Source organism: Acomys minous (assembly GCF_964271855.1).
Source record: "Acomys minous genome assembly, chromosome: 13".
NCBI classification, from domain to species: Eukaryota; Metazoa; Chordata; class Mammalia; order Rodentia; family Muridae; genus Acomys; species Acomys minous.
The window spans coordinates 85347316-85414399 of record NC_140495.1 but is presented as its reverse complement, the minus strand read 5'-3'; the positions used below and the strand labels follow the sequence as shown (position 1 = coordinate 85414399).

At 40.5% G+C, this 67084-nt stretch overlaps 1 pseudogene across 1 annotated transcript; it reads left to right on the top strand.

Moving 5' to 3' along the window:
* Nucleotides 1-26084: 26084 nt before the first annotated feature.
* Nucleotides 26085-38595, top strand: LOC311580733 (ADP/ATP translocase 2-like; annotated as a pseudogene). The gene is made up of 3 exons: nt 26085-26262; nt 27357-27543; nt 37766-38595. The product of its transcript is annotated as an ADP/ATP translocase 2-like (transcript).
* The last annotated feature ends 28489 nt before the right edge of the window (nt 38596-67084 follow it).

The following is a 67084-nucleotide window of genomic DNA, read 5'->3' as shown; positions in this document are numbered from 1 at the left end:
ATTGAGTAAAGCACCTGTCTCAGCCAGGGAAAAAGAAGGATGAAAATGACACAGCCCAGGGAGCACGGCTGTTCTTACAAATGCCAACGGAGGAAATGGAGGATGTCGAGGAAAGCAGGCACCAACTGCTCAGAGGGTGGAAGTAGCCTTGATGATGGCCAGAGACCCTACAAGTCACAGAGGTAGAGTACTGCTGACATCAGTGAGCATCTGGAAATTTGAACACGTGCTATGGCTTCTCCCCAAGAGGTCCATGTACAGAAAGGCTGGCCCCAGTGAGTGGCAGCAGATCCTAAAAGATGCATGTCCAGTGTAAGACCATAGTTGAAAGGGATTACTGAAGGTCTTATGGGACTAGGTTAGTTCCTGTGAGAAGGCACCCCCATCTTTCTCCTGCCTGCTGTAGTCACCATTCACACTTGTTCTCACAAGGATGCTACCTGCTATCTGGTGATAAAGCCAGATGGTCCTTACCAAAGCTGAGCAGGCAGCTGTTTCCAAGCTGCAAAGTTCCTGAGAATCAGCCTCCTAGACTTTATCAACATTAGGAAATGTGGTACAAAGTGCAGCTCTTCATCATCTACTTTTTAAAACATTTTGAGGCACTAATTACTCTGAAGGCCTCACAGAAGGCTTAGTGTACAGGCACACACCTATAATCTCAGAACTCCACAACTTAGGCAGGAGGACTGCTGTTAAGTCAAGGCCAGGCTGAACGCTCTGCTAAAACAAAGAAGGAGAAGGATGGTGGTGGTGTTGCTGATGATGATGATAAGGAGAAGAAAGAGAAAAACAAGTGATCAGCCAGCTTTCTGTACTGGCTACCTACTGGCATCCTGGACATTATGGACTACACTCCTGGAACTGGTTTTTTGAGACAAGGTTTCTCTGTAGACTTGACTGCCTTGGACTCATTTTGTAGACGAGGCTAGCCTCAAACTCAGAGAGATCTGCCTGCCTCTGCCTCCCGGGGTGCCAAGATTGCAGATGTGTAGCCACTGCACCCATCTTGAAGGCCTAGTCTTGAAGGCAAGTATTTCATTGAAACTATTTAATCTTTTATAATAACAGCGTTGATTACCTATAGGGAATAATGAGTTCCTATAAAACAATAGTCTTTTATTTTAAATTTATTCACTTTGCATGCCAATTGGAGCCCTTTTCTCCTCCTTCTGGTCCTGCCCTCCCATCCTCTTTTCCTTTTCCTTCTCCCCTTCTCCTCAGAAAAACCCTTCAGCCCCTCCCAGCACTATCAGTCGCACCGAGACTAAGCACATCGTCTTCCATTGAGGACAGGCAAGACATCCCAGCTATGGGAAAGTGATCCAAACGTAGACAACTAAGTTCACATCAGAGGCAGGGATGTCCTTAATTGCTAGGGGACCCTCATGAAGACCAAGGTGCTCATTAGCTATACGTGTGTAGGGGACATAGGTCTAGTCAATGCATGCTCTTGTTTGGTGGTTCAGTCCCTGTGAGCCCCCATGCTCCTCTGTTTGTTGACTCTGTTGGTCTTGTGGAGTTCTTCCCCTCTCTGGGCCCCTCTATTCGCCGCCCCCTCACACACACACACACACACACACACACACACATACACACACATACTCTTCCACAAGATGCCCTGAGCTCCACCTAATGTTTGGCTGTGGATCTTGGCATCTGTTTCAATAGGCTACTGGAGGGCCTCTCTCAGAGGACACTCATGCTAGTCTCCTGTCTGGAAGCATAGCAGAGTATCATTAAGAGTGTCAGGAGTTGGCTCTCTCTCTCATGGTGTGTGTGGGGGGGTGTCTCAAGTTGGCCTATGCTCCATTTTTATCTCTGCATATCTTGTTGGCAGGGTAAATTTTGGGTCAAATGTTTTGTGGATGGGCTGGTGTCTGCCTCCAACCACTGGACGTAATGCCTGGGTATAGAATATGGTCACTCAGTCTCCACATGCCCCGCTGTTGAGAGTCTCAACTAGAGTCAACCCCACTTCCTCCCTGGAGGCTACCCCTTCGTGTGTCTCCAGCTTGTCCCAGAGATGCCCCCTACCATCGGTTTCCCTTGTCTTCCTCAGCCTTCTGATAATAGAATGTAAATAAATACATCAGAGAATGAGACATATCTTCTTCCAAATGCAAAAATATAAAATTTCTAAGACACTCGAAGTGTAACCAGATACTTGACATCAGCTACTTCTAAGAGACTAAGTCAATATCCACCAAAAAGAACTTAACCAGATAGGATTTGCCTGACAAAGGTTTCTGGGTTATTAGCCCAACTCAAAGATGCAGTATGGTCTGACACACATGACTAGTACAGATCTGCTCTGTCAGCCAAGAACCCAGTTCCACGAAACCAAGTGAGCATCATAACACTCCCAAGCATTGTAATGGAGCAGATTTCTCTATGGAACTCTCTTCCAGTTTGAGTTATTAAAGGAAAATCCAATACATTTTAGAGTCTATTCTATGCCTCTGACTTGTATCTGCAGGAAGTGACAGATTCCACTGTCTAGAGAAGAGAGATGATTGCCCTTAGTGTAAGTTATACTTTAAATATATTGCTAAAGTATTCTTGTTAGCTTTAAAAATATTAGATTTGGTTGTTGGGGTTTTTTTTGTTTCTTTATTTAATGCTAATAGATTTATTTACCATTAAACTTACTGAGAGTTTATAAAGTTACATATGTTTATTAGATCAGTATTATTCTGTGACCATTAATATTTTCCTAGATTCAGTGTTTACAAACTAGGGGAGTAAAAAAGGTCAGTTTTATTTTCTTAGACTTTGAGTTGAAATAAATTCTGAGTTAACAAGCTATCAAGATTGTATTTTAAATAGTATTTAATGTTTCTGTTTTGTGAAGTAAATTTGCTGGCTTACTACAAAGGTGTCTTTAGACAAATGGCCTTGCCATGACTATAAAGAGCCATGTCTCTCTGCACTGTCTCTTGGACACTGGTTAGAACAGAATCAACCTATGTAACATGATTCTCCTGAAGCTGAGCAGCAGCAAATGTTTAGATCTTGTTTTTGTCCTCAGAGTCACCACACAACTGACAGCCATATGTAGTCTCCTCTTCTAGGACAAGAGGCTCTGTCAAAGTCTACTAGATGCGCAGAGAAGAAAACCTTCTGCATCATTTGCCGAAGGCCTCTACTGCTTAGAAACATATTTATCAATCTACACTGATTGCAACGATGGAGATAAGTAATTTTATTTGGAGTCTCAGCTTACTTATTTAATCCATACAATTCCCATCTGGTAATTATGTATTTATTTTATATGTACAAAATCCCACATTTAAGTTTTTCTTCCAACTGTTATCACAGGATGATTTGAAGTTATCGGTCACCAGGTCTATAAAGCATAATTATGGCAAAAAACCTAAGGCTGTGTAGCATTCAATATATAACCAGGAGCTAGTCAATAAAGTGTTTTTTCTCATTACCTGTGAGTTGTTCTCCTTTTCATTAACAAGAATAAATTTGGCATCTAAATCACAGTGACATAGAATTCTGGTTGCATTCTATTACAGGAAGCAACCAATGAAATCGGGCCTGAGGCATTTTAATAAAGCGGAGCTCAGGGTGGCAATGAATGGGAGAGCTAGGGCTGGTGAGGTCTCTAGGAAAAGGAGGATGTTTTGTTAGTTTTGATCATATTTCACTGTTTTACCTACATGGAAATTATTCTCCCCATCGAAAATACACATGGTACAATTGCTTTTCTTTTGTTGCTCCAATAGAAGAAAAGGTTAAATTCAAATTCATATATTAGACTTACTATTCCTTGAAAGAGTTCATTTTCTAGCAGGGGAGGGAAATATTTTCATCATTTGTAAGAAATGCCAAAGACAGTGTTCAATATCAGTGTTCTGGATTCTAATCAACCTGTGGGTAGCATTTCAAGACATGTTGCAAACAACTCAAATGGGATCTTGGGCCAGTGACATGGCTCAGTGGGGAAATGGACATGCCAACAAGTCTTAGAACCTGAACTGGGTCCCTCGGGTGCACAGGGTGGAAGAAGAGAACACAACCACGGTGTCCTCTGATCTCCACATGTGCCTGGAAGCATGCATACCTCTCATAATAAATAAATAAATGCTTAAAATCTCATCAGAAATAATGTTTTTGCCTAGCAGGATGTTTTGCATTGAATTAAAAAGCTCAACACTTCAGCATCCATTAGACTTACTAATTGAAGTTAATTTAATGCTTTCAGAGGCTTAAAAGCACACAGAGAGAGACACAGGAATTGAAAAGCTCTGAATGATTCATCAGCAGTGTGTTTCTGTAAACAGGTGACACAGTGATTGGTCTGTCTGGAAGCAGATCTGCATGAAAAATATTAATTTTCATTTGCATTAATAGCCTTTGGCGTCAGCACCTCACGTGCTCCTTGCTGTCCTTCTCAGAAGGTAACTGAGCCCTGTTCTCCCTAGGATGGCTGGTCATTTGCATTAAGAATTCATCAGAGAAGTAAATATGCAGAGCTCTGCCCTACACAGCGTTGGAGAAATCTAAGCCGGTGCTGGGAATAGAGAACAGAGACATAGGATGTGTCTGCTTTCACGGGGTTCTGTGATTTCTGCCAAGTTTCATATGACACCTCTACAGAAAGCCATGTGTGTTCATACCAGTTTGTAAGATTTTCCAGGGTGTGACGGCATCTCTCAAGCCCAATCTTAAGAAAACTCTCCCAGGGCTTTCTAATCCCAGCGGCAGAAGCAGGCGATAAATAAATATCCCTATATTGGCTTTAATGCAAGGAAGATAAAAAAGTCCCTTTGCCTTTGTTGCCCTCAGTGACAGGATCTGACAAACAATGCTGCGAGTGCTTGTGTGGAAGTTAGAAGAGAAACATAGGGGAACCCCACGACAGAACTGACTTGAATGAAGAAGGAAAATAGAATACAAAACAAAGCAAGAACAATGAAAACATAGATGAGTTAAAAAAAAAAATATTGTCCTAACTAGCGTAAGTGACACGAACTGGCATTACCTAGGAAGGGAAAAACCTCAATTGAAGAACTGCCTCCATCAGATTGGCCTGCGTGCATGTGCTCAATTCCCAATTGATGTTAGAGGTCCAAGCCCACTGTGGGCAGTACAACCCTAGGCAAGTGAACCTGATGTGTGGGGAGATGTATGTATGTATGTATGTATGTATGTATGTATGTATGTATGTATATGCACAATCCTGAGGGAGCAAGCCAGTATGCAGTTGTTCATGCATACTGAACAACTCAAAGTGTACTTTGAGTAGATATCTTGGCTTTTCCCCCACAATGAGCTGTAACTTCTAAGCCAAATAAAGCCATTCCTCCTCAAGTTGCATTTGGTAATAGCCCTGTGAAGCAGGATTCTCCACAGTTAAGGAAAATCTTTCTCATTTCAGGAATGTAGAATTACCAAGATGAGATATTGTCAACTTTGATAGAATAAGGAGTCCCATCTACTTTTTAACTCACTATCAGATAAGCTGGAACCAAGGTTAGAATGTGTAGTGGCTTAAATGATGATGACCTCGATAGGCTAATGTAGAACCATGAGTCTACATTAATGTTAGAACTTATCCCCTTCAAAGTTTGGTAATTGTTGAGATAAATAATTTGCACCTCAATTCTCCTGTTTTGTTTGAGGAGAGGAATCATTTTTGAGGCATGATGTTTGTTTTGTTTTGTTGTTGGTATTGTTGTTGAGACAAGATCTCACTCTGTAGCCATAGCAGACCAGGAACACCATGTAAGCAAGACTGTTCTCTAATGTTAGGATGTGTGGTAAGCTTCTCTGAGTGCCCAGGTTATTGTAGGTTTCAACTTCCTTTCTAGTTAAAAATAAATTAATTAGAGAGACAGATTAGCAGATAAGACATCATACTGGTTTGGGAGACTGGAGTTGAGCTACTTGCACTCATCAAACTGACTGTCCCAACTCTGGACCTATGGCTTCACTTTACTGTCTGATCTATTTATAAAGCAATTATTCACCAGCTTGGTGAAATCTACATGGACGGCGGGCATCTCTTTCTTGAGAAATAGGCATAGGTTCCTGACTCTCCTTTCCATACCTACTCTCACAACATTGGTAAATAGATAACCTTCATTACCGGGGTCATGAAAACTTTCTGGACATCATCTTTTTTCTTTTCTGAAGCTCTTTCAAGTAGCATCGGGGATGATGAGAGGGCTAACAAGCTCTGTCCTGATTAAGGCAGCTCCCTGAGCTGCTGTGCCTTGGCAGCAGGTGCTGATTGCTCATCACACAGCTGGTCTTTATGCTGGGAGTTGCCTTCTGCATGGCACTCATCTTCCCAGGGAGGTTGGCAGCTGACAAAGTAAACAAACGGCCTCACACCCTGATTGCAAAACTTTGGAAATATAAACATCTCTCCCAAGGGCCGGGACAGGAAGCTTTTATAGGATGTTTTGTTTCTACAAATGAATCCGTCTTCAGAGTAGCACAAACTCCCCATGAGTTTGCCTGTGGTGATAAAAGGGTTGGAGTCTAATTCAGGATGCGACAGCCATATGGACAGTGGCTCTGATGAAGAAAATGAATACAGTTATGTTTTAGAATATTTCAAAGAATGTTTCAGTAGGAAAGGGTATTAAGCTTTAACCAAGAGGACCTTTCATCTACTTAATGATTTGATAAAAATCCAATTTTGAAGTAATTCTCTCCCTTCTGACACATATGTTTGTCTTCACGTATAGCCAAGGGCATGCAATTTTCTTCCTGCCTTCTTTATTCCTTGATTAAATTGAGCAAAGAAAGAAAAGTGACGTTGGAGAGAGGGACATTCTGATCTACAGCTGAGTCAGACAGAAACACAACTCCATTTAATAAAATTCTTTCTCTTACAATTCTATTTTGACCTTCATCTTGCTCATTTCAGCCTTTGAGGCCACAAGACATATACACTGTTTGAATTTCCATGCTTTTGGTTAAAACTCATATTTCAAGAACTCTTTAAATCTAGGACTTCATTAGTTACAGAATGAAAGCAAAAGCAACTGACTCAAATAAATTTTCTTCTTGTTACTTCCAATTTTTACTTCAATTTTTTTATTTTAAAGATCTAGAGTGTTTTGATGATTTATTTGATTTCATGATTTATTTTATAGAATAATTCTTTCAACTTCCATAATATAACACAAATTATTCCCTTTATAAGACGCCTTTGGGAGGCTGGAAATGTAGCTCAGTAATAGGGCACATGCGTTCAACATTAGCAGTGTCTTGTCTTCAGTCCTAACACCAGAAAAAATGAACAGAAGATTCACATTTTATAAAGCAAAAATTATTTTTAATATTTTCAGTTGATGATGAAATACTTAGGCTTGGGCAAAAACTATGCCGTGGTACTTTCTAGTGTTATTTTTCACTGATACAAGCACACAGTTTTCGGAGGTACCTGATTGCTTTCTTTTAAAAAAAAAAAAAAAAAAAAAGCAGTTAGTCACAGCAGGATTGAGGCGAGTCACCAAGGCCGTAGCAAAACATAAGCTGTAGTGAGTGTTTCCTAAAATTCATTAATATGTTGTGGTTTATTATAGTCAAAGTTCTTGTCTTCGGCTTCTCTCCAGAGGATACTTTAGATGACTAGCCCTTTTTGTCAATCTTAAGGCTAGGAAAACATATTATAGCACACATGTGTGTTTTACTAAATTTGATCCAAAATTCAAACGTTGAGTTTGTTTGCTTCATGCCCTCGGCCCTGAGTACGTTTCCCACATACCCTCTGCATTCCTACATGTCCTCCTTTGCCCTCTGTCATCTGCCATGTACATCCTGTAAGGCAATTTTGAGTTACCCAGTGGCTCAGTGTTGTCTGTGTGGTAATAAGAAGCCACAGATAAGTGGTTTGACCTTTCTCAGGCCTGATTTCACACTTCTAAGGAATCACTTCTTGTGTAAATTCTCCACTAGCCTAAATGTTAGACTTTTAGTCTTTCTAAAGACACATGTCAGATCCAATCAGCAGCAAGGCACTTTATTAAAATTCCAATGTCAAGCCCGGTGCAGTGGCACGTGCCTTTAATCCCAGCACTTGGGAGGCAGGGGTAGGTGGATCTCTGTGAGTTCGAGGCCAGCCTGGCCTACAAAGTGAGTCCAGAACAGACAAGGCTGCACAGAGAAATCCTGTCTCAAAACAAACAAACAAACAAAACGCCACTGTCCCACCCCAACCCAGGCATAGAGCCTTACTTTAAACACTGTTCACCCAGGTTTGGGCGCTACCACTCAGTGAACAAAGTTCTCCAACCTTGCAATTGGAAGAACATGGACTGGGAACTGGTACTTAACACTTAATGGTCTAATAAAAATACTCTGACAAGTTACAGAGATGTACACTCCGTCGTCACATCTACTTAGGGCCAGGGGATTTCCAGGCTGTGATGTGTACACGGTAGATGGGTGTGCATACTCAGCGCAGGTTGAAGTTGCGTTCCTGGAAGTTTCCATAATATAAGATCTGATGTTACATTAACATAGAAGCCACTTAACTTTTAACTATGTGATCCTTTAGTCTTACTGACAACTCTGTACACCCAGATGCAGAGACAGTTCATGGAGAAACAGAGGTTATAGTCACTTGTAGCCAGTTCCCCTACAGCTGTCTGAGAGTTTCTATTGCTGTTAAATACCATGGCCATAGAAAGTTGGGAAGGAAAGGATTTATTGTGTTTAACTTCGCCATCATAGTCCATCGTTGAAGGAGGAAATCAAGGCAGAAACCCAAACCCAGCAAGAACCTAGAGGCAGGAACTAATCTCCAGGCCACGGAAGAATGCTGCCTTTTGGCTTGGTCTTCATAACTTTCTCAGCCTGCTCTATTATAGAACTCAGGACCACAATCTCAGGAGTTTCACCAATCCCAGTGATCTGGGCACCACCACATCATTCATCAATTAAGAAAATGTACCACAGGGCATCTGGTGGATGCATTTTATCAAGTTAGGTTCATTCTTCCGCAATGACCCTAGGCTCTGTCGAGGTGACATAAAACTAGTCGGTATACCAGCTAATGTTGCTCAACAAAATAAATAGAAAAAAATTACTTCTGGTTTCATGGACTGCTGCTACACTAAATTATAAACATAACTTCAGTTCATATTGATCATGTATTACTTGTGATTACCTCTAGAAGAAATTGTCATAGCCACAAGGAATTGGGAAGGGTTTTCTTAATAGAATTACAACTCAGATTGCATTAATTAATCATGCTTGGACCCTGTCCTTTACTAAAGGGCAAATCATTTATTTCATATGGAACAACAAAGCTATCTTGTGAACTTTCTTTAGAAGACATTTAATTAGGGTACATGCCAGCTTTTAAGTCACTTACACTCTAATTTTTGTTTTCATTTTCTAACAGTATAAAGTTTCTTCCTTAATATTACAGTTTCTGACCAGCTCCAGGAATAACCATGATTAAGTGCACCAGTTTTAGGGAACTGACAAAAAACTTCAAAGATTGCATAGCCCAATTTGATGAGTTTTCTAAAATCATGTATACATAACATTCCACCCAAATACCAAAGAGTATATATTCTATTCAGTGTCCCATGCACATTTTTCTAAAGTAGACCTCACACTGGGGCAGAAAACAAATCTCAACAACTGCAGAAAAATATGGAATAGTTCTGTATATCCTTTCTGGCCATAATGAAATATAAAATCAACAGCAAAAGAATCTCTAGTCATTACAGAAACTCATGGATATTTAACAATATACTACTGAATGGTAAATGCAACAGAGAAAATTCAAGAATTTTTAGAAATAATAATGTTTTTTAAAAAGTGAAAACAATACATAAAATTCCAGGAAAAATTAAAAGCGGTCCTAAGAGGGACAATTTTCAATGCTAAGTGCACACAATTACACAAAGTATACAAATAAATGTTTAAATTATGCAACTCAATAGTTTGGAAAGACAATAATAAACCAAACTGAATTCTATAAGACAGAAATAAATAATGAAACTCAGAGCCAAAATTAATGAAAGCAAAACAAAGAAAACAATACAAAGAATAAAGAAATCTGAGAGCTGCTCCTTTAAAAAGATATTTAAGCTTGAGATACTTTTAGCATGGTTAAGAAAAAAGAAAAGAGAAAGGGAAAAAAAGGAATGAAGAGTGGAAAAGAAAAAAGAGATAATTAAGAAAATCATACATGACCATAGAAAAATTATAACAGATGCAGTCAAAATTCAGAACATTCTATGGGAATATGTAAAAAAAAAAATTGCACACTATCAAGAAAATGTAAAAGAAATTAGTGAATTTCTAGATTTATCTGAACCTTCAAACTTAAACCAAAGTATCAACAATGTAAGCAGACCTACAAGAAATAAGAGCAATAAAAATACTATGACTAAATGAAGTCCATGTCCTGGTGGTGGCACGTGCCTTTAATCCCAGCATTTGGGTCACAGAGGCATGCCCACTCTGAGTTTGAGACTGTGTGGTCTACAGAGTGAAGTCCAGGATAACCAGGGTTGTACATAGAAGCACTGTCTCAAAAATAGAAGGAGAAGGAGGAGGAGATGGAGACATAGAAGATGGATGTGAAGAAGAAGGAGGGGGGACAGGAGAATAAGATGGACTCAGTCCAGAATTTACCAGACTGCCAAAGAACTAAAAAACCAATATTTCTCAAATTATTCAAAACAACAGAAAGAGAAGGAGCACACCCAATCTCTATCTAAGAATAAATATTAATCTAATGCCGAAACCACACGAAGATGCAACAACTGCAAAAATATTCTGACTGTGGTAATCTAAACCCAGAAAGAAAAGTGACACATCTTCTCTCTCATTTGTGACTCCAACCTCTAAATCCACAAGTATGAAAATATAATATGGAGTAACCGCAGAAACAAGAAATTTTAAAAGGCCCATGAGAGTAAAAGGAGAGACGTTCTAGAGGAAGCAGTTTATAAATAAGACCACAGGTGCTATAAAAGAAAAAACAAGACAAAGAGATCGGGTGTTTTAATGGAGGAAAGTATAGAAAGGTAGTACAGAAGGAGAAGGAGTAAATACAAAGATAACACTAAGGATGTTTGGAAAAGACACAAGGAAACATATTATTTTATAAGCTTATTTAAAAATATTTATGTACATGTATACATGTGTGCATGTGTCCATGAGCTAGGAAGTGACAATGTACTCCTGAGAAATACAGGGTATCTGCCAAATATTTGAATAACTCTCTTGGAGTTATTGGTCAGGGAAGTCCCAGGAGACTACCCCAAACAATATAAGCTACAGTCATTACCCTTTGCTACTTCCCAGAATTCGAAGGTAAGATTATTAACAAAGACTCCACATACTGCAGACACAGAACAGGGAGGAAGTGAGCTCTTACTGGACCCAGGCCTGAGTTGTCCCCAGTGCACTGCAGCGAGCAATACCAGCTCAGTTCATCTAACCAGGCCCTGAGGTGTCCTAAAGTAAGTAAATATTTCTTCTCAGCCTATCCACATGCCGAATTTCAAAGTGCCTTGTACCCAATCTCGTCTTTGCCCAAATATTACTTCTTTATCAGAGTTACCTGACTGTCTCAAATTTCTCCATTCCCAAGTACTTTGCTGGGGTTATTAAAATTGTTGTCTGCTTGAAAATGTTATGATGGAATACAACCCATTATACTAAACACTTAATTCAAGTATGCTGATAACCATAACACAAACATCTGAGGGTATTCTTTCTCAAGTAATCTGATCAGCCGAGCAGTGATTCCAGAATATTAGAAGTTGAAAATCAGGGTAGTGGGAAGGAATATAGAGATTCTTCAGATAAGAGATGTGTTGTGGTCTCTAAGGTATGAAAATGTTCTCTAAAGTCATGTGTTGTTTTAAGAGCAACATTAAAAAATTAAAGCACTGGACGTCCAGATCAAGATGGCAGCACCAAGTATCTGGATAGACTCAGTGGTTGCAGAAAGAGCATGCAGCAGCACTACTGATTACAAAATGCCCACATCTGTGTTTCTCTGGCAAACTCCAGGCCTATTCACCTTCCAGAGGAGGGCTCCTGGACTCCATAATCATCCAACATACAGGAGCATCCAGCCTCTAAACCACAGTCCTGTTTTCCTGAGTAGACCATCCTGACCCTAGGATCATCCAAATTAGACCCTCCCAGCACATACCAAAACACAATAAAGGCAATATATAGCAATCCTATAGCCAACATCAAATTAAATAGAAATAAACTTAAAGCAATTCCACTAAAATCAGGGACAAAACAAGGCTGACCAATATCCCCAAAGTACTTGAAAATCTAGCTAGAGCAGTAAGACAACTAAAGGAGATCAAGGAGTACAAATTGGAAAGGAAGAAGTCAAAGTACCACTATTTACAGATGATATGATACTCTACATTAGTAACCTAAGAAATTGCACCAAAGAACCCCTAGAGCTGATAAACACCTTCAGCAAAGAGGCCAGGTTCAAATTAACTCAAAAATGTCAGTAGCCCTTGTGTCTACAAATAATAGGTGGGCAGAAAAAGAAATTAAGGAAACAATAACTACAAGTAATATAAAATATCATGGTGTAACTCTAGCCATGCAAGTGAAAGACCTGTATGACAAGAACTTCAATCTCTGAAGAAAGAAATTGAAGAAGATATCAGAAGATAGGAAAAACTCCCATGATCCTGGACTGATAGAATGAATATAGTAAAAATGGCCATCTTAAAAAATTAATGTACAGATTCAATGCAATTCTCATCAAAAGGTTAACACAACCTTTTACAGACTTTGAAAGAACAATTCTCCACTTCATGCAGAAAAATAAAAAACCCAGAAGGCTACATCAATACTGTATAAGAAGAGAACTTCTAGAGGTGTCACCATCCCTAATTTCAAGCTGTACTACAGAGCAGCAGTAATAAAAGCTGTGTGAGATTAGCATAGAATCAGAGGTTGATCAATGGAATGGAATCAAATCCTGAGAAATAAACCTACACTTCTACAAACCCTTGATTTTTGACCAAGGAGTCAAAAAGTATACAATAGAAAAAAGAAAACATCTTTAACAAATGGTGCTGGCTTAACTGGCTGTCTCCACGTAGAAGAATGTAAATAGATCTATATTTATCACCCTGCACAAAACTCAAGTCCAAGTGCATTGAAGAACTCAACATAGGACCTGATACACCAAATCTATTAGAAGAGAAAGTGGAATAGCCTTGAACTCATTGGAGCAGAAGACAACTTCCTGAACAGAACACCAACAGTTCAGGCACTAAAATCAACCATCAACAAATGCAACTTCATGAAACTTAAAGCTTCTTCAAGGCAAAGGACACTGTCTATATAAAACAACACCCTACAGATTGGGAAAACTCTACAACTGATTGAGAGGTACTATCCAAAGTATATAAAGAACTCATGGAACTAAACACCAACAAATCTAATAATCCAATTAAAAACGAGGTGCAAAGCTAAATAGAGGAATTTATAATGGCCGAGACGTACTTAAAGAAATGATCAACATCCTTATGCATCAGGGAAATGCAAATCACAATGACTCTGAGATTCCATCTCACAGGCATCAGAATAGCTGACATCAAAAATTCAAGTGACACCACATGCTGGTGAGGATGTGGAGCAATGAAAAATCTCCTTCGTTGATGGTGAGAGTGCAATCTTGTTCAACCACTCTGGGAATCAATCTGGTGCTTCTACAGAAAATTCAGAATAGCTCTACCTCAAGACCGAGCTATACCACTCCTAGGCATGTACCCAAAAGATGCTCAACCAAACCTTAAAACAGTTACTCAACTTTGTTCATAGCAGCTTTTTTTCATAATAGCCCCAAACTGGAAAAAACCCAGATGTCCCTCAACTTAAGAATGGATAAAGAAAATGTGGTACATTTACATAATATACTACTACTCAGCTATTAAAAACAAAGAAATATTGAAATTTACAGGCAAATGGATAGAACTAGAAAATATTATCCTGAGTGAGGTAACCTAGACCCAGAAAGACACACATGGTAAGTACTCCCTTATAAGTGACTATTTGCCATATTGTTCAGGATAATCATACTACAATCCACAGATCCAAAGAAACTCAGTAGCAGGGAGGGCCCAAGGGAGGATGCTTGAATCTCACTCAGAACAGGAAATAGAATAGACATTGAAAGTGGATAAGGGGTGGGAATTGGGTGGGAGAAGGTGTGGGGAGGGTAGCCATGGTGGGGATCAGGTGTCAGGAGAGTAGAGGTGGGAGGTGAGAGGGCAGGGGGAGGAAGGCATCTCTAGGATAAGGTGGAGACCTGTGACAGGGTAGGCTTCTGGGAGTATAGGGGGGGAGGGGTTATTCTAGCTGAGACTCCTAACAGCAGGGGACATGGGAGACTGTAGTGGCCACTTCCTAGCCAGGCAGGAATTCCACTGGAGGGAGAGCAACACCAACCCACCCACAAAACCTTCAAGCCAAATTTACCCTGCCTACAAGATGCGCAAGGATAAAGATGGAGCAGATTGAGGGAATCAATGACTGGGCCAAATTGAGACCCAGGCCATGGGAGAGTACCAACTCATGGCACCACTAATGATGCTCTGCTGTGTCTGCAGACAGGAACCTAGCACAAATGTCCTTTGAGAGGCTCCACCCAGCTGCACTTTGAAACAGATACTGAGACCCATAGCCAAACACTAGGCAGAGTTCAGGGAGTCTTGTGGAAGAATTGGGAGAAGGATAGAGAGACCTGAAGGGGATAAGAACTCCTCAAGAACACCAAAAGAGTCAACTAACCTAGCCTCATGGGGGCCTACAAAGACAGACTCACCAACCAGAGAGCATGAATGGACTAGACATAGGCTCCATATACTTATGTAGCTGATGGACAGCTTGGTCTTCATGTGGGTCCCCTAGCAAGTGGAGCAGCGGAAATCTCCGACATGGACTCTGTTGCCTGCTTTTGGGTCATTTTCCCCTACCTGGACTGACTTGTCTGGCCTCAATGGAAGCTATGTGCTTAGTCCTGATGGGACTTGTTGTGCAGTAGTGGTTTGGTAAGGGGAGGGGGGTTGAGGCTGATATTTTCTAAGAAGAATGGGAAAGGGAAAAGGGGAGGAGAGGAGGAGGATGGTACTTGGGGAAGGGGGATCCGATCTGGATTTAAAGTGAATTTTGAAAATTTAAAAAGTTAAAGTACTAACAGTTGGGTAAATGTGAACTTCAATCTTAATTAAGCAGTTTAACTTGGGGAGAGGAAGGCTTGTTTTCCTCATCTGTGACAGTGTCTATTGGAACATCCATCCTGAAAGTTCTCTCTTCAAATACAGGGAGAACAAATGTGAAAAGTTTAACTGTGCAAAGAACAGTTTTAAAATGTAAGTTTCTTTCTTTCTCTTTCTCTTTATTTTTTATTATTTTTTTTTAGGTTTTTTCAAGACAGGGTATCTCCCTGTAGCTGTTGCTGTCTTGGACTCTGTTTGTATACCAGGCTGGTCTTGAACTTACAGTGTCTCTGCCTCCGAGTGCAGGGATTAAAAAGCATGTGCCAGCATGCCCATCTCTTAAAATATAATTTTCAACCATCACCTCTCCTACCTATAATTTTTTTTAATTTTCTGCAATATAGAACTGTAAGACCCTCAGGCAAGTGATAGCACATAAAGATAAAAAAGAGGCTGGCTGGCCACTGAGAATCTTTCATAAGCAAGTTGACACCATGAAATAAGCCATATGTCATTTTAGGACTTACACAGCCTCCCACTCAATAGGCTGCCAGGGATCATCTGGCTAAATATTGACACTTTGGTGTGTTCCCCCCACATATGTCTTTGATTTGTAATGTTAAAGAGAGGCATCACTAGGGCTCTCAATGTTTTTCCTACTGGAAAAGGTACACAAGTAGACATAACTGTAAAATAATTCAACAGATGAAAAGCTCAGTGCAAGTGCCGTAGGTGGATTTGATCTATGTACACAGTATTTCCTGACAATGCCTCAGCTTTATGACTTGATAGTAGAAGTCATTTTGACACAGGCCTTTAATAACATAGCTCTTCTTTCTACACTACTTGATGCGCATGATTAATATATTCTGCAGATGATCTTTCATCCTGAGAGGCTGTTAAATGAATCAAGCCCATTAAGTGCCTCTTCTTTATTAATAGCACAAGTCACACTGCCGTAATGTACACAAGTTATTAGCAGAGGTGGCTTCTGCCTCATGTTTGAACACAGCTTATGAATAAGCCAATGCAGAAAGAGACATGAATCACCATTAGAGCCTGTCACATAACCCAGGGCCATGCGACTCCATTCCTTGCAAATCTCATGCACAAACTAGCTCACAAGACAGAGGATCATCCAGCATGCTTTCTAGGGAAATGCATGAAACCAGAACCAAACAAGAACAATATAAAATAAAGACAAAATCATCAATCTATACCACTCAAAAATAGGTTTTCAAAATTCTCCATAAAAATATTGGTAAATTAAATCTACCAAATGTTATTGTAATAATCTTCTATTGCCAAGTACCATTTTTTTAAAAAAGGACTTGGATGGGGAATGCTATAGTTGTCTTACATCATGTAGAAACATTGAAGTATCTAACATTAAATATTCCTTTTGAATAAAAGCTCGTAAGTTCTCAGCATGTTAGAAATGGAAGAAAATGCCCCCAACCTGGTAAAAGAGTATCCTCAAGAAAATGGCAACTGAAATCTAGTTAAAGGTCAGAATTTAGATGATTTCACTACAGGTGGAGCCCATGAGAAAACTAGTTTGATAAAAGTCCGAAATTACTTTTTATGTGGCCTAGGGGACTGGTTAAGGAATCTCGGGATGGAACAAACAGTGGACATACTGTGGCAGCCTAAGTGGCCACCGCTCCTCTCAAAGCGTCCTTTGGGAGAGTGAGTCTGAAAGACATAGCACCAGTAGTGTAAAGTACTTTCAGCATCTTCACACAAGGTGAGGCATCTGGAGAGCCAAGATGCCCCTTGGTGTTTTATACAGCTGCAAACTGCCTGGCTAACAAGAGGCTAAAGCAAGGGTCCTCCTGCCACACCACGAATATGTCCGAAGGCAGTATGTGTGTTTAAAAGAAGAGGGTGACTTCAAATATAAAACTCTATGAATAACAAAGCAGAGCCTTGGTCAACAGTGGTTAGTGAAAGGGTTAGGTAATGCCAGCAGAATGGAGTCTTAGATTTCTGGGTTTAGAAATAAGGGAATAGAAGAAAAAAGAAGTTCCTATTGATATTTATCAGATTTCTCACCACGTGGCTAGAGAGGGGTCGGTCAAGGGCAGTCCATACCCAAGAAGTATAAAACGAGTCTTTCCTAACAGCAAAGGTGGCTTGGGTTCTATCCTGGAGAGAGAGTGTGTCTCACTCCCAGCCTTTCTTCACCACTAGCTCCCCTAAGGTGAAAAGAAGACATTGTTAGGAATGGGCAGGTATAGGCACTCTGAGGAGAGTCATCCTCTTGGGGGATCCCCTGATCCTTTAAACAGACCAGATGGCAGGTATTTTTTTAAAGAGGCTTAGTTGGTGGCAGTGTTCAGAGGTCCCCAGAAGGCACTACAAGGCATTATGTTCAGAGAATGGGACATGACCAGCAGGCTTCTCTCTTCTAGTGGTTGCCATGGCAGATACTAGGAGGAAAAGGTGTCTTCCCAATTTATGCCAGGCAAATTAAGGGGAGTGAGAAAGAAGAGAGGGTCTGATGGAGAAAGGGAGACAGCAGGAAGGGAGTTAAGGCAGGGAGGGAGGGAGAGAGGGAAGGAGGGAGGGAGGGAGGGAGACAGAGAAGGCAGGTGAGAGGAGTGAGGAAAGAGAATTAATGGATGATGAGGCAGGAAAACAAAAAAGGAGGGTGAGACAGAGAAAGAGGGAGGGTAGGTAAGTCAGGGAGAAAAGAAGAGTGAGTTGTGGGAAAGAGGGAGGGGTGAGACAGGCAAACAAAGAGGGAGGGGTGAACATCATAAAAACGCTATGAATGCAGCTTTCCTCTGTGCTCTGGTTATGATTCAGAAAGTCAGTATAGGGATGTTTGTGGCGTTCAGGGTCATCCTTCTCTTACAAAAGGTGATTTTTGCCTGCTGCATCCCCCCACAGTGACCCCAGACACAACCTATCACATTTTCTGTGCCAACTAAATCAGTTTCAGGATTTAGAGAACATGGTTATAACAGAAAACTCATTTCAAAGCTATGCAAATAGTTTTTTTTCCAGAGATATGGCCAAGTCTCCTCCTCTGAAAGAGGTTAACTTAATTCTGTAGCTGGAAAAGACCATCAACTTCTCCACAGCTTAAAAATTTCCAAGAGAAGTGATAGCATTTTTTCCACTGATCTAAAAGAAAAAACAAAAACAACAAATAAACAAAAAACAGGATTCTTAACATAAAAATATTTTGAACTTGTTGTTGTTGTTGTTGTTGCTGTTGTTGTTGCTTTGGTTGATTACCTTGTGTGAGCTCATATTTTATTACAAGGAAAATTGGATTAAGAGATAGCTCAGTCGGTTTATGAGACCACAGGGATTGGCATAACCCATTGATAGGTAAAATCACTCACTAATTAAACAAATGATGCTCCCTTGTTTGTCTTGATTTCCCTGGGGCTTCCTAAAGATGCTGCCTGCAACCCCATAAAGAAAGGGCAGAAGGACCTCAGGGGCTCAGGAGTGCAGCTGTCTGGGTCAGACTGAAACAGCCTTTATGGGCCAATATGAATTGTGGGTGAAAAGTGAGCATCTTCCTCGAGATGTCCTATGTGTTCCTCTGCATACTGTGCATTTTAGACTGAACTTTAGTATTTGGCTCCATAACATTATTAGAAATCACTTGCTGTCTGTATTTTATTCACTGGGAATCTGCTCGTCTCCAAGTTTTAGGAAAATCCTATCAATAATGATTTTTCTTCTGTATTCAGACATAAATATATACATATTTATATATAATACTGATACATTGTTGAACACATTTTATAGCCTGTTCACCTCTTGTATCTGTTTTCTTTTGTCAGAACTGATCAAAATATTTTGTGTGTTTATTTTTAGTTAGCACATACTAATTGTACATATTGATGGAATAAGACCTGATGTTTCCATACATGTATAATGATCAACTCAGGCTATAGAGTTGTTGTTGTTTTTTTTTATTTTCATCAGGCTTTTCAAAATTCTATTTATGTTCTTATTTTCAGTTGATTTACAGTAAATGTACATGTTTCTGAAGTATAATGTAAGAGTCTGTTATTTCAATACTAGTACACATTATAAATATCAGATCACTGTAATTGTCATATCTGTCACCTGAAACACTGACTGTCTTTGTGTTGGGAATATACAGTTTATGTTGCCAGTTTATTTTGACTGGAGAATAATCCATGGCTCAGAAATGACACTAGAATAAAGTCTTATTTCCATTAGAACAGACTTCTGCAGCTCAACTTGAACCAGATGTTTTAAGCTGAGGGATAGCCTGTTGGCTTCTCCTAAGTCTGTTCTGAAAGCTACAAGTCCTCCGATTTCTCACATTAACTAATCAAGAACAACCAGAGACGCTCCCAGAAAACAGGCTGAAGCCATCACGCTGCATCGTGTACACTGTCCATCAGCCCCAGTATTCCTACTCCTGAAGAGCATCCTGGGATGTGGAATTTGTCAGTGTGAAAATGAGCAGAGACCCTGTACCGTGGGGTAAAATGAAATATGGGGTAGGCCTCTGGACCAGAATATTCCATGGCAGTTAAGCATGAACACTCTGGTACTCATCATAGTTTCACTATTAGTTGGCCATGGATACTTGCACTTTTTTGAACTTCAGTATTCTTGTTTACAAAGTGAATGTAGAGTAAAACTGACATTTAGGTTTTCAATTCTCTGGTCAATTAAAATTTTTAATATATTTTCTATATTTATGCTGTCTTAACATCGTTTTCACCCACCAGTTCCATCCCTGCAGCTCCTTCCAAGTCACCTACTCCCTCTAAAATTCTTGACCTCTTTTACTTTAATTATTATTGTTACCCACAAAGACACATATGATCTGCTGAGCCCATTCAGTATTGCTTATACAGATATGTGTTTAAGGTTGGCCACTTGAGTTCAGACAACCTATCAGGGAACTCATCCCTGAGGAAAAGTAATTCCTCTCTTTTGGCAGCCATTAATTGCCTGCAGTCTTTCACCTTGGGTGGGGCCCTATGATATTTCTCTAACTTGCGTTGGCATGTCAACTCATATCACCACTAAGTGGATCTTATCCAGGCTACCATAGTTCTGGGATTTCATGGGTACAATTTTCCTGTCATAAATAGAAGATATTGTCTTAAATCAAACATATGATCCCCTAGCTCTTACAATATTTACAGCCCTCCTCTTCTATTTTCCTTGAGCCTTAGGTGTAGGGGCTGTGTATAAATGTATCAGTTTTAGTTAGGTAACCCATATTCTGTTATTCTTGGCAATTTTGACAAGTTATGGGTCTCTGTAATTGTCTCTTTTCATTTCCTTCTTCTTGATATTAAGGATAATTAACATATTTGTGGGAAGTACCTTACAGATTTATGAATGACTAAGTAATGAATGAATAAAAGCTTTCTCCAAAGCCCGCTTTAAATTCCAGCTTTCTTGATTCAGCCTCCAAACTACTAAAGCACAAGTAAATGTAAGAAAATCAATTGCTTCTGCAACTGCATAAAACAGACCTGGAGAAGTCTCCTCTAGTCTAAGCTAACAATGGCTTCCAGTAAAGATTAGCTTCCGGGAATATGTGGAAACACCGTAAGTTCAGGGTAGCAAGGCAACTGCCTGTACAGCTCTACATTTCTTCAGACAGTGGGTATTAGATATATTTATGATCTTTCAAAGCAGAGCAGGCTCTAATGCAATTTTGCTCATCTAATTGAGAAAGAAGAATGGGAAGTGCTTGCCAGGCATGCCTACGTAAGCCTTCCCTGGAATCGTGGCATTTGTATCAATAAAGGAAGCCATAGAAGTAAATTGAATTTATAGACTTGTGAACAATAAATCAATTTCCATGGAAAAACCCTAGTACCGGATATCCGTTAGCTTCCTCTTCCACTATTTTTATTTGTTTTTGCTTAGAGCATTGTACAAAAGAGACGCTTGTGATTACCCCCAAATGGGGTGCTCTGGAAGTCATTTACAAGGGTTTTCTCTAATACTGGAACATTCCAGTTGATGTCTTCAAGTGCACCACAAGGCATGAAATGCCTGTTACTTTCAGGTTTTTAATGACCCAAGGAAGAAAAGGGAAATAAAAAGGAATGAGCAAGTGCATCTTCAACCATCATTATGTCTTTCTATGTGTTTTATGTTCTTTGGATTCAAAGAACATATTGAGAAGGTGCAGTTTTAGAGAGGCCCACACTGGCACACCACAAATCTCACAGATAGCTTTCCTTGTTGCATCTTTCAGTGTTGCATCAGCAAACTTGACAGACATCAGAAGAGTTCAACAGTGGGACTATTCACAGTGTGTGGGTTTGGTTCAGACTGAGAGGGGTGGTGAAGCTCCAGAAAGCTCATGACGCTCTTTTAAATAATGAAGAAAAAGAAAGACTGAGTACAGCTACATGAAGTGCTGTAGCCAGACAAGACTCAGTGTGGGAAAGATGGGGAGAAAAGCCCTCATCTTAACGCCTGTTCCTTCTCCAGTCTCTTGATGGCACTTGTTACTGTCCAAGCCCAATCAGAACTCATGAGAGGTAAAGAATAACTTATCCATGATTGGTTCCTCGCAGACTGATGACAAAGAAAAGCAGCCAGCCTCACCTAAAGCTTTGGGAACCAGTATGCAAACAATTCTTAAGCTCATCTGTCATGGGTGATCAGAAGTCCCAGTCAGGTAGCCCTTGTCACAGCTGGAAAAGGAAAGATTCATGTGTCTGGAATCATGCAACTTAAAATTTGAAGAGCACAGCTATTACAATAGCACCCAACCCTGTGAAATGTCTGTATATTGTACTACAGTGAATATGACAGGTTGGGGAGATGGCCCACTGGTTTAAGACACTTGCCACCAAACCCTACCACCAACCTGAGTTTGCCTCTTAGGACCACATAGTGGAAGAAGAGAACTATCTCTTATAAGCCGTCCTCTGATCTCCACACATCATCTACAGCACATGTACAACCAGGACCTGTACTAAACAAAAGGCGTAGTATTGTTATCAGTCGTTCAATTTCTTTGCCCTTATCAAGGATGCCAATCAGACATTAACCTCTCCACAGAACGTGATGGAACAGCATATGTATTTGACTTGTAAGGAAAATTGGTGCCAGACACTTGTGCTTTGCCTTGGGGCGTTTCCATCTCTGTTTGGGGAGGAAGTTTTTGTTTAAGATGCATAATCTCATCCCTGGATACACATTGGAAACAGAACCTGGGAGAGGCCAGCTGACATTTAGAAAGTGGGTGTGGTGAGAGCCAGTGAGCCTTCCACCACTCCTGCTTCATCTAGGTTAGCAGCGATCAAGTGGTTATGCTCAACCAGCAGCTCTGAGCCCAGCTCACACTCAGCTTATGCTCACACTGCTTTGTCCTTTGGTGGCACTGATTCTCCAGATGAGGGACAAGGCCATTGGCAAATTGATTTCTATCTATATTTGCTAAGAACTGAGTACTTTGTATTTCCTGATATCTCTATACTTAATAGCTAGCGAAGTTGTGGGATATTAAGGTTATCAATTACATCACTAGCTGTGCTAGATGCCACCTACAAGTTTTCTATGCACACACAGCCTTTTTTTACATGTCTTATTTAATTCTCTCAACAATCTTATTTGGCACACTTGGTATTTAAAAAGTCAGAATATCATGGGTTCCATTATAAATGTCCCAAGAAGAGCATGCGTTGAAGTCTTGATCCCCCAGCTGATGGTAAAAATTTGTGAAATTGTTGAAGGAACTAGGTCACTGAAGACATGTCCCTGAAGGGTATATTGAGATTCAGCCCTATTCTTTTAACTTCCTTTCCGTGGGGAAGAAGGCAGCTTTCCTTGACAACATGTTCTGCACTATGATGATCTGCCTCACTGCAGACCCAGAGTGAGAGCACTAAATGAACATGGCCTGAAACTTCAGAAACCATGAATACAAGCAAAACTTCTTTGTGTAGGTTGATCTGTCCCAGGCATTTCCCTACAAGGATATACAGAAGGTTACCACAGGAGGACTTAACTGCATTGGCATATCTAGTAGGTGACACAGCCTATGTCAAAGCGCCATTGTTAAAGTATGTTCTAGCACACAAGCTGTAGAACTAGAAATATCTCAAGACTTGAAGGTAAATGGAAGCCATTCAATGACCTCTAGATTCTGAGGTCTTAAGCTAAGAAGACCGGGATGAGTTCATAAGATGTTTAACCTGAGGAATAATTGTAAGACACCTGTTTGAAACAATTGAACATCATTTCCTCACACCAGATCCTAGAGTCTGAAATCCAGTGACCATGCTGCTAAGATGAGCTGTTATTTTTTTTTCCAATCCAACAGACTGAATTAGTCATGAAACTTGTCAGGAGACTGTGTGGCTGGTGAGGTCCCTACCTCTCTCTACCAGAGAAAGAAAACTTCAACCAGGCACCCCATTGTTTGTTATGTTTCATTCCAAATCAATTTTACTTGGGAATTTTCCACTCGATTAACTCAAAGTAAGATCTTTATTCTTCCTTTCTTTCATTTTCTTTTTTTGTCAGTTTCAGTATGAGAATACAGAAAGATCATAACCCCCATGTGGGTCCTAGACCTTGGCACAGACAGCCAGTCTCTCTGAGTCCCTACTTTCATTATTTTAAAAAATGTCTACTCTATCTTACCTTAAATTATGACGGTGATCAACTTTGAAAACTCTAAAGCAAAAACACATACACTGTACATCCTTAATCAAGTAGTAGATATGCTTCCCAGTTTGTCCTGTACCTAGATGGATGTTATCAAATAATCGTAACAGCATTAGAGGCTCTTGAAGTCTTGAAAGAGAAAAAAGATAACACTTGTTGACTTAAGACAATAAGTCCAATATGATGATACAATGATTGAACACTGTCGTGTTGTATGCTTAAGAGCTTGAGACATGGTGGAGAAACCTAGTAAGATAACTGTTCCCTTTACTAAGATATTTCAAAGGCTTAGGGAAGCATTCACAGAATTTCTGCAGAGTTTGGGATCAGTGTTAGAAAGAGCAATAGCGGATAATGATACCAAACAGGCACTGAAACTCATTATGGCATATGAGAATACTAACACAGAATGTAAGGGGACAATTAGGCCCTTCAAGGAAAGAGGAGCTCTATCAGATAAACAGTTAATATTAGCTTTCCCAAACACCAAAGTAATATTGTAAGGCAAGCTAAGGCCATAGGTCCCAGATATCATAACACTCTATGCTTTAATTGTGACAAAATTGGTCATGTAAAAAAAACAACAACTGTAAGGTTAAAAGTTCAAGACCTCAAAATAACAAATGCACTCAATTTAAAGTAAATGGTACTTGTAGGACAGAACAAGGAGCATCTGATCATAATGGCCTAGACTTTCAGGATACTGTAACATATGTGAAAAAAACATTGGGCTAAAGATTGTCAATCTAAAAATGATGTACAAGGTAGTGTCTTACCAGTGGGAAATGACAAGAAGGGCCCATTGACTCAGGGCCCCACCAACAGTACCAGCTGGATTTCCCTGACCAGTCCAAAAATAACAGAATTACAAAAAAAAATGGGAATTAAGGTATTACTGATCTAATACGTGCTACTAAAGACAGCACAGCCTTGGATCTGGCCTCAAATATATCTATTACATTATCTCCACAGATTAAATGTTACAAATTAAATACTGGTGTTTATGGCCCTTTGCCTCCAGGGACAGTAAAAATAATTCTGGGAAAAGTAGATTAACTTCTCAAGGTCTTATACATCCTGATATTATAGATGAGGATTGTAAAGAGGAAATAAAAATCACGACATGTGTAAAAAGGAAGATACAAATTAATGCAGGGGATAGAATTGCTCAACTATTACTGTTTCTTTATGTTAAGGGCAAAGCTGCTCCGGTAAAACAAACAGGTGCATTCAGAAGTACAGAAAAACTTGTGTTCTGACAAACAATAGTTAATGATCAGAGACCTAAATTAATAATACAAGTGAATGGTGTTAAATTACAAGGTCTCATTAATACCGATATCACAATTATTTCAAATAAGTATTGGAATCCAAATTGGCCACTTCAGAAAGTTAGTACAGAAATTGTAGGAATTGGTAAATTATCCTAAATCCAACAAAGTGTATGATGGTTTAAGTGTGTGGGATCAGAAGGGCAGACAGGGAAGCTGAGACCCTATGTGGCTGACATACCCATAAATCTATGGGGAAGGGATCTCCTACAACAATGGGGTACTCAGTTTAATATTCCTGTGATTTCAGAGACAAACAATGATGAAGCTAGGGGTGAAATGCCCCATGCTTCTGGGGGAGATATTACAATAAATAATCAGGAGCAACTGCAAGTTATGCCCATTGTCCCGCCCCACTCCACAGACCAGGTGGTCAGAACACCAACATGTGGAGGCTGAAGAGGCTGTAACAAAAGGGTCTTTTTAAAAAACGTTCCCATAGAGGAACCCCCCAAGGTCACACAGTCACCATCAGATTTTCCAGTTGCTGTAAAACATGTGCCTGCTCAAAATGGTGCTGAGGGGTTATGATGAAATGGCATGGAGTCCAATAGATATGCTAGATTTAAAACATTTTAAGGAATCTGTCATCAGGTATGGATTACATTCCACTTTCGTTAAACCAATGCTGAGTAACTGGCCCACACAACATAGACTTGTTCCCCAAGATTGGGAAAGTTTGGGTTCGGCAGTATTAGAAGCTGCACAACCACTACAGTGGTTACCAGGGTGGCGACAGGAGACAGAGAGAATAGAACAAAAAAATAAGAAAAGGGACATAAATATTAGTAAGGAGCAATTGCTTGGTGAAGGATGATGTGCTGACTTAGGACAACAAGTCCAATATGATGACACAGTGATTGAACAATGTCATGCTACAGCCTTAAGGGCTTGGGACATGGTGGAGGAACCTGGTAAGACAACTGTTCCCTTTCCTGAGATATTTCAGGGGCCTGAGGAAGCATTCACAGAGTTTTTGCAGAGATTGGGATCAGCGCTAGATAGAGCAATAGCAGACGCTGACACCAAAGAGACACTGAAACTCATTATGGCATATGAGAATGCTAACACGGAATGTAAGAGGGCAATTAGATCCTTAAAGGAAAGAGGTGCTCCATTAGATGAACGGGCAAGAGAAACAGTTAATATTAGCTTTCTTGAACACCAAAATAATATTGTAGGACAAGCTATGGCCAGAGGTCCCAGATATCATAAACACTGTATAAGATGAACACTTGATATAGACTATCTGCTCATGCTGAATGAATTTGATGTGTTATGCAGTAGGTTTCCACATACGCTTCTGTGTAGCTGCCCCAATATGGAATGACTTCAAACAGCAGCTGCATAGAAATCAAAGGCCTCAGATGTGTAGTCTCATGGGATCAATACATTCCCTTGTGCTTTTCAATTATGATCACATATGTAGATACGCAGAGTTACTTAGAGAACTCACTATGAATACAAAAAGCTTGGGAACAGACTGCACTTCGGAACTGAAAAATCCAATAGTGTGCTAATTCTCAAGAGAGTAATTACCCAGCCTACCCTACTGATTAAATACTGTTTATTCAAAGGAGGATATAAAGCATTTAGGGGGAAATAAGTGATTTTAAAGCACTTTAGAGTTCCAAAGCAGTTGCTAAGGAGTGAAGGGAGTCACCCTTTCTGTCCAATTTATCAAACTAACTCCCTGCTTTATGCCTTATTTAATTTTTATCTATTTTCCTTTGTTTGTTTGTTTGTTTAATACTAGTGACTATAGTTGTCCCAAGTGATAAACATTGGGGAAATGCCTTGCTGAGTGGTACTTAAAGATGAGTTTCAAGAAAGAAAGGGCTAAGAGTTCAGCAATTGCAAAGGGCAGATTGACCTTTCACAGATACAATAGATCTTTCTGCACCTGGGTTTCCGCACTGAAGGAAGAGAAGTGAATAGAATAGGCTTTCATTGTCCTTCTAGCTCCAGTACCCTCAGTATCCAGGATTGCTCCAGCACTGGCTGTATTTGGGGGGAAATGTAGCAGTGGGGGTTACTCGAGCAGCAGGGTCTGGGTATTAGATGAGTCTGTTCATCATTTGCAAGATGTTTCCCTACGCACGTGGAATTCTTGGCAGAGGCTACATTTGGATGTGCTCTGTCCACATTTTGCCCTTCTTTTGGTCTGTAGCAGCTCTTTTCTCTGCCCCATTGGCTCAGCTGCAGCCTGGGAGCCCGTGGCCAGCATTCCCAGCAGAGAATTGTGTAGCGCAGCTGCAGGCAGACAGGATGATGGAAACCCTGGATCCCCCAGGACCGCCTCTCTGGGTTTTCTCCATTGCACAGGAACACAGAAAGGCTCAGCTGAGCAGCATGTGGTAAAGTACTGCATGCATATGAAATAAAAGGTTACTATTACCAGCTTACCACCCAAAATTATGAGGCATTTCCCTGGAAGGATTTCCTTAATTTTGGTGAAGAACAGTAGCTCAAATACTCTGTCCTGATTAGATATTTGTTGAGTTATATATGAAGCATGCTGTTAAGCAAAATAACACAATATTAAAAACACACATAATTAGTCATATGTAGAATCTTAAAGAAGGCACCCATGTAGGAAAATTAAGATTGCTAAAGGTAGGGAAAAGAATTGGAGAAAGATTGGCCAACAGAACAAAGCCACAGTTGGGAACATGTGCTACTGTTCTATTGTACAGTATGGGGAATATACTGCAAATAGCCAAAAGGGAGACTTTTTAATGCCCTAGTTAAAAATGACTGATAACTCTGCAGGGATACACTAATTTCACTGAATTAATCATTAATTACATGCACATGCAGCAAATCATCCCAACATAACCCATAACTTTGACCAATTGCTATATGTCATCAGGATAGTTTTAAAAATTGAAATCAGACACCTTCTGGATTCATGTCTTACCAATTGAAAAGATTGGGTCCCCAAGATGAGTAAGTAAGAGCAATGAATGAAACAGGCTAAGACTTTTCCAGAGTGTGTTTGAAGGCTAAGGCAGTAGGTTGCCCGGCAGTGGGCTTTGCTTTGTTGGAGGAGTTACACAAACCATGAGCAGGAATTGAATTATCAAATAACACCAAAGGCATTCTAAGGCTCTTTGAGGTAAATCACAGTGGGAAATTATCATTAAGCAATAACTCCTAAGACTAAGGAAAAACAGTGCAGCTGGAACTCAGAGAGAAAAGGAAAAATATCAAGGAATCTATGGGTTTCAACCTGAGAAAATAGAGGATTTTTTCCAGGACTGTTATAATACTTAAAAATATGTTTATTTTTAATTTATTCATTTAATTTATTCAGAATGGGGAATCCTTCCTCTTCTACCATCTGACCCCAAGTCAGATCAAGTCTCATCTGGACTGCCTGCATCCTCTTCCTCTATGGCTGGGCAAGAGTGTCCTGCCAGGGAGAAGTGATTGAAAGACCAATCTCCTCGGAATGCCCTCAATTGTGAACAAAACAGTTGTCACTATACTTCCCAGTAATGGAGAGCTAACAGCTGTGGAAGTGGCATAATAATGTTTGTTTTACATTATTTTCTTTCTTAATGTAAACATTAGTGCTGATGGAGACATGAATAAGTAAGCTGACGCTGGCTGGTGAGTAGGAGGCTACTGGAGTTGTGGTTTAGACTCAAATGCAAATGAAGGGAAACAGTACCCTTGAAGCTTGTGGTTCCCAAATCAGTGGCCTTCACGAGTGAATCAGAGACATTTACCAAGGAAGGAACTAGGAGGTGCAAGCAAGTTTGGGAAGTAAATAAGCAGGGGATAAATTGGACACACTGTTGAGGGACCTTTCGCTCTCAGATTGGTGAAATGGCTAAGCAGCCAGAACTTAGCAAACACTAAGCAGGCTGAGGCCGAACGGGGAAATCTTAGCTAAAGCTTTTCTTGACATAAGCTAGGGTAAAAATGTACAGCAGGAAATGGATGGAAGGACTGTGTGAAATACCAGTAAAATATGAGTATGAAATATGAAAAATCTACCATACAACAGATATTATCTGGAGAAGTTTATTATATGAGAATTGGTAGAGAAGGAAGAGGGGGCACCCCAGAAAGAGAGAAACGGAGAGAGGTAAGAGGTAGGTGGGTTTGTCCTTTTCTATAATCCCAGGTAAGGCCACGCCCAGTGCAGGTAGGCAATGACATCACAGGTTGGCAAACTGGGGCAGAATCCTAACACTGTGACTATCTGAAGGCGGAGAATGTGATGCCAACGATGTTGGAGGAATGAAAGACATACTGTCATGGAACCTAACCCCATACTCTCAGAAGCTTTGGGGGAAAAAATGAAGAGATCAAGCTTAAGAAAGAATGGAACCTCAACACTACCATCAAATTTTCAAGAAATAAGTTTTGATTGTAGCAACTTGAAGTTTCTGCGAGGAAACTGAATATTTTTGTTCTCATTTATGAATTTGAGCCACTTGGATTTTCAAACACAACTGAGATATATATTACATATAAAGGAACAAAAATATCACACTCACATAAAACTGAAGGCTTCTGTGAAATGGTATCTGGTGGTGCAGGCATCTAATCCCAGATGGCCAGAAGGCAGAAGCAGAAGAATAAGTTCCAGGCCTGCCTGACTACAGGGTGAGTTCAAGGAAAACGTCTGCCACTTAGTGAAACCCTGTATCAAGCTGAAAATAACGAAAACCAAATCAGGGCTGAGGGAAGTGGGAGAAGGGGCTCAGTGGCAGACCACTTGTTATGTCTGGGGCCCTAGGTGCTGATTGCAAGGGACTGCTGTGAGAGCGGTGCTAAAGAACTCATGGGAGTGGCCAACCATGACTTGTTCATCTCACCTCATGAGAGGGACCCCACACCTAATCCTGCTTGGATGGCCAGGAACCAGAGGCAGGGCCACCCAGAGAGCAAGGACAAAACCAAATATTTCTGGCAAAAAAAAAGTCAAAAAAAATGATCCCTAATGATATTCGGCTATATTCATAGATTGGTGCCTTGCTCAATAGTCATCAGAGAGGCCTCATCCAGCAACCAAAGGGAACAAATACATTCTCAGTTTTGTGTCCCTTATAAGAATAAGCAGAAGACTGAGATTCCTTGGATTTGTCAAGCCCTAAATCGAAGATACACACACACATTCACAACACACACACACACACACACACACACACACACACACACACACACATACACATACACTATTTATATAGTTTGGGTGATATAATAGAAGAATTCTTACCTAAGACCTTAAAATCATCATTTAAAAATGACTTTTAAACAAATGGTTAGATTTATTAAAAAGGAATACTATGTATGATATAATTTCAGAAGATTATGAACATTATTTGGAGCCATGACTCAGAAATATAGTGAAAAATTAGGTGTGGTTTCTCTTAAAAGACTATTAGCTTTATTGCATACATATATCAATATAATACATAAGTTACCTCCTGTTTTTTAATATGTATATAATATCATTTGTGTCATAGAATTTTTAAAATATCTTAATTACAGTACTTATATAATTTACTTAAATAGCTATTGTAAATAAAACATAGAAATTGACATGAATTCTTGCTACTTATAGCAACTTCTCTTTTATATTGTCCCTTTATAGACATTCAAGCACTGGGAAGGGAACAGAAAGCCTTAACTAGTTACCACCCTCATTATAAACTTAAAATCAAAACAATGACTATGACCTACCTAGTTGATAATGAAAGACTCTGAAAAACACATCTATGTGATATATGTTTGTAACCATTAAGGAAAGAAGACAAGCAGCCACTGGCGAGCTCCCCACTACACACTCGGACCCCCAGACATGACTGCTGTCTCAGCTCAATGTAACTGTCAGCTCAGAGCATTGATACGTAAGCCTGTGTCCTGGGCATGTCTTAGTTTGAAATAGCACTGAGGGTGTCAGCACCCAAGAGAAAGGCTTTTATAGGTGCAAAGTTATTTGGTAGAGTGAAACCTGGAAAGAACTATAGCTACCAAAAGGAGGATGCGAAGTGTGGTTAGTACCTGCTATGGCTAGCTGACTCCACCTTTCTGTCTCTCTATCTACTGTCTACTTCCTGGGGTAAGAAAAAATGACAGATTGCCCATTGGTTTAGTCTCATCATTATTCAGAGAGTCAACAGTGATGATGTGCTTGAACTTACTCAGCACCCTAAGAGTCCCATGGAGTCTATGAGTGTGGAGCTCCAAAGCAAAAGTGAAGCACAGCTGAATTAAGTCCCTGAAGCCTACATATATAAAGTTCAGCATTCCTGCCTGGTTCTGAAAGTCCAAGGTACAAGAAGGTCCTTCTAACATGATGTGACACACCATAGAATGTTCTGAGACTTATCTGGTGCTAAGAGATGTTTTCATACCAGCATGGAGAAGTCTATATTGCTAACATATGAATCAATTTTAAGCTTTTCAAAATGTCTTCCTCGCTCTTTCTGAAACTCTGTAGGCCAGGTACATATTTTCTATCTAGCTGATGCAAAAAAAAAAGTATATTGGACATGCACATGACTTGAAAAATATACTATTACCATTACTGTCAAGGTATTAAGAAAACTCATTAGCAAAGAGACTTGTATTCTCATTGGAAAGATATCATCCCACTGTCAGTTAATGAGACTAGAAACACTAGCAGCCTCAGTGAACAACTCAACATCTAACTGAGACTCCCAAAGGGCCGCCTTTCCTGCCATCGAGTAAGGAATGTGCTAGACTAGTGTTACGTAAGATATACTTAACATGGCCTAAAATGATCATTAATAAAACTTCCCAGCAAATGAATAAATAAAATCTCAGCATTCTAAAAAGTTAGCATGAGTTGGAGGTTTTGCAATATAATCCAAACATTTCATAGAGTCATAAAATTGACTATAGTCTATCAGACCTTAAAACAGCCATGCTAGAAGATTTGAAGGAGTAAAGCACAAAAGGGTGACAGATGGGAACTCTGCATACACAATCATAGAGAAAGGAGCATATGAGCATACAGTATCTGAGTTGACATTCTTACATGATGAACAGGACAGTGTAGTTAAGACAAGAAAAACTACTGAAGTTTGAGGAAGAATAACAAAAACTGAAACAACACAAGTCATCTGAAAAATAGAAGAAGAAAGAATATTCCTAAGCCATTCTGAGAGGAGCACTACCTGACACCAAAGGCAGGCAAACACATTCTGAAGAAAAACCCACACGTAGACCAATATTCTTCATATAGATATAAAATAAATTAACTGCTAACAAACAAGGCCAAAGAGAAATCACTTTATGAGTGAAAAAGTATTTCTGCATGTGAGAATCAGCCAATATCATGTGCCACATTACAGAATAAATGTGTGCTGTCAGAAGAGGAAGAAGAAGAAAGAAGAAGAAGAGAGGAGGAGGAGGAGGAGGAGGAGGAGGAGGAGGAGGAGAGAAGAAGAAGAAGAAGAAGAAGAAGAAGAAGAAGAAGAAGAAGAAGAAGAAGAAGAAGAAGAAGAAGAAGCTGTTCTTCTGACCCATAAAGTCTCTGTAATAACATCATCCTATTCAGACCCCAGGATGTCCAGCACAAGAAGTAAAGTTGTGAAGATAAAAAATAATTCCTCTATGATAGTAAAAAGTGACTTCCTCTGTGTGGTGAAAGACCTTCATAAAAATCCTACAGCTAATACCATATAATGGGAGAGGCTAGATGCTGTTTCCCCTAGGAAATGAAAAATGATTCAGGCCTTTCTCCCTGAAATATGTGAGATAATGCAGAGGTTGTTCCCCTGAGATGATGGGCTTTTCCAATATTATTTAACAGGCCAAAATACAAACAACCCTCTGAATAGTGAAGGAAATGGCAATATTATCCATACTTGCATATTTGTTCATGACTAGAACAGCCTTTAGAGCATAAAAAGGAAACTACTAGAATTAAAAAGCGAATTCAGCAAAGTAGCAGGACACACAATTCACGGGTGGGAATTGATTGTACTTTTGTGCATTTGGAAGGAAGAATCTGAAAAAAAAAAAAAGAAAGAAAAGAGCTTTAAAGAAGTTGTATTTACTACAGAAGCCAAATAAAAAAGTAATTATGAATAAATTTAACCAAAAAAAGTGGACAATTCCAAAACATTGCTTATGGAAACTTAAAAATGCCTAAATGAGCCAGGTGAGATGTTGCAGACCTGGACTCACAGCACTTGGGGAGGTAGAGGCAGGTGGATCTCTGTGAGTTTGAGGCCAGCCTGCTCTACAAAGTGAGTCCAGCACAACCAAAGCTACAAAGAAAAACCCTGTCTCCAGGGGAAAAAAATGCCTAAATGACTGTAAGATATCTATTGGAAAGCAATCTTGCTAAGATCCCAGTCAGCTAGAGCCAAAGTGCCAGCGGTCACTTAAAGAAACACATTCCCAGGAAATAGCAAAGGTAATTCATAGAAAGGCGCAATTTTCAAATTCCTAAATTTATCTTGCTATTCCTGGTCCTTATCTTGCCTGGTAGTCTGCTATGGTAGTTTGAATGCTAAATGTCCCTCATAGGCTCATGTATTTGCGCATGTTGTCTCCAGTTGATGATACTGTTTGGGAAGTTGATGGAAGCTTTACCATGTGGAGCCTTCCTGGAGAAATTATATCCCTGCAGATCAGCTTGAGAGTTTTACAATCCCACTTTTGTTATCTTTCTCTCCTACCTGTGTGCAGATGGAACACAACCACCCTCTTCTGGTCTTGTCACCATGCCTTCCCTGACACCTGCCATGCCATCATGGCCATGATAGACTATCATCCCCTGAAAGTGAAAGCAAAAATAAACCCTTAATAAACCTTTCCTCTCCTAAATTGTTTTTTGGTCATGGTATTTTATCACTGCAGCAGAAAAGTATAGCCATCCCACTCTGCTTTCATGGCTCATGTATCCCTTTATCCCTTCCTTAAGCTTCCTTTTTCTCTTTCTATGATCCCACTACAGTTTCATGAACTGTACACATACCCCTCCACATATATACACAAGAATAGAAATTAAAATCTGTGATCTTCTCATGAGAGAAAGCATGTGGTCCTTGTCTTCTGAGTCTGGGTTACTTGCTTAATATGATAGTTTCTGATCCCATTTTCCTACAGATGGATAAAACTACAGTGTGCATATATAGAACTGTATGATATTAAGCTGTCCTTTTAAATTTATGTGAGTGTCCCCTCCATATATACTTGAAAAACAAGTTAATTTTATGAAAAAGTATACCCTTGCTTTAATAGGAACAAATTTCACCCAGAATTAATACAATTATGGCTTCAGTTTTTTCCAGTTTTTTACTTTTCAGCCAATATAGTCTTTATTAGTTAGTTACAGCTTATAGCTCTAGTTTTCTTCAGCCATAATTTTACATAAAAGTAAAATCATGTATCCTATTAGAATTTGTTCATACCATGTTCATTTACCAGTTCATTTGCACATGCAATTCACGATACATTCCATAAAATATACAAAAGGCTGACCTCTGAGTGTGTTGTGCACAGCCTTTAAATATCAGGATAAAATGTATATGTTCTTGATATAGTAAATGTTTATTATTAAGTGTTACCTTTTAAAATACAGATTGAACTTTACAAGGAATATGCAACTATCACCAAGTTTGAAAGTATGTGTGGGCATGTGGGTGCTTGTTAAAATCTAAAAAGGCACACAATACTGCTTTAGAAATTAACTATATCAGCCTTTATTTTCCTCATTATAACTTTGTTGTTTATTAATTAATAGTGTTGTTATTTTAACCCAAAATACCTAATTATTTTGTTTTGACACTTGCTCTTAGGCAGTAGTGTAAGGGAGTCTTCTTGGTTTTTTAAGTAAGAATAGTTCAAACGGTTATTTTAAGCCTTCAGTGAGGTGCTAACAGTTTCATGTCATATGTGCGTATGCAGAATCAATTGTGTGGAAGTTTTGAGACACAGCCCCAGACTATTCGATGTACCTGCTGTTCTAACAGTGGCAAAATAGGAATCAAGACAGAAATAATAGAAAACGTCACAGAAATGGTGCTGTTTGGTCACCCTCTCCTAACAAACTATATTGCATGTTTGGGTCGAATAGAGCCAAATGCTTTTGCCCCTCCCCACCCTACCGTCAACAAACAGAAAATTACTAGAAAGAGCAGAGCTGTAAGGCAGCCTCACAGAGCCCTGCACTGCCAGGTGCTCTCACAGCAGTGAGTCCTGCTCATAGCCAGCTCAAAAGCAGATGGGTCGCGCGCGTAGTGCTGCTGCTGTCCAGGCTCAGTTCCCCTCTGTCTTTCTCATCCAGCTTACAGAAGGAATGGAGACAGATGTATTCTGTATTCCCTTCAAGCCCCCCTCAGAAACGTGCTCCACGATGCAGTCCATTCCTTTCAAATAGGATGACTTTCCATTGTGTTGTTTTCTTCCCTGTAGACAATCTTTGGATCCTCATTGCCTGGTGAAGGCAGATATTTAGGTTCTTGGGTAAAGCTGAACTCCATTTCCCAGAATCCCTTGACTCTTAGATTTAGCGGTGGGGGTTGCATATGCCCCCTATAGAGAAGCACAAGCAGAAAGGCAGACTCCACAAATCATTGGCTTTAACGTGCTTTGGCTCTCCAACTTCCCAGCATGGCATTGCAGATTCTGGGGTAATGGCCTGTGCTTTTTCCATAAGTGCTTTGAAAGAAAAGAAAGAAAGAAAGAAAGAAAGAAAGAAAGAAAGAAAGAAAGAAAGGAAGAAAGAAAGGAAGGAAGGAAGGAAGGAGAGAGAGAGAGAGAACATTTCTATTCCAGTCATTGTGGCAATTGTATAATTTCCAATTCTCTCTACTGCTGACAGAATCTGGTCTCTTTTTTCCTACTTAAAATCATCTCCTGCAAGTGTATTCCATCTTGTTTGGAAGTGCAGCTTTTAATAATTAAATATTCATAATAATTCTAAAATATTAGATGCTCTTCATGAACAGGGGTTCTTAGTAAAGAGCTGGGAAATCAGAAACGTGTTTACTAAATAATTATATACTTACACACAGACACTCATAAATCCACGCATATAGAGATGCACATATGTTGTGTATATAATTTACATTTAGCACCTTGATAATATCGTATGACATCAATGATAATACTTTCATATTTTATTGTATATTTAAGATCCACAACATGATGCTTGGATACACATATGTATAGTGAAATGATTATTACAATCTAGAAAATCAATATATTATATCATAATGCACTGCTTAGTTATATTATTAATGGAAAAAGTACCTCGAGTCTATTCTCTTGCACACTGCCATATGCGTACAGTCATATTACCTGTATTAGTCCTCCTAACTACAACTTACCTTCTGCTTACATCTCCCTGCCCCCACCTCACTCTAACCTAAGTAAGCACTATCCTAAATCTCTTTCTGTGTATTTGAAGATTTTTGTCATTTCATATAACTGAGACTATGAACTGTTTTTTTTTCCTGTGTCTAGCCTATGTCACTTAGCATAGTAACCTACCTGTGTATCCATGTGTTCCCAAAAGGTGGGATCTCCTAGGAATATCAAAAATGGTGAGATAATGAAGTTGTCTGTGGAATAGTCCACATAGCAAGAACAAAAGAAATTGATTAAGAAATGGTCTTTGTCCCTAAACAAGTCATAAGGAAGAGGTTAGGTTTCAAACCTGGGACAAATGACTGAGGTACCTACTTAGCATATCAAAGCAGACCTGGCAGCCAGGTTCTCACTGTATCCATCAGTCTACACCTGTTACAGGGCCCTGTTGGCTGGCATACCCTGTCCCCTACCATGAATTTCTCCATCCCCTCCCCTGCTACCATTCCCTATATAATCAAACTGGTCCTTTTCGTCCTTTCTCCTTTGGGCCTCCGGGTTGTTGCACCTGGTTCCCTACTCTACCCTGTCCCTTCCCTTCCCACCTCTCCTTACACAGCTCAGGGTCATGTCCACGCTGGACTCTCCCAAATGTCTCTGTCCCTGGCTATGTTCTTCCAATGTCTACACTTTCTCCTTCATCATACCTAGGAGAAGTCATGTTCTTTCTTTTCTATTTCTTTTTTCATCCAAAGATACTAAGGGCATTGGCTTATTACACTAGAAAAATAACAATTTTTATCAGGCACACACGTCGAGGGGGAGAATAAATAGTTATGCTTAAACTCTATAACAAAACTACAAAAAGCAGCATCATTATGTCCATTTAACATATAATCAAATAATGGCTTAAATTCATAACCAGCTCAGGGTTAACCAGATAGTAAGTAACGATACCGACGTGTCACCCCCAGCCTATCAAACCCAAAGCAGACAGTGTGTGAGACCTCCACACGGGGAGCAATGTTTAAAGAAGACAGAATGTGGAACGGGTGGAAATTAATTGCTGAGAGAAAGAAAGGAATTCCATAAAGAGGAACTGACTTTTAACTTCAGACTTGAATATTTTCTCATGTTTAAGAATCCAAGTGTTCCAGAGTCCAGAGCCCAAGACTGTTGTCAACCCAGTCCTGTCCTGCACTCACCTGCCTCTTCTTTTTTTCTTTCAACATGACTCACGTGGTGTGTCCTTCGCCAAGTTCTTCTCGGCAGGTGCAAGAAGGCCACCTTCAAGAGGGAGGTAGCACCACCCATTGAGTGGGTCAAGCTGCTGCTACAGGTGCAGGATGCCAGCAAGCAAATCAAGGCAGATAAGCAATACAAGGGCACCATAGACTGCATGGTTCCTATGCCCAAGAGGCAGGGAGTCCTGTCCTTCTGGCATGGTAACCTGACCAATGTCATCAGATACTTTCCCACCCAGACTCCCAACTTTGAATTCAAAGATAAACACAAATATGTCTTTCTAGTTTGTGTGGACAAGGGGGCCCAGTTTTGGTGCTACTTTGCAGGAAATCAGGTAGTACCACATGGGCCAAATACTTGTGTTTTGTGAACCCTCTTGATTTTGCCTGTGCCTATCTAGCAGCAAATGTGGACAAAGCTGGAGCTGAAAGGGAATTCAAAGGCCTTAATGACTGCCAGGTTAAGATCTACAAATCTGATAGACTTAAGAGCCGGAACCAAGGCTTTAATGTGTCAGTACAGGGCATTATCATCTACCACGCTGCCTACTTTGGTATCTATGACACTGAAAAGGGAATGCTTCCGGATCCCAAGAATACTCCCATCTTCATCAGCTCGATGACTGTACAGTCTGTTACTGTTGTTGCTGGCCTGACTTTTGACACATTCACCCTCTTACGATGATGCTGTCAGGACTCAAAGGAACATATATCATGTATACAGGCATGCCTGACTGCTGGAGGAAGATCCCTCTTGATGAAGGAAGCAAGGCTTTTTTGAAGGACACATGGTCCAATGTTCTCAGAGTCATGGGTGGTGCCTTTATGCTTGTCTTGTATGATGAGATCAAGAAGTAAATACAATTATGTCCTAAGTGTTATCCCCAGGAACAGATGTGTCATTAAATCCATTTCCATAATCACAACAGTGACAGAACTCAATTACATTTTTTTATTTCAGTATAATTTGAAGAAATAAAAATGTCTTTAAAATGCACAGAAACCAGAAGAGACAAAAATGATGATGATGATGATGATGGTGATGATGATGATGGTGATGATGATGATGATGATGATGATGATGATGATGATGATGATGGTGGTAAGAATACATGTGGAAGCTAGTGACAGAAGAGGAACGTTCAAAGGAAGTGAAAGTATTTCCTGAATTTACACTATGTCCCTTAAATGTCAAAGAGCCAAGAATAACATGCTTTCTACCCAGCTTGAATTTCATTAATTTTTTATGAGAGGGAAGAATTTTGATATGTACATCAAGTGCTGTTTGACTCCAAAGGGAAATATCATCTGACAGTTTGCCTTTTTTGGTGAACTGCTGTTAGAAACTGTCTTCTGTGGCTTATCTCCTTGAGGCAAGGCCCTTGGAGTTCTTCTTCCACTTGGGGAGATCCAGTGGGAACGATACTCAGAATGACTTATGCCAATCCTTGAGAGATAGAGCCACGATTTCTGCTTATGATCCCTGCTTGTTTATTAAAGGCCAAAAAAAAAGACATGATTGGCCAAGACTTTTATAACAAAGATTCTTTAGTAGATGGACTTTAAGTGTTGATAAAAATATTTAAGGAAGAGGAGGGGCTTGGGAAGGTCAATTACTTCTTCTGAGAACCTAAGTATGCTAATGCAGTAGAGTCAGAGATAGGTCAAAACCAAGAGACGACAGGGCCTGAAGAGATAGGACCTACTGAGATGAGGTCATAAAGGTCAATAGTGAAGGGTTTATTCTTAGGTCAAGAGGTTAACTTAACTTCAGGACAAGCTAGTAAGTAAAAATTTGTCAGGATCTTAAAAGAAATTGAATAGATTCATTCCCACCTTGAACAAGGAAAAATTCGTATTAGATAATGACAAATGATAATTATTTCTTCTTAATGAAAAAGTTGTAATAGAGTAGGACCATATCTTATAATTACATAAAATTGGCTTATAAGATAACTTACTACATATTATGAATATATTGATTCAGATTATAGTAAGATGTAAAATTTATTTTTACTGTTAGAGGCTTCTGCTTGGGTTTTAATTGTTTTTACTTTGAACCGCATGTTTGCCTCCTGCCTTCACACAAACCAAACTGGTTGTGCCTGGCTAGATATAATCATTTGGCTTGCAATACATAGGTGCATTTAATTATGGAATAATCATTTGGATTGTAATACTATACTGCTTAGATATGAACAAAGGTCGATCACTAACTAGAAGGAAACAAGAGAAACTTAATACTGAGATTTTTGGATAATAATTAAAGGTTAATCTGATATTGTATATGTGTAATGCTTCAAAACTTTGTATAAATAAAGACAGCTTGAGCTATTTGGGGCCACTTGCTCAAACTTCAACAAGCGTTCAGAGTTTTCCTTTTTGCCAACTCCACATCTCTGTCCTGGGTTACTGAACTCGCCGGATACAGACTCCAGCAGGTGGGGACTCCAGCAACAATTCTTCACATTGGAGTAGAAATATATATAATGTGTGTGAAAAATACTCTTAAATTTGAATTCTATACCAATGTATCAAAATTAAACTTCTTTTCTATCAATATACAAAATTCTATGCCAGTTAATTAAAAATAACCTTGTGAGTAACAATTAAGGCATTAAGTTGAGGAGTAGATTCAGCAATCTACTTTTTGTCCTATCATCCTTATATATTTCTATATTTCCCCTTCTTTCTTTTCTTTTTTAAATTTTATTTTATTAATTTATTCATATTACATCTCAATGGTTAGCCCCTCCCTTGTATCCTTCCATTCCTCCCTCCCTCCCATTTTCTCCTTACTCCCCTCCCCTATGACTGTGACTGAGGGGGACCTCCTCCCCCTGTATATGCTCATAGGGTATCAAGTCTCTTCTTGGTAGCCTGCTATCCTTCCTCTGAGTGCCACCAGGTCTCCCCATTCAGGGGACATGGTCAAATAATACCTTTGTAGGGGCACAAATAAAATTGGGGTAAATGGTTATAAAAGCTAGGATCAGACCTGACATGATTCATTCCTCTCAGCATGTTGGACATTGACATCCTGCATCCTTCATCCTGTTCCAGTACCAAGTGCTTCAGTTGCTCTTCCTCATCAGAACAAGACAACTTTGAAGAAAGGTTCTGATCCCAATTGGTCTAGCATTTCAGACTATCCCACACAGGACTTCTATTAAGCCTGGAATTTCTTAACACTTACAAACTGGACCACAGATGCTATTCCTAGTGTGTGTAACCATTTTGCAGGTCTTGAACAGATAACCATGGCTGCGGCGAGTTCACAAGTGCAATGATCATGTCATGGCCTGAAGATATATTTTTGCTACAAATCTCCTCATTTTCTGGCTCTGCTCTATGGGCCTACATAACATTTTCTGGCCCTTTAGAAACTATCCAGGAGGGAGAAGACTCCCAACTCAGCTCCAGCTGGATTTATCTATGTCCTGTGGGCAAAATGCATCATGTCTTTAGAAATAAGGTCTCATAATCAAGTTCTGGTGTGAAACTTGAAAAAAATATCAGTAAGTTTCTTGAAAAAAATACCAATAAGTTTTATTATTTTGGAGGCCTCTAGGGTTTCTCTAATCAATAATTTATAGGAAAGTATCCTACACATGGCACTGGGATTTTCGTTTAATTATCCATGCCTCTGATATGAGCATTACCCACTGGTGAAATATATGTTCATCCAAACTCTCATTTACTTCTATATTGTGTTTTTCATAAGCTAACAAGCCAGTAGGCTTTCATAAAGCATTTTTGTACATTGTTACTTTGGGATACCCCTTTCTTCATCCCCTCCTCTTTTCTAGATTCCTGACTTTTCCTATCTTAGACTTGCCCGCCACTTACTATTATCCCCTACTCTCTCATAGATGAGTTCTGTCCTAAGTCTTCATCAAAGAAGCATCTTACTGCAAAGGAAAGTAGCTAACATAAACCCATAACAGCTCAATGTATGAAGAATAAGTGATTGCAGAACACTTGGCCATTAATGGTCATCTCTATGGCCATCTCTATCACCCCCTTCAGGGCCCAGGAAACTGACTGAATAAATAATCAGAATGAGACAATGGTGATGAAACTATAATATATAAATGCAGGTTTATTGGTAGTAGCACAGGAAGGGGAGGGGAAGGGAAAGCATGCTGGGGGTGGGGGAAAGGGAAGGAGAGAGGGCAGAGAGGTGGGGAAGGACAAGCAGGACAAGGGAGCAGTGAAACCAAAATGTCTGCTTTATACAGAGTCCCTAGGAGAGGGGAAGCCCTGCCCCTGGGTAGAGGACAGGCAGTGCCAGCTACAACCTGCATCAGAACCTAATGGTAACACGGGGAGAGGGGAAACAGGGAGAGTGTAAGAGTCAGAGAACAGAGAGACGTACAACAGAAACAGTTCTCGCTGGACACGATGACATAGGCAAAGTACTCATAAACTACCACACCCATCTCCTTAAGCCTTCATTTCCCCTTTCTCCCTCCAGAAGCTCCTTTCTACCTTTCTGGACTTTACCATCACTCAACGTTAAACACACTGCTGTAAAACTTCATATGAGGGAGAACATTCAGTGCTTGTCTTTCTGAGCCAGTGTTATTTCACTCAATATATTTTCAATACCAAATCAAAGATAAATCATATTATGTAGCTGTTGCAAAGGCTTAAATACAACTACTATAAGTATTTTTACTGGATCAAGTAGAATGTGTGTGTGTGTGTGTGTGTGTGTGTGTGTGTGTGTGTGTGTGTGTGTGTGTGTGTGTATTCTAGTCTGCTGTGATAAACAACTATGGCAAAATAGTAGCTTGGGGTGGGGGGCATCTTATACTCCTATTCCCAGTTAATTACTGATAAAGTCAGGAGCCCAAGCCAGGAACATGGATGAGGGAACTGAAGCAGAGGTCATAGATAAACACCATCTGCTCTTTTGTTCTCCTTGGCTTTTCATCATACTTTCTTATCAACTCAAGACCACCAACCTTCCACATCAATCATAAATCAAGTCGCTGCACCACAGACTTGCCTGCAGGCCAGTCTGATGGAGGCAACTTCTCAACTGTCTCCACATCATCAACTGAGCTCCATGGAGCACCTCACTGTAACCATACAACAAAGTGTCCTAACATAGAACTTGGCTTGTGTCCTTTGGACAAGTCATACATCTGTATAGTAAGTAGTTGGATTAGTGGGGTGCCCCTAGAGGCAGATGTGCAGACATTAACATGAGACAGAATTATGTGTATATTTTGTGACCACCCCAAACCTTCATCCCCTTCACTCTCCTGCAGATTTTTTCAGCTCCATCCTTCTCATTTTCCTCTTCCTCATTCCCTGATTCGTGTACATTTCCCATGAGTCCCTGGCTCTTACTTCAGCCACAACCCTCTCAGACAGATGATGTCCAGATTTACTCTTCGACTTCTTCCTTACCCAGGATCTAACATTTATTAGTTATAGTTTGAATATGGCCTGATACATGTCCCAAAAGGTTCATGTGTTAAAATTTAATGTCCATTAGGAGGTGCTAAGATCTTAGAACCTTTTAATACATGAGGCCTCTCAGAACATCTTATATCACTGAGGTTGATTGAGAGAATTAGGAATACTATTCTTTCTGGGAACTCCAAGTTCCCTCCGGATTGAGTTGTGATAGGTCTGAGACTAACTTCTGCAAGCCAGTAACATGCCCTTGCATATCCTCAACTGTTAGTGAAGTAAACATCTTTTCATTATAAAATTATCTTGATTAAGTCATTTCATAATAGTAACAAATGAGATTAGTAATATTATAGTTGGGATATTACACGGCCACCATTTCTCTCTCTCTCTCTCTCTCTCTTTTTTTTTTTTTTTTTTTGTTCTCAGACCAGTATATTCATTCTCGAACTAAACATGTGATTTTTTTAATGTTGGCTTTCCTGGTTTTTCGGCCTGTGGGACCACTAAGCTCAGAGAGATGTGCCAGTGCACCAGAGCCTTGATGGGAAGGTCTAACCTGTGTATTCATAGAACTTTCTTGTGTCTCCCACAAGATTTTCAATATGATAGTGCTGTGTTCATCCAACCCCCAACCGGGTGTCAGTGAAATTCCCAAGGGGCATTCCAGTGACAGACTTGGCTTCTAAAGGCTATAGTTAGGCATTTTTTCCCCCACCAAGCTCTAGCTGAATGTCAGGCTCTACTTTTAAAAGCATTTTGAGAGAACAAAGGCAGAGGGTTGGAAAAGTCTGTCAAAGTAATGCTGCCAAGACTGATGATAGGAAAAAGTCCAGTCTACACTGTATACAATAAGCCCTTCAGCTTGCTCTGTCCTTCTTCCAGAATCTGCCCCCATATCCATTAGAGAACAGAACGCCTCTAGTGAGTATCTCTTTGTAGAACACCATCAGACAATAAGCCAGAACACCACACTCAGGAAGACAGTAGAGAAAAAAAAAGCCACTGAGAGGCCTCAAACTCACCACTACTGTGTATTTCATGGGACCGAAATGGTTAAAACTCTCCAGATGCTGCTGTCTAATGGGAGCAGTAAAATAGAAAACACAAAATTGATTCAATTGCCTTGAGGTGATTAAAGTTGGAAGTAATGGGCTCTTGGTGAAGCACACTGTCATTTTTGAAAAGTAAACTCTAAACTCCAAACTTAATGTGCTAATATCTCTCTGTGCCTGTTTCTCTGTGTTTCTTTCTTTCTGTTTCTCTCTGTCTCTCTCTGTCTCTCTCTGTGTCTCTGTCTCTGCCTCTGTCTGTCTGTCTGCCTCTCTCTCTCTCTCTCTCTCTCTCTCTCTCTCTCTCTCTCTCTCTCTCTCTCTGTGTGTGTGTGTGTGTGTGTGTGTGTGTGTGTGTGTGTGTGTGATCAGGTTATAAATCTAATCCTCTTCCAGATCTTAGTGAACTGTGGACAGCTTTGGTATTCATTTGATAGTTACACATTCCTCAGTTCTGCCTGACTAGCTCAGAAACGACTCACCTGGGTGCACACAGAATAACAGAACTCTAAAGATGAGCTCTTTGAGACAGAAATTGTTATGGTGTCTCTAATGTATACATAAGATTGATGGGGTCAATTGTAGAGTAGCTGGCTCTAGTGATTTGAATATTCCCATCTGTGATACAGCCTAATGCAGGGGAGACCTGAGAGGAAGGAGTCAGTAGGATAAGAAATCCTCCTTATCAATACAGACACAATAGAGAGGCCAACAGAGTGGAGGAGGGGACTGCCGGCAGGGCAGTAAAGCACTGAGGTTGAGATTAGCAACTGAAGACAAAAATTACCATTTCTTAAGTTAGATACTGGGGAATCTGGTGATTTGAAAAACTTTAACTCTTTCAAATCTATAAACACTAACCAAACAAAAAAATTTTTTTACCTTTTCTGAAGATACTGTTAGATTAGTTGGCAAGTAAATGTGTTCTTAGAAAACAGGACACACCAGTGTTTCACCTAGTGTGTGTGGATGAGCACAGGGGAGACCCATTATCTTCTTTTAAATGCTGGGAGGCATGAGTCCTCAGGTTTTTGGTTTGCTAATGTAATGCTGGTCTGCTGTCTCCACCCAGGACGCACAGTTAGGATAGAACCCAGAAAATCCAACTCATAGTAAATGAAAAGAGAGAGTTGAATGATCATAGAGATGTGTTTATGTTGCTGACTAAATTATAAAGTCTCTGCTGGAGCAACATTCGCAGACCTGTAGCATGGAATACCAGGAAAGTGGCAGTCAAACAGTGAATCAGAAATTAAACAGCACTGACTTTGCCACCTACTTTAATCGTCTAAGGCAGAAAAGTCAGTGCGCTAAGATTCAGGGCTTATCTGTTCTTTTTCAAGTTAATGAGCTGAAAGAATGGTTGGAGTGGTGGCACATGTCTGTAATGACAGCCTCCGGGAGGAGGAAGAAAGAGGACTGCCGTATGTCCAAGGCCAGCCTGGCCTACAGTGTCCACATCAACTCGGGATACATAGTGAGACCTTGAAAAATACAAAAATAAAATAAAATAAAATAAAATAAAATAAAATATAAAATCCTGAGAGAATGAATGTCAGAGCAGGCAGTAAATGCATGCCTGAATTTTTTGTATCTCTTTTCTTTTTTAAGTTGTACTACATCAAGCCACCTTTGCTCTTTAATCTCAGCTAAGGAAATACTCCTGCTTTAAAATTGGTTAGATTCTTCAAATTGTGGTGCCTAGGGGTAATGGTTATTTCAAATAAATGCTGATTGTCAGGGTGGAAAAAAGGGCTATGTGAATTTGCTTCCAGAGCTGTCATTCTCAATACCAATTGCTCTTATGATAGATTGAATAGATGCACGATGTTAAAAGAGAGCAGATAATTAAATAGGAATCCCATGCTTGAGGCGAGTGAGCATCATGCTTGTGGAGGAGGAAGGGATTTTTTTGGCATCCTCTCAGATTATTACTATTTGAACTCAGGTTTAAGTATCATGAGCAAAATGTTTTCTATTCATCATAATTAAGCTTGCATAAAATTGCATTTTATAATAAAGCCAGAAGTATGCTAATGTTTGTGTCTATAAACAACAAACTACTACATTTTCAATGTGTTTGCTTCAAATCACCTGATGCAATGATTATACCTTATCCATGAGAAAGTAATCATCAAATGTTTCCTCATATTATTTCTTGGCCAGTGCAAACTTTCCTTTCTACCTGAGGTCAAAACAAGGCAAACAACTCCGTGCAAGGCAGTGTATAAAACTTTCTCAGAACTGAAATAAAATATTTATAATTCTCTGTCTTAGCTAAATCAAATACAACAGTAAAAGAAACAGTAGGTGGGTATGGGGGTGGGTCCCATGGCTGACCTCTGCATCAGTCAAATGGTCTAGCATCATCAATATTTATTAAACTGTCTCTAAATATGTATTTTTAAAAGTATCTGTACTGATGTGTTTGACATAACCTTCTTGGGAGGATAAATGTGATTACCTGAGACTGGAATACAGTAACTGTTGTAAATGACAGAATCCCACAACAGCGCTCTTTAGGGGAAATTCTCTGTCCTCAAATCTAATGGTCACCATGTAGACTCTACCCTTTGCCTGTATCACATCTGCTCTTCAAATAGAATACAAAGTTAGCTATGTTAAAACTGTCATGTGTTCTGGAAAATTCTACTATGTGTGTGTATGAAAGAGAGAGAGAGATTGAGAGAGGGAGATTGAGAGAAAGAAGAAAAAAGGTTTAAACTCCATACTACTTGCATGTAGGCAAGTCTGTATTGGGTACTTTGAATCTTCTAAAATGATAAATGACAATCAAGGTGGCAGTCAGCCTGTATTTTGTCTGAAAGTGTGACTGGAGAAGGACCATGTTTCCCAGGTCATTTATGTGTTGGTAACATCTAGATCTTTGTTTAGAGTGGTTCACCCATTCTCTATTGACTCTTGGCCAGAGGTCATCCTCAGGTCCTTGAGAGTGATCCTTCAAGAATTCATGTGGAAGAACAAAACAACCTAACAGCAAAAGCAATGCTGAGCAAAAGGAACAATGCTAAATACACTATTATATATAATCTGAAATTATACTGTAAAGCCATAGTTATAAAAGCAGAATGGTAAGGGCAGAAAAACAAATAATAGGGAAAATACACAGGAGAAAAAAAAGCAACTTCAACAAATGATTTTGGGACAACTTAACATCTCTATATAGAATAATTAATCTAAATTCTTATATCTTACTCTGGACAGAAGCCAAATATAAATGGATGATGGATCTGGACATAAGTTCCAAAACATGGAAGATGATGGAAAAAAAGGAGGGAGTAAACTACAAGATATATGCACGATAAGGACATTCAACAAGATTGAGATTATGCACAAAATAAGGCTAACAACTGGCCAATGGGAATTACAAATTTAAGTTGTACAGCAAAGAAAATGGCCACAAAGTAAATAGGCAAAAAAGAAGGAGAAGAAATATTTGTTACATATAGATGTGACAGAGCGCTAGTATATAGATTATACAAAGAACACAAAACCCTAAATAGAAGGAAAGCAAATACCTCAAAAAATGGTCTATGGATCCTTGGTCCACTTGGAGTTGACTTAAAGAAATGCTCAACCTCCTTAGTCATCAGGGAAATGCAAATCAAAACAACTCTCAGATTCCATCTTACACCCATCAGAATGGCTAAGATAAAAAATTCAAGCGACACCACATGCTGGTGAGGATGTGGAGAGAAAGGAATACTCCTTCACTGCTGGTGGGAATGCAAACTTGTACAGCCACTTTGAAAATCTATCTGGTGCTAGCTCAGAAAACTGGGAATAGGGCTTCCTCAAGACCCAGCTATTCCACTCCTTGGAATATACCCAGAAGATGCTCCAGCACACAACAAGAACATTTGCTCAACCATGCTCATAGCAGCCTTATTCATAATAGCCAGAACATGGAAACAGCCTAAGTGTCCCTCAGTAGAAGAATGGATACAGAAACTGTGGTACATTTACACTATGGAATACTACTCAGTTATTAAAAACAAGGAATTTCTAAAATTTGTGGACAAGTGGACTGAACTAGAAATGATCATAATGAGTGAGTTAACTCAGAAGCAGAAAGAATCAAATGATGTATACTCACTTATATCTGGACACTAGCCCAAGGGATATGTCCCATGAAAGTCTTCACTTACCAGGAAAGTGGGACAGAGGGGAAGACATCCTATTGGGACTCTAGGTGAGAGAAGCATGGGAGAATGGGGAAATAGAAGGATCCAGAGAGTCCTAGAAACCTACAAGAAGACCATTATGATGCATGGATCTGAGTCCAGGGGTCCTGCTCAGACCATGGTGGAAATACATGCAGAAAACTTCGAACCCCTACCTAGATCTAGCCAATGGACAGGACATTCTTCACAGTTGAGTGGAGAGTGGGGTCTGACTTTCACATCAACTCTGGTGCCTCATATTTAACCATGCCCCCTGGATGGGGAGGCCTGGTGGCACTCAGAGGAAGGATAGCAGGCTACCAAGAAGAGACTTGATACCCTATGAGCATATACAGGGGGAAGAGATCCCTCTCAGTCACAGTCATAGGGGAGGGGAGTAAGGGGAAAATGGGAGGGAGGAAGGGGGGAATGGGAGGATACAAGGGATGGGATAACAATTGAGATGTAATATGAATAAACTAATAAAATATATTTTAAAAAGAATGCAATTGTATCATTTGTAGGAAAAAAGAATTAACTGAAAACCATTAAGTGAAATAAACCAAACTCAAAAAGACAAATATCATGTCTTCTCTCATGAAGCCTAAGGGGAAAAAAAGAAACAAAAGAAGAACATTACAGAAGAGGAAGGTGAGGAGAAGAAAAGTTAAGCAGAATGAACTTAGTAAAAATGTTTATGTGTACATAAGAAAATATTTCAATGAAATCCATTAATTTCCATGACTAATTTATACTAAAATTTTTTAAATCTCAAACTAGAATAAAAAGCTTTTTAAAGTTAAGAAAGGGTGTGTTAAAATACCTACATCAGAATTTTACAGCTTGAACAGTTTTACTCTGATGAATGGAACCAACAATATATGTTCTTGCTTTTCTCCCAGCATCATGTGAACAGAGAAGTAACTATTGAAGACACTACAGTGAGGCAGGCTTCTTAGCAATATGCCTTGGTCTGGGTAATGCCATGATGTTGAAGGCTACTCTACTTCTTGTGTTGTGTTAAGCAGGTTTCACTGTGATGTAGCAATTGTCAAGTTGCTAAAGCTCCCCAAAACGAGTAACTAGCAATGTCTTTTGGGGAGCTCTAGTTGTTAAACATTAAAATGACATAAGACAATAGAATATATTAAAATCTGAGGATAAGAAATACAACCAGCTCCATTTGGCACACAGTGCGTTGTTCTGCATTTTTACAATCCTCAAGAGTGAGTGTATGCAAAAAGGTACTGATGAATTTAGTAAGACCACTTGAAACAAGATAAAAATCAATTGTGTCTGTTGTATACAATTAAGAGTTGAAATTAGAATAATAATTCACTTAAAGTAAGACAGAAGTGCAAAATCATCAACAATTTATTGAGTTAACTAAGACGAGGGAATTTTCTATGAAGACTATTCCTGGGTTCTAATGGGGATTGTTGCTAGTAGATATTAAATACATAAACAAATGGAGAGATGTACCATGTTCATTGTTTAGAATGGAGGAAGCCACTCGTTCCCATTAGAGAAGAAATTGTTTTTATCTAATAGGAAATAGTAAACTGTTCACTTATACTATTGCCAGAAAGAGAGGAAGCAGGAAAGAAAGATGAGAGGAGATGGAGGGGGGAAGAAGGAAGGAAGGAAGGAAGGAAGGAAGGAAGGAAGGAAGGAAGGAAATGGGAAAGGAAGGACTAGAGAAGGAGGGAATGGAGGAAAGAGGAAGGAGGAAAAGATGTGGTTATAAAACATGACATAAGAAGGAAACCTTGACGTTTGCTGGATGATAAAACACGGGTGAAGTACTAAGTATCGTATTTGGTACACAAAGGGCAAGGAACAAACAAACCGTATTATGGACCAGCTAGTGGTACTGCTATTAGGTAATTGGGAAGTATAGCTTTCTGCATGATTAAATTCTATCTGTCTCTTCCAGTGTTTGCTTTCCCACTCAAAACTGACAGTAATATTTCCTTTATTAGATTAGCTGGAGCTGTTCCTAAATCTGAGCAGACAGGCTCTTCTCACACTTTGCACCAACTGGGAACAATGAAGAACAGCTGACTTACCACCATGATTGAACAAATCAACTGCTCTGGCTTTCTGAACCTACAGTTTATTTTTCTCAAAACTTTAAAGATGATTATTATTTTTTTAAAAATCAGACATTGTTGTCTCTGGCACCAGTTTTGACTGCTAAGGTCCTTTGATGAAAAAGAACTCAGAATGTGGTTGTCAGGTTGTCAAAAATCAGAACACTGCAGAAAGCAGCACCTGAAACACTATTCCAATACAACAAACCTGCAGCTCATATGTGTATAAGTCAGATTAAACAAGGAACACACTTCACATGAAGAAAGCATCTATGGCGAAGAACCTGAGGCCCACAGCTCATCCTTGAAGGTATTTTTCCCTGAAGACAGGTTCATGACAGCTGTGGCATTTCATGCCATGTTACAGAGCAGATGTTTTGTGGCTTGGACCCATATATATATATACACACACACACACACATATATATATACTAATTTCATTTATTTAGGATTCTTGACATGTACTGATGGAGTAATAATTTGAATAATTTCTGCATGGAAAAACTAAAAGAAAAGATATTGTGTCAATTAGAAATTAGATCTTGGGAAATTTGGAAAAGGATCAAAAATTCAGTCCTCTGTGCCTTCATTAGGACCCTCCTCTGACTTGCTCAAGGAAACAAAAGAAAAACAAGCTACATTTGGTTAATTTTAGAACTAAGTGTAGGAAAAATTATGTGATTATAAATCAAGGGAGGAGTGATGAGCAATTCCAGGGTTAGAGGCAGTGGCAAGAGGAGAATCTGATGATGTAAGCTTTTATGACATAAGCTTCTAACCTCCATGACCTCATCAGTTATCCTCCTAAACAACTGCAAGTGGAAAGAAACCAAACCATAAATTAGGGCGCTCACATTCAGCCACAGAGTTCCTTATTTTATTTTGTAGCCATTGAACACCAGCCTCTCTGGTGAGCTGCTAATGAAATCATCTTCTCTTGGTTTCTAATCAAAATTCACAGCCAGAAGCCACATGGAATACGTATTCCTGTGAAAGCATTAATTATTCCTGTATTAAAACTGTCTCAATAGTGGACTTCAAACAAACAAATCCCTTGTGATCAGAAATGTTCCAAGCATCATATTACCCTTTGATGTTTGGACAGTTCAAAAACGTCAGAGGTGGGAGCAAATAACTAGTCTGTGTCCCAGCAGGTCCCAGTGGGCAGTATGACAATCAGAAAAGAAAACATAAATTTATAGTTTGGTCTTTCAAATTTTGGGGAAAATGACCCTTAAATTTCCAAAGCCATGATCATGGGACTAAGATAATTTTTAAAATAATGATAGCTTTGACTCCATTCTGTTAACAATAAGTAGATTGCCATGGTGTTTTGCTGCAGGATTTACCTGAGAGAATGTTTGGATTTCTTGATATAAAAAGAACTTCTTACACTCTCATTCACTGTAATGTTTATTCTAAGGAATGGGGCCTCAAACATGAAGCATCACAGGCCAGTACTGGGAGGAAGGAAACAGCTCAACATGGCTATGTCCCGACCAGCAGGACCAGTAATTACGGGGTCGCGAGGGGAGCCATACCTGAAAAGATGGGACGAGAAAGAAGGAGACCGAGACCAAGTAGAACTCCTATCAAGGTCTCTTTATTGAATCAAAAGCAAAAGCTTATATGGGGTGGAAGCAGGAGCCAGGCAGTAGGGGGTCTGAGAATGTCTCCAGGTGATCTCAGCAGGGGAACATCCTGTGATTCATCTTGAAACAATTCCTATCTTATTTTAGCTAACTATCTCTTGGAAAGTCCCGAGCCAACCCCGCTAAACAACATCCGCAGAGGTCGAAAGGAGGAGGTTATGCAGAGGCTGAAATGAGGAAGTTATGCAGAGGCTGAAATAAGGAAGTTATGCAGAGGCTGAAATGAGGAAGTTTAGCTTTGGAATGGGGCATCAGAATTTTGCCTCAGCCAGTAGATTCTTTTAGCCTTGAATGACCCTGGGCTGGCTCCAGACATCTGCCCCTTCTTTATTAAATAGAAGCAGAGAGAGAGAGAGGGGGGGGGGAGTAGAGGCCTGACCCTCCTGAAGATGGGCGTTGCGTTAAGAGGTCACTGCATGGCCATTTTTTCAGGTCACACATGTCCCCAACCTCCCAGACGCGTTTGCGGAGGACAGGAAAAGGATAGTAACATCCTTTATGCGTGTTAGCCTATATGCAGTCAGGCGTGCCCCTCAGGAACCTACCGAGGTGTCTGGCATGGTTCCCTGCAGTGCTTAGCCTCGCACCCTCTCAAGCGAACAATCGACTCAAGCCCTTAGGTTTCAGCTTGTTGAAGTCGAGGCCACTTTTTTAAATAGAAGCAGAGAGAGAGAGAGAGGGGGGAGTAGAGGCCTGACCCTCCTGAAGATGGGCGTTGCGTTAAAAGGTCACTGCATGGCCATTTTTTCAGGTCACACATGTCCCCAACCTCCCAGACGCGTTTGCGGAGGACAGGAAAAGGATAGTAACATCCTTTATGCGCGTCAGCCTATATGCAGTCAGGCGTGCCCCTCAGGAACCTACCGAGGTGTCTGGCATGGTTCCCTGCAGTGCTTAGCCTCGCACCCTCTCAAGCGAACAATCGACTCAAGCCCTTAGGTTTCAGCTTGTTGAAGTCGAGGCCACTTTTAGCCGCATTATCAAGGACGGCACAGTCTTCTGCCTCGGGGTCAGGTGGTTCGAGCCTGTGGTAATGAACTTCCACATGGGTGGGTCCCTGTATGGCAGAGTCTACTTGGCGTTTGACAAAGTCAGTAATCTTTCTGAAAGCCCACGGTCCAAAAGATATTAGTAACAAGAACCCTATAAGAGGTCCCAGCAACGAAGGGAGGAGGGTAGTCAGAAGAGGGGAAGCAGAAAACCAGTTTTTATACCAGGATTCAGCTCTATCTCGCTCCCGCTTGCGATTTTCTAGACTTTCTCTGACCTTCCTCATGCTATCTTCTACGATCCCAGTTTTATCGGTATAGAAACAGCATTCTTCTTTGAGTGCTGCGCATAATCCCCCTTGTTGTAAAAACAGCAAATCTAGCCCTCTCCTATTCTGCAGTACCACTTCTGCAAGGGAGGAAAGCGAATCCTTTAAAGCTGCCATAGCAACCTGTATTTCAGCAATATCCTTATCTATGGCTGCACTAAGCTGGTGATAGTTTTGATTGGAGATCACTAAAGATGGAATGCCCGTCCCGGCCCCGACAGCCCCGAGCCCCAGTAGAACCGCGATGGTTGCGGCTGTAATGGGCTCGCGTTTGACTCTGGATGGTGTACCCGGAGGAGTCCAGAAGTTGAGAAATTCATCTGTAGAATAAACTGTTAATCGAGGAAGTAGCTGAACAAGCACACAGTAATCATATTGTTGTAGGAAAGGCTGTACCACGATAAACGGGGTTAGGCCAGTGGAACATGCCAAATATGTATCATTTGGGGCTACCAGGTAGGTGGAGCCACCACTGACCTCAAGGGTCTGATTACACAGAGGAGAAATAACGGAGGGTAAACGCATCCTGGGTCCCCTGATGCAGAGCCCCAGGCCTGAGACTTGGGCCAGGGTCATGCCTTCCCTGGCCTCTGGGTTCCAGCGAACCAGGGAGGAGTCGTTAGTAGCAGTAAGATTGTTAAGGATAGCAACACCCTCATAAAAGGGTGGGGAAGCATGATAACATAACCAACAATCATCTGCAAGGTTGGGACGAACAGCGTGCAGGGCAGACCAGGATTCATTAACCATGGTCAGGATAATATTAACAGAAGGTGAGGGGCCAGGAGGTACGGTGGGTTGAAACAGGGTGGTATGGGGTGTACCAGTGGCTGTTGGGTGGCGTGAATCAGACCACAGGTTCTGTAAGACCTGATTTGGGCCAATGGCCACCGGTTTTGAATTGGGAATGGTCTGGAGTAGTTTAATTTTAAAAGTAAGGCCAGGATCATATCCAATTGTATATAACCTAAGTCCCCACTCTAGGCCTCGATTCTCCCATGTGGCTTTCTTTCCTTTGTCAGTGAAGGTAATCACAAGGGGGTTGCACCAATTACTACAGTCACGTGTGCCAGAGGGGTCAACTGTCTCTGGGAGATCCTTTCTTTTAACAGTTATATAATCCCAAGAAGATGAAGGTTTCCAATAGGTATCTCCCGTAGTCTCACATCCCCAAGCGGCACAGTAAAAGTCACTAGAGAAGCCACATTTGTGACCCAGGGAGCGATCTCTGTGTCCCCCGGGACACACATAAATGGGTTTTTCTCCCAAAAAGTACCTGGGCACTTGTCCATCACATCCTGCTTGGACACCCTCAGGCCGAAGATCCAGTGGCTTATCTTGGGGCATATAATAGGAGGGTGTTCCCCAGGCCTCGCTGACTCCCAAGGCCAGCATACATAAGTCCACTTCCTAAGTAAGCCAGGGTGTTTGATGAGTGATAGAGGAAGGAGTTAACTATGTCCCTTTCCCCAAATAAGAATAGGGTCAGGACCCTGCCACCGGGAGGTGAATAGATCTTTCCATAAGGCTTGAGCATAAGTCTGAGAGGTTGTACCATGCCATAAGTGATCCGCTGCTGATCTGTGATTTTTGTCTAGGGTAAGGAAATTTAAGACAAAAAGTGCATGGCACAGAAGGGTTTTGTTATTGCCCAATGTGGGGAAGAGTGTTCCCCCTGTACCTTGTAATTTCAGCAGCATATTTTTAAGCGTTTGGTGAGCTCGCTCGACAATTCCCTGTCCCTGCGGGTTGTAGGGAATGCCAGTAATATGTTTGATGTTTAATTGGGCACAAAATTGTTTAAAAGTGGCGCTGGTATATCCAGGTCCATTGTCTGTTTTGATAGTTCTAGGCTGTCCCATGACAGAGAGGCAGGTCAGTACATGGTTGATGACATTTTTAGTGGCCTCTCCTGTTTGAAGGGAGGCGTAAAGAAAGCCACTATACGTATCAATGGTAACATGGACATATTTTTGTTTTCCAAAAGAGGCAACATGGGTAACGTCCATCTGCCACAATTCGCCTGGGACCAGTCCTCGAGGGTTGACCTCGAAGTGGGCTTCGGGGAGAAAAGTCAAACAACTCTTACAATTACGAACTATCTGTCTAGCCTTTCTCTGGTAATTTTGAACCACAAACTAAGGGTGTGGGCATTAAGATGGTGGAGCTTGTGGGCCTGTTGGGCTTGGGAAATTAGATCAGAGGGATAATCTTGAACCTGAATAGACCCGACCATCTGGGTGGCGGCATCGACTAACCGGTTTCCCTCGGCAAGAGGTCCAGGGAGTCCAGAATGAGCCCTAATATGTCCAACAAAAAAGGGTTTGGTGCGCCGATGGATAAGGCTTTGTAATGCCGCAAATAATGGGGCAGCATTAGTGGTAGGTTTTATGTGAGGCACTGTTTCTAGCAAGGGGACCGAACAGGCAATGTAGGCGCTGTCGGTATATAGGTTAAAGGAATGGTCTGGGAGGGCTGTAAATACCTGTATTATAGCATATAACTCAACTAGCTGTGCCGAAAGAAAAGGGGAAGACACACGAGTGGTTACTCCATCAATGGAATAAGCTGCTATACCATTAGAAGATCCATCCGTAAAAACTAAATTAGCCTGGGAGATAGGGGACAATTTCGTCCTTTTAGGGAAAATAATAGGCATTTTGTAAAGGAATTGAAGCAACCTATCGGGGGGATAATGGTTATCGATTTTGCCTTGAAAATCTATGCAATTAATGGCCCAGATATCAGAATTGATAAATAGCCAATTAATCTGAGCTGGGGTATAGGGGAGGATCAAAATGTCAGGGTCTTTTCCAAAGGTAAGCGGCCATCCTTTATGAGCTAGGCCACCAGAGATGGGTAGGTGGCAAGAACCTTAGACGATTCCGAAGGGAGGTGTACCCAATAAAGGGGGGTGCCCTGCCAAAACACCCCCGTGGGCGTAAAAGGGGTGGGAAGGACAATGAATTGTAAGAGTTTAGTAGGGTCAAAAAAGGAGATAGTTTGGTTGTTAATGGCAGACTCAATGCGAGTTAGGGCAGCCTGTAATTTAGGGGGTGTCAGAGGCCACTGGTCTACCCAGACAGGGGCATCACTTCTCCAAGAGATCTTATCTGCCTGGAGTGCAGGGGATACAGTAAAAAACAATCCTTAAGTCTAATATAAGTTTAAAAACTTACATCTTTGTAAGAAACTTAGCTTATCAGTAGATCACGCTCTGTGGAGATCAGGTTGGAATTTAAGAGTTCTGTCTCTGTTAATCTCCAAGTGTTAGGATTAAAGGTGTGCACCACCATGCCCTGTCACAGAGATCTGCTTGTCTCTGTCTTCCGAGTGCTGGGATTAAAGGCATGTGCCACCATGACTTGCTTAATTGTTTTATTCTAATTTTAGTAAAAAAATTTTAAACATCTCAAACAAAAATTAATCAGGAAAACAAGAAAATTCTAAGCCCTAGGTAGTTAACTACATTCCCTAGCCTAGTTTAGAAATCTATCAGCCTCCTAGTTCCGCCTCTCCAACTAGCCATGTGTCTGTAGCCATCTCTGCTCTGTAGGAGTCAAGCCCACAGATAACTAGGAGCAGTGTCTGTAAAATTATCTGGCCCAAGGAAATAGTACCCCTGGACTTGTTTAGTCAGTTGGATCTAAGCTGGAAACTCTCAGCTGTAAATGTTTGTTTCCAAGGACAAAACTAGTTTATATCTCTTATTTGAGCACCTAAAAATTTTTAGAAATATTTCAAGTAAACATTAAGCAAATAAACAAGAAAATTATAAACACCTTGTAGCTAAGGAATTTGGAATTAACTCTATTTGCTAGACCAATTTGAAAAACTGTTAGTCACTTACAAGCAAAAAAATTAAGCAAGAAAATTCTAAGTTTTAGGCAATAAACTCTATTTCTTAGATTGTGCTTTTTCAACTTGTCACATGTTTGCAGCCATGCCTGTTCTGTAAGAGGCAAGCCCCACAGGCAGCCACTGTGCCTGGGTTCAGGCCCTGGATAGGGCAGGCCTGCTCCTGCCTCAGAGGCAATACTCTTACTGTCTCATAGGCTGTGTGTGCCATGTTGTGCTGCACTGTTTTAGAAAATTGGCCAGCGAGTAAAGCTTAGCCCTCTATCAAGACATAGAAAAATGAAACAGTATTTTAAAAAGTAAACAAATTTACAAACATAGACATAAAATTTGACATGACGATTATAAAGCAATACCCAAGTTCCCTGTGTCCTGAAGGACTGTTTGAATCTCTGTAAGAAAAGCTAATGCTTACAAGGGCTTTTTTAACTCTAACTCCTCTTTCCCTGAGAAAAATTTTAAGGTGGCGAATAAATTACGCCTCCTTTGAGAGACTTTAACCCATCTTATTGACAGAGATGAACACTTACCTAAGTGCGGAGAGGTCCTGTGAGCAGCAGGCCCGCACCCGAGACGATCGGAGGTACTTTTGACCTCGGCGAGATACTTGACCGCGGCGTTTCTGAATTATTTCCCATGAAGGGTCTCTGTCGTGGTAGAGGGCTCGTACCTCGTGGCCACGTTGGGCGCCACGTGTCCCGACCAGCAGGACCAGTAATTACGGGGTCGCGAGGGGAGCCATACCTGAAAAGATGGGACGAGAAAGAAGGAGACCGAGACCAAGTAGAACTCCTATCAAGGTCTCTTTATTGAATCAAAAGCAAAAGCTTATATGGGGTGGAAGCAGGAGCCAGGCAGTAGGGGGTCTGAGAATGTCTCCAGGTGATCTCAGCAGGGGAACATCCTGTGATTCATCTTGAAACAATTCCTATCTTATTTTAGCTAACTATCTCTTGGAAAGTCCCGAGCCAACCCCGCTAAACAACATCCGCAGAGGTCGAAAGGAGGAGGTTATGCAGAGGCTGAAATGAGGAAGTTATGCAGAGGCTGAAATAAGGAAGTTATGCAGAGGCTGAAATGAGGAAGTTTAGCTTTGGAATGGGGCATCAGAATTTTGCCTCAGCCAGTAGATTCTTTTAGCCTTGAATGACCCTGGGCTGGCTCCGGACATGGCTATGCATAGAGAGAGATCTGGGAAAGGCGCCTGCGAAGAAAGCCAATGATCCACATAGCAGATGGCCTAGTTTTTACCTGTTTCCATCTGGCAAGGCCATCAGCTGCCATTTTGTGAGCAATTATATTGTACAATTTAAGGCAGGAAGCAACCATAAGAACTCAGAGCCCTACCTGAAAGATTAGTTTGCTGTTAATAATGATAGCATCGACCTAGTCCTCTTTTAACTTCCCACAGCAGCCTCATCTCTTGTGTCATTTCGCTCCTCCTTCTTTCCTGCCTATCCATCACATGCCCAGTGTTTTCAGTGAGATTTAAAATGTTTTTTCATGATTAATTAGCTTTCTCACTTTACATCCCAAGCGCATCCCCCCTCCCCCCTCTTTTTCCACTCTCTCCTTCACACTTCCTCCCGTTCTCCTCAGAGAAGTGGAGGTCCCCCATGGGTACCAACATGTCCTGGCGCATGAAGTCTCAGAAGGACTAGGCAGATCCTCTCCTACTGACACAAGACAAGGTAACCTAGCTAGGGGGAAAGGATCCAAAGGCAGGAAACATGGTCAGAGACCACATCCCTTGCAGTTGTTAGGGTATTCACAAGCAGACAAAGCTGCACATCAGTGACATGTGTGCAGGGGCCTAGGTCCAGCTCTTGAGTTAGTGATTTAGTCTTTGTTAGCTCCCAAAGGCCTAGCTTAGTTGACTCTTTAGGTTGTCTTGTGGTGCTCTTGACCTCTCTGACTCCCTCAATGTTTCCCTCCAATCTTCCACAAGACACCCTGAACTCTGCCTAATGTTTGGCTGTGGGTCTCTGCATCTCTTTCCATCAGCTGTTGGGTGAAGCCTCTCAGAGAACAGTTATGTTAGGTTCCCATCTGCAAATATGGAAGAGTATCATTTATAGTGACAGGGGTTGGCTTTCTCCCATAGGGAGGGCCTCAAGTTAAGCCAGCCATTGGTTGGTCATTCCCTCAATCTTTGCTCCATCTTTATCCCTACACTTCTTGTAGGCAAGGCAAATTTTGGGTCAAAGGTTTTGTGGGTGGGTTGCTGTCTCCATCCCTCCACTGGAAGTCCTGCCTGGCTAAAAATTTTTTTTCTCTTTAATATATTTTTAATTAATTTATTCATATTACATCTCAGTTGTCAGCCCATCCCATGTATCCTCTCATTCCTCCCTTCCTCCCACTTCCCCCTTACTCCCCTCCCCTCCCCTAAGTCTGTGTCTGAGGGGGACCTCCTCCCCCTGAATAGGCTCATACGGTATCAAGTCTCTCCTTGGTGACCTATTATCTTTCTTCTGAGTGCCACCAGGCATCTCCATCCAAGGGACATGTTCAAATATGGGGCACCAGAGTTTGTGTGAAAGTTAGATCTCCTTCTCCACTTAACAGTGGAGAATGTCCATCGGCTAGTCCGGGTAGGGGTTCAAGGTTTACTGCCTATTTTTTACTTGGCTGTTGCCACAGTTTGAGGAGGACCCCAGGGCCCAGACTCGCCTGTAGTTTTCCAGGACCTGCTGGATCCTTCTATTTCCTCTTTTTCTCAGGCTTCTCACACCTAAAGTTTCAATAGGATGTCCTCCCCTCTTACCTACTATCCTGGTAGGTATAGTTTTTCATGGGGACGTACACCTTGGACTAGTGTCTCGATATAAGTGAGTATATACCATTTAGCTCTTTTTGCTTCTGTGTGAACTCACTCATTATGACAATTTCTAGTTCAATCCATTTGTCCACAAATTTTGGAAATTCCTTGTTTTTAATAGCTGAGTAGTATTCCATAGTGTAAATGTACCACAGTTTCTTTATCCATTCTTCTATTGAGGGACATGTAGGTTGTTTCCAAGTTCTGGCTATTATGAATAAGGCAGCTATGAACATGGTTGAGCATATGTCCCTGTTGTGTGGTAATGCATCCTCTGGGTATCTTCCAAGGAGTGGAATAGCTGGGTCTTGAGGAAGCCCTATTCCCATTTTTCTGAGAAAGCACCAGATAGCTTTCCAAAGTGGTTGTACTAGTTTGCATTCCCACCAGCAATGCAGGAGTGTCCCTCTTTCTCCACACCCTCGCCAGCATGAGGTGTCAGTTGAGTTATTGATCTTAGCCATTCTAATGGGTGTAAGATGGAATCTCAGTGTCGTTTTGATTTGCATTTCTCTGATGACTAAGGAGGTCCAGCATTTCTTTAAGTGTTTCTCAGCCATTTGATATTCCTCTGTTGAGAATTCTCTGTTTAGCTCTGCATCCCATTTCTCTATTGGGTTATTTGGTTTGGTGGTGTTTAATTTCTTGAGTTCTTTATATATTTTGGATATTAGACCTTTGTCAGATGAAGAGTTGGTGAAGATCTTTTCCCAGTCTGTAGGCTGTCGCTTTGTTCTCTTGACAGTGTCACCTGCCTTACAGAAGCTTTTCAGCCTCATGAGGTCCCATTTATTAATTGTTGATGTTAATGCCTGGGCTGTTGGTGTTCTGTTCAGGAAGTTGTCTCCTGTGCCTATGAGTTCCAGACTCTTCCCCACTTTTTCCTCTAACTGGGTTAATGTCTGTGGTTTTAGGTTGAGGTCTTTAATCCACTTGGACTTGAGTTTTGTGCATGGTGACAAATAGGGGTCTAATTTCATTTTTCTACATGTAGACATCCAGTTAGACCAGCACCATTTGTTGAAGATGCTGTCGTTTTTCCATTGAATGGATTTGGCTTCTTTGTCGAAAATCAAGTGAGCAAATGTGTGTGGATTCATCTTTGGGTCTTCAGTTCGATTCCATTGATCCACTAGCCTATTGTTGTGCCAGTACCATGCTGTTTTAATTACTATTGCTCTATAGTACAACTTGAGATCAGGTATGGAGATTTCTCCAGAGGATCTTTTATTGTATAGGATTGTTTTTGCTATTCTGGGCTTTTTGTTTCTCCATATGAAGTTGAGAATTGTTCTTTCAATATCTTCAAAATATTTAGTAGGTATTCTGATAGGGATTGCATTGAATCTGTAAATTGCTTTTGGTAAGATGGCCATTTTTACTATGTTGATTCTTCCAATCCACAAACAAGGTAGATCCCGCCATCTTCTGATGTCATTTTCAATCTCTTTCTTCAGAGGTTTAAAGGTTTTTTCAAATAAATCCTTCACTTGCTTGGTTAGGGTTATTCCTAGATATTTTATATTGCTTGTGGCTATCGTGAAGGGAGTAATTTTTCTAATTTCTTCCTCTGCCTGTTTGTCATTTGTATATAGGAAAGCTACTGACTTTTTTGAGTTTATTTTGTATCCTGCCAGTTTGCTGAAGGTGTTTATCAGCTGTAGGAGTTCTCTGGTGGAATTTTGGGGGTCACTTATATACACTATCATATCATCTGCAAATAGGGATAATTTGACTTCTTCCTTTCCCATTTGGATCCCCTTGATCTCCTTTTGATGTCTTATTGCTCTGGCTAGAACTTCAAGAACTATATTGAAGAGATATGGGGAAAGTGGGCAGCCTTGTCTGGTCCCCGATTTTAGAGGGATTTCCTTGAGTATCTCTCCATTTAATTTAATGTTGGCTATTGGTTTGCTGTATATAGCCTTTATTTTGTTTAGAAAAGTCTGGCTAAAATTTTTAAACCTCCTTTTGGAGGGGAAGTCACAAGGGTGGAAGGCAGACATGAGAGGACTGGAAAATGAGTACGATTGCCACACATGATGTGAAATTTCCAAAGAGTCAATAAAGAGTATGTTAAAATATAATGATAGCAGCCAGACACAGTGGTGCACATCTTTATTCCCAGCACTCAAGGAGGAAGGGGAGGTGGATCAATGTGAGTTTGAGGCCTGCCTAGTCTACACAGTGAGCCCAGGATAGCCAAGGCTACACAGAGAAACCCTGTTTCAAAAAGTAAAAAGCAAAATAAAATAATTTTTTGTTTTCTATATGCTTCATGAGCTTTTTCACACAGGATAACTAATAAGCTTGTATCTGTTTATGATTTTAAAAAATCTTGGGGCTGGAGAGATGGCTCAGCAGTTAAGAGTACTGGCTGCTCTTCCAAAGGTCTTGAGTTCAAGTCCCAGTCAACCACATGGTGGCTCACAGCCATCTATAATTAGATCTGGTGCCCTCTTCTGGTGTACATGCAGGCAAAACACTGTGCATATATGATAAATAAAATAAAATTTTAAATAAAAATATAAATAATTAATTTTTTAAAATCTTGTCATTCCCAAAGACAGAAAAACCTTATGTCTCTTCTCCCAAAGATGCTTGGATCTGTGTTGGAAACAAACTGAGACTTGATAAGTGTGCCCTGGAAACAAGACTCGTACAAAGCAACTAGCAAAGATAGTACACAAGCATGGGGATGCTACTTAGGAAAGAGTTCCCCTGCCAGCCCCCATCCTTGCCCTCGCCTGCATGGGGCCACTGGTCAAGCTCAGCAGCAATGAGTTATGCCTTGGTCCCTTAAAGATCCATCACCTGGGCCTCACCCCTGCTTGCATTCCTGGAGGCTTTGCAGCCCACAGGAAGCACCAGGTGAGACCACCTTGGACTACAATTCCCAGCTTGCCCTGTCCTCCCAGAAAACTTAGCAGCAGAGAGTCCCACCCCATCCCCTGTGCACTCCATTCCCAGAGTAGCCACCCAAGACAGACAAGTGAGACTTCTACTTGCCAGCCCACAATTTGCACAGGGCCCCTTGCCAAGCACAGAAGCAGTGAGTTATCACCTCCCCCTGCCCATCCTATTTCCCAGAGCACAGCCATACTCCCATTCCCAGAGGCCATCAGGGACCACCACGTAGGAAACCCAGGCCAGCCGGTCCTCCTAAAACACTCCCAACAGAGGTAAACCACACCCTCTCCATTTTCTGACCCACAATGCAACCTGCATTACCTGAGGCCTGCCAATACCAGAAATAACCAAGTGGCTAAAGGGCAGCTAAAGAACACAAATAACAAAAGCCAGGGCACTGTGCAACACCAGAACTCAGCTATGAAACTATAGTAACAAGGGATGGGATAACAATTGAGATGTAACAAGAATAAATTAATAAAGGAGAAAATAAAAAAAAAAGAAACTATAGCAAGCCCAGGCTGTCTTAACACAACTGAAGCACAAGGAAATGACCTTAAATCCAATCTTATGATGATGATAGAGGCTTTTAAAGAAGAAATGAATCAATCCCAGAGAATATGCAGGAAAACACAGTTAAACAGGCAAAAGAAGAAGAAGAAGAAGAAGAAGAAGAAGAAGAAGAAGAAGAAGAAGAAGAAGAAAACTGTCCAAGACCTGAAAATGGAAGAAGAATCAATAAAGAAAGCACAATCTGAGGGAATCTTGGCAATGGAAAACCTAGGGAAGAACAAGAACAACACACACAAGCATCACCAACAGAATCCAATAGATGGAGAAGGGAATCTCAGGCAAGAAAGAAATGATAGAATAAACTGATACATCACTCAAAGAAAATGTTTTCAAAAATTCCTGTCACAAAACATCCATGAAATCTGGAATAATATGAAAAAACTAACCTATGAATAGAAGAAGGTGAAGAGTCCCAGCTTCAAAGACCAGAAATCAACAAAATCATAGAGGAAAATTTCTAGATACATACCACTTACAAAAGTTAAATCAAGATTTTTTTTTTGGGCTTGGGAGACTTTTAATGACGACTTTTATTTCTTTAAGGGTTATAGGACTATTTATTTAAATATTTATTTAAAATATAGGACTGTTTATTTAAATAGTTCTATAACCACTAAAGAAATAGAAGTAGTCATTAAAAGTCTCTCAACAAAGAAAAAAAATCCCAGCTCCAGATGGTTCTAGCGCAGAATTCTTCTAAACTTTCAAAGAAGAGCTAATACCAATACTCCTGAAACTATTCTGTAAAATAAAAACAGAAGGAACATTGTCAAATTCACTGTATGAGGTCACAATCATCCTAATATTTAAAGCACACAAAGACCCAAAAAGAAAGGGAAAGAGAATTTCAGACCAATCTTCCTTATGAACACAGGCGCAAAAATACTCTATACTCAGGAATACATAAAAAAATATAATTCACCATCATAAAGTAGGTTTTAATCCCAAGAATAAAGAGATGGTTCAACATACAAAATTTCATCACTGTAATCCACCATATAAACAAACTGGTTGGGGGGAGGGGAAGCCACATGATCATCTCATTAGATGCCAAAAAAAGCCTTTGACAAAATCCAATGTCCCTTCATGTAAAAGCCTTGGAGAGATCAGGGATACAAAGCTCATACCTAAATAATATACAGCAAGCTATTAACCAACATCAAATTAAATGGAGAGAAACTTAAAACAAGAAAAACATCTTAGAAGATTTTAGAAGATGGGTAGGTCTTCCATGCTCATGGCACAGTAGGATTAACAAAGTATAAATAGCCATCTTACCAAAAGCAATTACAGATTAAATGCAATTATCATCAGTATTCCAACACAATTTTTTATAGACCTTGAAAGAGCAATCATCTATTTTATTTTGAAAAATAAAAGACCCAGAATTCCTAAACAATTCTTTATAATAAAAGATCTTCTTGAGGTGTCACCATGACTGATTTCAAGCTGTACTACAGACCAATAGTAATAAAATTTGCATGATATTGGCATAAAAACAGAAAGGCTGATCAAGGAATCAAACTGAAAACCTAGAAATAAACACACATACCTATGGACACTTGATTTTTGACCAAGGAGCCAAAACCATACAATGGAAAAAAGAAAATATCTTCATCAAATGGTGCTGGTCTAACTGGATGTCTACATATACAAAAATGCAAATCTATTCATATTTATCACCCTGCACAAAACTCAAGCCCAACCCCTCAACATAAAACTGGGTACACTAACTCTATAAGAAGAGAAAGTAGGGGGAAAGCCTTGAATTCATTGACACAGGAGACAACTTCCTAAACAGAACATCAACTGCTCAGGCACTAATATCAACAATTAATAAGTGGGAACTCATGGAACTGAAAATCTTCTGTAAGGCAAAGGACACTGTCAATAGGATAAAACAGGCTTGCAGAATGGGAAAAGATCTTCACCAACCCTACATCTGAAAGAGGGCTAATATCCAAAATATATAAAGAACTCAAGAAATTAAATACCAACAAACCAAATAACCCAATTGAAAATGGGGTACAGAGCTAAATAGAGAATTCTCAATGGAGGATTTTGAATGGCCATGAATCACTCAACTAAATGCTCAACATTCTTAATCACCAGGGAAATGCAAATCAAAATGACTCTCTGATTCCATCTAACACTTGTCAGAATGGCTAAGATCAGAAGCTCGAATGACAACACATTATGGCCAGGATGTGGTGAAAGGGAAACACTCCTCCATGGCTGGTGGGACTGAAAATTTATACAACCACTTTAGAAATAAATTTGGAGCTTTCTCAGAAAATTAGGAATAGCTCTACCTCATGAGCCAGCTATACTTCTCCTGCGCATATACCCAAAAGATATTCCACAATACCACAAGGACACTTGTTCAACAAATATTATAGCAACTCTATTCATAACAGTAAGAAACTGGATACAACCTACATGTCCCTCAATGGAAGACTGGGTAGAAAAACTATGGTACATTTATACAATAGAATACTATTCAGCTGTTTTAAAAATAATCATGCAATTTTCCGGCAAATAGATTGAACTAGAAAAGATCATCCTGACTGAGGTAACACAGACCCAGAAAAACATGCATGGTACACATGCACTTATAAGTGGATATTAGCCATAAGGTACAGGATAACTATAATACAGTCCAGAGAGCTAAAGACGACAAGGAGGGCCCACAGGAGGATTCCTGACCTCACTCAAAAGAGGCAATAATATAGATGTCAGTGTTAGATGGAGGGAGGGTGCTGTGTGGGAGAGGCAATGGGAGATTAACAGGGGTGGAGATCAGGTTGTGGGTGTGCGAAGAGTAGGGGAAAAGTGAAGGGAAAAGGAGAGAGAGGGGGGGAGGGAGGGAGGGAGGGAGGGAGGGAGGGAGGGAGGGAGGGAGGGAGAAACAGAAGGAATAGGGAGCATCTCTGGGGCAGGGGAGGATCCTGGGAGTCTATGACAATGACCTTAGCTGAGAGTCCTAGCAATGGGGGATAGGAAGCCTGATGTCACTATGTCCTGTTGCTAGGAGGGACTTCCAGTTGAGGGAGGAGGACATCAACTCACCCATAAAACCTTCAATCCAAGCTTTGTTCTGCCTACAAGAAATGTAGGGATAAAAATGGAGTAGAGATTGAGGGAACGGCAAACCTGGCAAACTTGAGACCTACTCCATGAGAGAGAGCCAACCCCCGACACTATTGATGACACTTTGTTATGCTTGCAGACAGGAGCCTAGCTAACTGTCTTCTGAGGGGCTTCATCCAGTAGCTAATGGAAACAGATGCAGAGTCCCACAACTAAATGATAGGTCTTATGGAGTTTTGTGGAAGAGTATGAGGAAGGATTGAGGAATCGAGTAAACTATCTCTGGCTCCATTCCCTGCCTTTAGATTCTTTTCCCCTAGCTGGGTTGCCTTGTCTGGCCTCAGTGGGAGAGGAGGAGCTTAGTCCTGC